At 49.1% G+C, this 68432-nt stretch overlaps 6 protein-coding genes across 6 annotated transcripts in view; 1 reads left to right on the top strand and 5 right to left on the bottom strand.

The window, feature by feature from the left end:
• Positions 1–1159, bottom strand: part of Mink1 (misshapen like kinase 1) — a 55998-nt gene extending 54839 nt beyond the window's left edge. Inside the window, 1 exon segment of the mRNA XM_028862171.2 lies at positions 1000–1159. Coding sequence (XP_028718004.1) covers positions 1000–1056 — 57 coding nt within the window. The 5' untranslated portion in view covers positions 1057–1159.
• A 4178-nt stretch (positions 1160–5337) lies between these two features.
• Pld2 (phospholipase D2) lies at positions 5338–21666 on the bottom strand. The gene is made up of 25 exons (XM_028862155.2): positions 21346–21666; positions 21007–21116; positions 20760–20890; positions 20515–20657; positions 20018–20123; positions 19867–19932; positions 19479–19537; positions 19263–19355; positions 19019–19171; positions 17900–18049; positions 11388–11471; positions 11167–11245; positions 10113–10223; positions 9794–9964; positions 9398–9524; positions 8669–8787; positions 8458–8571; positions 8234–8338; positions 7960–8048; positions 7755–7868; positions 7529–7578; positions 7191–7325; positions 6850–7003; positions 6313–6427; positions 5338–6111 (listed from the first exon to the last, which is right to left on the bottom strand). The coding sequence occupies exons 2-25, from the start codon at positions 21113–21115 to the stop codon at positions 5887–5889; spliced, it is 2802 nt and encodes a 933-aa protein (XP_028717988.1). The 5' UTR covers position 21116; positions 21346–21666; the 3' UTR covers positions 5338–5886.
• Positions 21667–34199: 12533 nt separating this feature from the next.
• Psmb6 (proteasome 20S subunit beta 6) lies at positions 34200–36406 on the bottom strand. Its single transcript, XM_028862160.2, has 6 exons — positions 36267–36406; positions 35811–35878; positions 35372–35503; positions 35124–35253; positions 34536–34680; positions 34200–34415 (listed from the first exon to the last, which is right to left on the bottom strand). Exons 1-6 carry the CDS (start codon positions 36363–36365, stop codon positions 34273–34275), a joined length of 717 nt encoding a protein of 238 aa, XP_028717993.1. The 5' UTR covers positions 36366–36406; the 3' UTR covers positions 34200–34272.
• Positions 36407–39503: 3097 nt separating this feature from the next.
• Positions 39504–41015, bottom strand: Gltpd2 (glycolipid transfer protein domain containing 2). Its single transcript, XM_028862164.2, has 3 exons — positions 40713–41015; positions 40331–40497; positions 39504–40245 (listed from the first exon to the last, which is right to left on the bottom strand). The coding sequence occupies exons 1-3, from the start codon at positions 40992–40994 to the stop codon at positions 39729–39731; spliced, it is 966 nt and encodes a 321-aa protein (XP_028717997.1). The 5' UTR covers positions 40995–41015; the 3' UTR covers positions 39504–39728.
• A 3667-nt stretch (positions 41016–44682) lies between these two features.
• Positions 44683–47023, top strand: Vmo1 (vitelline membrane outer layer 1 homolog). The gene is made up of 3 exons (XM_028862163.2): positions 44683–45599; positions 45883–45998; positions 46472–47023. Exons 1-3 carry the CDS (start codon positions 45414–45416, stop codon positions 46767–46769), a joined length of 600 nt encoding a protein of 199 aa, XP_028717996.1. The 5' UTR covers positions 44683–45413; the 3' UTR covers positions 46770–47023.
• Positions 47024–49440: 2417 nt separating this feature from the next.
• Tm4sf5 (transmembrane 4 L six family member 5) lies at positions 49441–56608 on the bottom strand. Its single transcript, XM_037201160.1, has 5 exons — positions 56345–56608; positions 50470–50550; positions 50024–50163; positions 49640–49820; positions 49441–49548 (listed from the first exon to the last, which is right to left on the bottom strand). Exons 1-5 carry the CDS (start codon positions 56516–56518, stop codon positions 49534–49536), a joined length of 591 nt encoding a protein of 196 aa, XP_037057055.1. The 5' UTR covers positions 56519–56608; the 3' UTR covers positions 49441–49533.
• Positions 56609–68432: the final 11824 nt, after the last annotated feature.

The raw sequence follows: 68432 nt of genomic DNA, 5'->3' as shown, positions 1-68432 counted from the left end.
AACACCTCCTGGGACACAGTCTGGAGTGGTTCACCTTGAAATCACAATATTGCCCTTATGACAAGGCTGCCCGCTAAAGAAAACCATACAAATGCTGCTGAATTAAAAAAATTCCGGAAGGAGAGAGAGAAAGCGCCCCACGTGGAACAATAATTGGGTTATTTCAAAGCACATTCCTGACACAGTTGCTTCCTCTTAACCGCTTTCCTGATGAGCCCCCTCCCTCAAGGTCTCCTTGGCCTCCACCCCCACGACTTTCGCCAACCCCTCACTACCGACCACCGGCAGCCTGTGTTTTCTGTGTGTGCATGTATGTAAACATCGTCTTCCGGCCCCGAGTTTCCGAGGGAAATCAAGGCTTCCCTTCCTCCCCGCCGGGCGCTTGTCCGTCCTCCCAGCCCTACACGGCTGCAGAGTTAGTAATGTAATAGTCAGGGACCCCGAGACCGGAAATGCCTGGAGCTGGAAAGCTTGCACTTGAAACGCGAGAGAAGGGCTAGGGAAAGTGAACGTGGGATGGAGACGTAGGTGGTGTGTGGGGTGGAGTGAGGAGGTGAAATGCCGCCCAAGTTGCAATTCAGGGGTGGGCGAGGAAGAAAACGGGGGGGGGGGAGGCTGAGGCAGTTGCAAAGTCAAAATTCCAGGAGCCGGAGGAGGAGGTGGTGGTGGAAGGAGACATGAGGACCGAGGAAGGGTGAGGGGGGCCACAAAAAAAAAAAAAAAAAAAAAAAAAAAAAAAAAAAAAAAAAAAGACTCTGCAGGTGATGCCGAACTGGATTTAGGGACACTAGAGGTGACCCTCACACGCCTAGAAGGGTGGGGACTCGGAATCCCAGCAGCAAGGTAGGGGTGGCAGGCAAGTGTGGGGGAGGGCAGCACAGGGTGGGGACCGAACTGGCTCCGGGAATCTGCAGAGGGCGGGGGCCCGGGGCGGCGCGAGCCGGGGGAGAGAGGGGCCGGGGTCGCGGGCTGGGGAGCGAGGCTGGGGGCGGCGCTCACCCGCAGGGCGGACAGGTCGATGTCGTCCAGGCTGCGGGCGGGGGCCGGGTCGCCCATGGCCGCCGCAGGGCCGCTCACGCTCCGGCTCGCTCACTTCGCTGCTGCTGCTGCCGCCGTCGCCGCTTCTCCCCATCGGGGGACCCGGGGAGGGGGGGGCGGGCTCCACCGCGCCTGCCCAAAGGCCGGGGGAGGGGGGAGGGCCAGCGGGAGGACCGACCCAGCGGCGGCTGACGGGCGCTCGCTCTCACCCGCGCGCCTGCAACCCGAGCTGCCGGCTGCCCCTGCGCACGCGCGGAGCGGGGCCGTGACGCGAGCGCGCCGGGCGCCCCCTCCCGCCGGGCGCCGACACCTGCGCGCAGGCGCACGAGAGCGGGCGGCGGGTGCGCGCCGGCCCCGAGCCTTGCGGGGAGCCCGGCGTGGAAGGAGCGCGCCCACCTGCTGGGTGCGCGTGCGCACACACCTTCCCTTCCTTTCCCCTTTTTAATTATTATTATCTTTTTGGCCTCGTCTCCCCTAATTCCTTCCTGGATTTTTTTTTTTTACTTGACTCCTTTCCTTCTCTTCTTCCTTTCGTGTGCCTAGCTGCCGATCAAACCACCCACCTCTCTATTTGCGGGGGAAGGGAGGCGGGACCCAACCCCCTCTATTACTAGGGGGTTGTTATGGCAACTCCCCACGCGAGGGCTGGTGGCCTCTAGATAGGACGGGCTGTCCACCCACCCAATTGCCATGGCAACAGTGGAGCCGCCGAGGGAGGGGCCTCTCCGTGAGAACTTGGCTGGAGAGACCACGTGGGAGGGAAGTGTGTGTGTGTGGGGGGGTGCTGTCTGGCCTTTACTCCCTTTCCTAGCTGGAGTGGGGATGTTGGGAGCCGATCTCAGCCCTTAGGATAGGCACTCCGACCGCACGCACGCACGCACGCACGCGTTTGTCTCTGCTTCTCTGAACAGTGCTCTGCAGGAAAGTACGATCGCTGGAGTTGCTCGTGGCGAAGCCGAAGAGGAAGGAACTGTATCCAATCCCTCCAAGTTTCGTTCCAGCACCTTAGATCTACTCATGTTGACACAGCACCGGCTAGCCTCACTAGAGGATGGGTGATGCTGTGTAACTATATAATAGACAGTCATGTTCTGCCACTGACGAATGCGCTGGGTGACCTTGAGCAAGTGAATTTGCCTCTCTGGCTTTTTCTTTCTCTATGGAGTTGAGGTAAGGTGTTCTGCGTGTCTCAAGATCTCTTCCAACACTAATACTCCCTCTGAAAATTCCCATTCCCAGCCTTAGTATAAACATCGCTTCAGTGAGTTTGAATTCTCTGGAGCCGTCTTGGCACTTCTGGATGGACTTGGTCTGGATGCCCCCTGACTCATTTGCCCAGCCTCCCCCCCCCAGTCACTCTGTCCTCCTACACGGCCTCTCTGCCCGACACCCTCAGTTCTTCATATCCAGAAGTGATTTTCCTAAAACCTAAACCTGACATCCTTCTGTTTAAAACGGTTTTCAAGAAGCTGAGGCAGGAGGATTACATTTTCTGTTAGTCTGGGTTATGTAGTGACTATCTGAAAAGAAGAAAATGAGTAAGAACACCCTTTGCTGACTCCCGCTGCCTTGTGGGTAGAGATATCAAAGACTTTCAACATTCTGCCCGTTTCTTTGGCCTCACGGATGTTTTTCTTTTTTGGTCTTGTGTTTTAATAAGCCACACTTAAACTTGTTCCAGCTGTCCTGAGCTGCTGCTATTTTGCTGGAAGCGCCCAGACCTCGGCATCTCTTCCCGGTCTTTGCACTTACTTTTCTTTTCCCCTGGAGTGTTCTCCGACTTCCAGTTGTGCTGGCTGGTTTTATGTCACCTTGACACAAGCTAGAGCCATTTGGGAAGAGGGAACCTCAGTTGAGAAACACCCCCACCAGACTGGCCTGTGGGTAAGCCTGTGAAGCATTTTCTCGATTGATGATGATTGCTGTAAGAGGTCCCTGCCCACTAGGGGTGGTGCCCCCCAGTCCTGGGTTGTGTAAGAAGTCAGGTGGAGCAAGCCAGTAAGCGGCACTGTTCTGTGGCCTTTGCATCCTGCCCTGATTTCTTTCAGTGGTGGAGCGTGACCTGAGCACTGTAAGCTGAAATAAACCCTTTCCTCCCCAAGTTGCTTTTGATCATGGCGTTTTATTTATTACACAGTAGAAACCCAACTGAGACACTAGCTGTCAACATTCTCACTGGCCTTTGCTTTGAGATACGTGTTGGAATCACCTCTCTACAAACATTGTTTTACAATTTTTTTTTTTTTTTTTTTTTTTTTTTTTTTTTTTGGTTTTTCAAGACAGGGTTTCTCTGTGTAGCTTTGCGCCTTTCCTGGAACTCACTCTGTAGCCCAGGCTGGCCTCAAACTCACAGAGATCCGCCTGGCTCTGCCTCCCGAGTGCTGGGATTAAAGGTGTGCGCAACCACCGCCTGGCAAGACCCTGTCTTAAGAAACAAAAATCCAGGTGTGGTACACACCTGTAATCCCAGCGTGTGGGAGGCACAGGCAGGAAGATCACAGCAAGTTCAGGGCCAGCCTGGTCTACATGATGGATTTCAAGTCAGCCAGTGAGGGTCTGTCTAAAATGAATCAAATAATTAATAGAGAGGCGCTCAGTATATACTCAATAAATTTGCTGATGCTGGATTCCTGGAATGTTTGACATTAATAAAAGAATGAGCAAACCAACATCTCTCGGATGGGATAAACGGCCACCTTCACCTCAGGAGGCCATGTAATCCCTGGAGTGGGAAGGGGAGAGGGCAAGACTGGTGGAGCTGGTTCTTGGTTGAGATAGGGTGGCTACCTGCCTCCCCAACACTATGGTAGCCTTCTATCAAGAACCCGGACTATGGCTGGACTATGGACCCCTGCGATCCCTGCCCTCAGGAAGTTGAGGCTCGAGGCTCAAGGATCATGAATTAGAAGCCAGCCTGAGTTGTACAGCAAGACCCTGTCATAGCTGGGCAGGAAGCAGAGACAGGATTGTCTTCGTAGCCAGACCCTGTCTTCAAACACTCCAAGACTAAGAACTAAGAACCAGAAGTCAGTCTGTCCCCTGGCCCAGCTTTGGACAACTGCTGCCTCCACCTCACAGTTAAGTAATGGTCCCCCAGGGAAAGAGATATTTAAGTGCTAACAATGAGACTAATTAATGCACTGGTTGCCAATTAGTACCAGGAACTGCTGTGTGTAGGAGGGGGATTTCTTGGATATTAAGTGTTTTGGTGTGTGTGTGTGTGTGTGTGTGTGTGTGTGTGTGCATCTGTTCAGAGGTACATAGGTTTGTGTGTGTGTGTGTATACATGTACAAGTGAAGGCTAGAGGTCAAGGCTAAGGGTCTTGGGTGGGGGGGTACGTTTTGAGACAGAGATCTATGTATTCCTTGCTGTTCTGGAATTCACTGTGCAGGCCAGGCTAGCCTCAAACTCAGAGATCTGCCTACTTCTGCCTCCCAAAGTTGTGAGCCACCACCACCTGGCTTGGAACTCTCTACTTAAAAAAAAAAAAAAGTTAGGGCTGGAGAGATGGCTCAGAGGTTAAGACCACTGACTGTTCTTCCTAGAGGTCCTGAGTTCAATTCCCAGCAACACCATGGTGGCTCACAACCATCTGTAATGAGATCTGGTGCCCTCTTCTGGCCTGCAGTCATACATGCTTATACAAAATAAATAAAATCTTTTAAAAAAAAGTTAATCAACTTATTGTGTATGTACACACAGGAATGCCTGTGTGTGGAGGTCCAAGGACAACTCTCAGGAATCTGGTTCCTCCTGACATGTGGAACTTGGGGGTTGAACTCAAGTCATCAGGCTTGGCAGGAAGCACCTACTTCTGCTGAACCACTTGGCTGGCCCTCGAGGTCACTTCTTGAGAGAACTAGAGGGCTAGACTCAGTTTGGGACAGCAGCCCAATAAATGCCCTCCCATCCAAACATTACCACCCCCCACAGACCTCCCCAAAAGCCTTCTTAAATCCTCCACTCCTCTGAGTTTCTTCCTGCTTCTGTGGCTATCTGTGCTCAACATCTCCTAATTGCAAAATACCTCAGACATACACAAAGTTATGAATATATGTATGCACGCACACACGCGCACACACACACACACATACACACACACACACAACACACACATGCGTTTGGCCCTGATCTTCCTTCAGGAATTAGGTGAATGAACTTGGAAGCTGCTGCTAAGAAGCACAGAGGTGCACACAGAAGGAAGAAACAAGAATTGAGGCAGAGAGAAGGTGAGGACGGGTGTCCTGTGCAGGCAGGGAGAGCCTATGACACACTCATCTCCGCCAAAAAGAGGCGAGAGCCTTTTCTACACTTTTATTTATGAAATGTTTGGTGAACTGGTACAAAGTTAGTGTTTGTCGGCAGGCTGGCGGAGGCAGTTATGGTGTTGTCCCCAGCACCGTTGTCGGGGACTGCAGTCAAAAGTGGCTCCATACTCCCTCCGTCTTGGCAGCATTGGGCTAGGAGAAGCCCTGGGGCACATCGGGGGCTCAAGGGCAGGAGGAGGAGTGAGATGAGGACGACCCAGGACAGGAGCCCCTTCTCCTGGAGTGAAAAGTTTGACCTCAGGCCTCCTAGTAAGAGTTAGGCTTTTATGCAGTGGTCTGAACCAGGTGGTGGGAGGACAAACCTCTCTAGAACTCTCTCCTGCCTCCCCCAGGCCTGGCTTGAAAGTGCTTCCTGGGGTTACTTCTCAAGTAAAGGTCGTCTGTGATTCTCTAGTACTCCTCAGAGATGTCCTCTCTAGGGATCAAGGGCCACTGCCCTGGGAACTCGGGGTTTGAGGCAAGGATCAGGCACAGTGGGGCCCGGCGGCGGCTATGGCTGCTGCCAGGCTGAAGCCTCGGCTATGTCCACACCTCTAAAGGTATCATGCCCTCCTTGCTCCCCAGTGGGGGCAACAAGGACTCTTCCTCCAGAAACTTGAGGGGGAAGTGAACTAGGTGGCCCTGGATGTGACTGAGTTCAGACTGGGCCAAAGAAGGGCTGACCGTGGCCAAGGGCTCCACGGCCACGTACTCCCGGAGAGTCCGCAGGGAACGCGTGGCATTGGACGGCAGGCAGCGGAAGATCTAGGGGTGGAGGGGAGGACACGGGAGCCGATTAAGATTAGGGAGATCAGGAGTCTGGGCTGCCGGGGCTGGACCCCCCCCCTTCCCGGGCTGGACCCCGGGGCTACGGAAAGCCTAATCAAACATGCTCCCCAGACCCTCCCCTCCCTCTGAACAGGATAACCCATCAATTCTTCAGGCCAGACCTGCCCCAGCTTCTACCTGCTCATAGATGCTGGCATTGTTCTCAGCTGTTTCCTGCCACAGCTGGAAGAAGTCATCACAGACAGGGTCTCGGAGATCCAGGTCTGGCCGGGTATTTGCTCCAAGAATCACACTATGGAAGAATGGTACCAATGGGCCAAATTCAGTCCCTTAGAAAATCTGAACTCCTGCTACTTCAAAACAGATGCGATAAACAGTGAAAAGAAGGCTTAGTGAACCTAGAGGGCGCTTTGATTTATCTTTCTTTACTTTGATTTAAAAAAACAAAAACAAAAACAATTACTTTAGCTGGGCATGGTAATAGGAACATGTGCCTAGAATCCCAGCACTTGGAAGGCAGAGGCAGGAGATCAAGAGTTCAAGATCAGCCCGTGCTACATAGCAACTCCCTGTGTGTATGTGTTCCTAATTGGCTGACACCTTAACTGGATTAGTCTGGTAGGTCTAGTACCAGCTCTGGGACACCCTCACATCTGGCTCAAAAGGCAGCCCTTCCCGTCGCCCCCACATCCGTCCGCACTCCCCGACTCCTACCTGAAACAGTGCTTCCGCAAACTCAAGGCAAACCTGCCTGCCTGGTACTCCACCCCGTCCATGAGCGATGGCTCCGTCTCTGTATCCTCAATCAGTATGGCCAGCTCACTGTCCCGTTTGCCCAGCAAGCTCCTATCATTGATGTTCGCAGAACCTGGGATGAGATCAAGGGCACACTGTGTCGACCTGGGCCCAGGAGGGCCTCCCCAACACCTCGTCACCTTTACCAGAGCACTAGCCTGAAGGCCCCCCCCCCGCCGTGAGCTTCAGCTGTGGCCTCTGTATCACCTTCTGACCCTCCCCAGCCCACCTCCCGACGGAGGACCAGGTGCCGCACTGACCGATGATGACCGTCCTGTCGTCTGCAATGAGCATCTTGCTGTGGATATAGATGAGCTCAGAAATCGGGTGCCCGCCCAGCTCTCCATGTGTGCGAAGCCCACAGATGGACATGTAGTCCCGCCACGCCGTCCCCACTGTACACCAGAGAGGTGGGGGAGGGGCGATGAAGCGAGAGCTGTCTGCTGTGAGTGGCGGGGACTCCATCCATCCCACACTCTCTCTCCCAGCAGTGAAAAGGGCATGCCAGAAGGACAGTTTCCTTCCCCAGTTCCCAGGACTCCGGCTACCCAAACTGCCTCCCTGCCAGGGATCCAGGACTTGAACCCTCAGCACTCACTGGCTGCTTTGAGACGATGTAAGATTGAATATTCCCCACGACACAGGGTCCTGAGAGAAAAGAAAGGGCGGGGGAGGCAGAGGCTGAAGGAGGAGGTAGGGAAGAGATGGGAGAGGCAGACCTCACAAGCTCCCGCAGCGGAGTGGGGGGGATGACCGGGAGAGGGTGGGAAGGATATTAGTGAGATGGGGCCCGAAGCGGGAACCTGGTTGTGGGGAAGGGTCACCTGTAAGTGAAGTGCAGAATGGCCTGGATGGAGTGCCCACCCCCTGTGGAGATGTCGCCCTCAAAGCCAGGGAGCAAAGGCAAAAGCAGGTAGACCCGGAAGCACTGCCCCTGTCTGGGGAGACAACAGTCAGAGGTGCGAGGGTCCCCAAAACGAACCCAGCCCCTCCATCCGGGCCTACGCAGCGCCCCCACCTCCACCTTACTTGTGAGCCTTCAGGATCCTGTCCACAATCTCATCGCCCACCTTGTTGAGAACTGTGCGCCCATCTGAGCAGCTAATGAAGAACTGGTTCTGGGGGCGGGGATCGAAGAGAGACATCAGCATCCTGGCCCTGACCTCCGGCCCCAGTCCCAAGGTCCTGCATTTGCTGCGCACCCAGCCAGGCCACCCCTCAGAGACGGATCCTGCTGGCAGCCCCAGTCCCTCTCCTGGGACATCCCTCCCATCTTCTCCCTCCATTTCTGCCTCAGGCCGACCTCAATGTACAGAAAGTGCTGGCTCTCTCTGATGGTGTGGAGGTAGGCATTGAGGATGGAGTTCTCTGAAGTCCCCGCTGACCATCGGTCCACAGACCTCAAGACCTGCGGGGCGGTGAATATAATGTGGTTTTTAAGCCCAGGAAGGGGGGCTGTCAGGGAGAGGAGGAGAGCCACAGGCTAATGAGAGGGAGGGAAGGGGCTGGCTGGCCAGGGATTGTCACCTGCACGGTGGCGCACTGCCCGCCCGGGATTGTGAAAGGGAGATGGTTTGCAGTGCCGGTGGACTTGGGCAGCAGGTAGGGGTACGTGGGTATCTTGTACTTGGCCTTGGTGGTCTGCCGTAAAGGGAGAGCAGAGTCAGCAGAAGGTGGTTAGCCCAACCAGGCTTTCCCCTCCCACCCTCCCTCCAGTCCCTCTGGAGAGAGTCAGCACCTTCGTGAAGTTCCAGCGCTGGATGAAGTGCCGGGCAAGGTCCCGGGCGGCTGCGCCGTGAACAACCACTCCAACATCCCTCCATGGCATCCTGGGTGTGGTCTCCCTGTCAATAAAATCTGCAAGTCCCAGGAGAGTTAAGGGAGACGTTAGGGCTGGTGTGTTGGGGATACGTGGGACAGGAGTGTGCTGGTTTGACAACTTGACTCAAGCTAGAGTCATCAGAAAGGAGGGAACCTCAACTGAGAAAATGCCTCCATAAGATTGGGCAAGGCTGTAGGGTATTTTCCTAATTAGTGATGGATGGGGGAAGGCCCAGCCCATTGTGTGTAGGACCACAGGGGTGGCGGTCCTGGGTTGTATAAGAGAGCAGGCTGAGCAAGCCACAGGGAGCAAGCCAGTAGGCAGCACTCCTCCATGGCCTCTGCATCAGTTCCTGCCTCCAGGTTCCTGCCCTGTGTGAGTCCTGTCCTGACTGCCTTTGATGATGAACTGTGATGTGGAAGTGTAAGGCAAATAAACCCTTTCCTCCCCAACTTGCTTTTTGTCATGGTGTTTTATCACAGCAACAGTAACCCTGACTAAGACAAGGAGGAAAAGGAAACCGATAGGAACCTTCCAGAGGGAAGGCCACACGGTTCGTGACTCATTTCACCCCACACTCAGTCCCAGTCCCAGCTTCTGCCCCAGCTGCCAGCTCCTGGAGGCCCTGAGGAAGGGAAGCCTCACCCTCAAAAGGCCGGTCCAGCTGCACCCAGTCCTTGGTGATGAGATTGCTGTAGTCCTTTCCCAGCCAGAAGAATCGGTTGTGGGACAGGTCTGGGGTAGCTGCAGGGTCTGCACCTGGTGTGGGAATCTGCAGGAAGAATACATCACATCCAGGGAAGGTGAGGTCATGGGGTCAGGCACATACCTATACTCTCAGCAATCTGGAAGCTGAGATAGGGGGATGACACGTTTTAGATAGCTTGAGCTCTACAGTTAGACCCTGTCTCAGAAACAGTAACAAACATAGCTTCCTGGGGTCTCTGAACTGCTGACCTCTGCAGGTCAGCAGTACTGGGAAGGGTGTCGACACAGAGTGCCTGGGTTTGGGGGAGCTCAGGATGGCCTTGGGGCAATTACCTGTGAGGCTGCGGGTTCCGAGGGGTCCCCAAGGTCAGTCAGTCGGTACTGCACATCATCCCAGCGGCCATAGGCAAGGTCCAGCCCCCCCAAGAAAGCCACTCCTTGGTCTACCACCAGGAGCTTCTCGTGATGGGCCCACAGTGTCACAAGGTTTGGGTGGCGCATCACCTGGAGTAGGGTGGAGGAGTACATGGGGGAGGTGTCGGTGAGAGGACAGGGTGGGAAAAGATGGAGGATGAGAGTTTTTAGGGAGACGAAGGGTTGAGAGGATGGGAAGGGGCTGTCGTGTAGGAAGGGACTCGGGCCCAAACATCACCTTTATGTTGGGGTGCAGCAGCATCAGGATCCTCTTGCTGTAGCCACTGTTGATGCCCAAGGCCAGCTCCACTTCCTTAAACAGCAGGATGGACACACGGACACCTTCTTCCTGGTAGTAAGTGGGGAGAGCAAACCCTAGTGCCTCTCCCTGCGGGGCCCCTATCCAACCCCCATGCTCAGGATTCCTGTATGTCCCTCCACCCTTCCTGGGTGCTCTCCCACATGCACCCACCCATCATGATGCTGACTGCAAACAGCTCAGCCACTCATCTACCCACCTACCTTTCATAATCCAGCCAGCCACCTTCCCAACGATGTGCTCATCATCACCTTAACTACTGTCCCCAGTCACCTCCACCCTCCCAAGTCCTATCTTTCCATCCAGCTCCCTGTTCTTTTTTCCTCTTTCCAGACACAGACTTTAGTCCAAGCTGGTATATACTCAGTATACAGCCAAGGCTAACCTCCAACTCCTAATCCTCCTGTGCCCATCTCCCAAGTGCTGGAATGACAGGTGGGCACCACCACGCCCATTTCCTTTTCTACCATCTATCCAGTCACCCTCCATCATCCATGAATCCTTGTCAACATTCACGTCAGCGTTCACAGATGCCAGGTGTGGAGGCACGCGCCTTTGATCCCGGCACTGAGGAGGCAGAGGCAGGTGGGATCCCTGCGTTTGTCCGCCTGGTCTACAAAGTGAGTTCCAGGCCAGTCAAGGCTGTATAGTGAGACCCTGTCTTAAAAACAAAGCACTCACAAATGCTTGATGCACAACAGGTGCCATGCTTTTCTAGTGAAACTTGTGACGTTCCTCAGCAAAGAGACACAGACGTCTACACCCCTAGATGGCCCCAAAAGGGTCTGAGTAATGGGAACCTAGTCTACACGAGTACCCTGAGGAGGGAACCCGGAGGTGATAGTTGACAAACACTTGGGAGGGGGGGCGTACAATTCCTGGTCCTGAAGCCTCAGATTCCCAACTTTCTCCTTGGAAGACCCCGGCTGAGGTCCTTCCAATCAACTCCCACCCACAACCAACCGCTCCTCACCGCCTTCCTCTTGAGCATGATGTCCAGTCTCCAGTCCTCGGAATGGGCTGGACGCTTCAGGTAAACCTCAGGACTCAACCTAGAAGTCAGGGTGGCGGGTAAGGAGCAAGCTGAGCAGAAGACAGCGCCCCCCCACTCTGACCCGTGGGCTCCTCTGCCCTCCCCCCCCCCACTCCCTCCCCCGCAACGTCCTCTTCTCCAGGGCACCTGACCTCACTCACCACCAGTCTGTGATGAAAATCTCCTCTCGAGCACGCAGGATGGCATCTGCCACAGCCGCAAAGTAACCTGCCCCATTCACAAACCTGGGGGGGAGGCCAAGCCAAGGAAGTCAGAGGGGTCAGAAGCCAGAAAGTTCTGGAGAGTGAAGACCGGAGGATAGTCATGGGTCAGAGGTGACGGCAGGGTCAGAGATCAGGAATGATCAGAGAGGTTAGAGTGCATCGAACACATCAGGTGGGATTAATCAGTGTGATGTGCCAGTGTGAGCTAAATAAAAATGGCAACGCACAATCAATTAGAGAAACTGGCCGGAGACCGCAAAGATGCATATACCACATGTAAAGCAGCTCTGGAAAAACAATACGCAGCAAAAGAAGAGAGAACCATGGACGCCAGCTGAAGAGTGAGCAAAGATTAAGTTCACAGCAGATGTTAGGATGGTCAGTCAGAGGGGAAATGCTCCGTTCACTCATCAACAAGAAATGAGGGCAGGGTGTGGCGCACGGGCCTGTAATCCCGGGCTCAGGCCAGAGGATTACAGAAAGTTTGAAACAAGCTTGGGCTACATACTAAGACTCAGCCTCCAAAATGCAAAAAAAGTTGGGCGTGGTAGCACATGACTTTAATTCTAGCACTTGGGAGGCAGAGGCAGGCGGATCTGAGTTCAAGGCCAGCCTGGTCTACTCAGTGATTTCCTGGTCAGCCCGGGCTACATAGTGAGACCTTGTCTCCAAAAAAAAAAAAAAAAAAAAAAAAAAAAAAGAGAAGGTGGTGGAGGAGATAGATACACAATGTATAATCCCAAGAAATTAAAATTAAATAAGTAGCCCTGGCTGTCCTTGAACTCACTATGTAGATCAGACCGGCTTCCAACTCACTGCCTCTGCCTTGCAAGTGCTGGGACTAAAGGTGTGCACTGCCACGCCTGACTTAAAATTAAATAACTTTGAAAAGGAACCAGTGCCTTCTGCCAGGCTTGGTGCTTTGTGTCTATCATCTCGGCATGCAGCGGGGTGAGGCAGGAAGATTGCTGTGAAGTCCAGGCCAGCCTGGACTACAAGAGACCTGTCTCAACAAAACCAAACCAAACCAGGAAAGAAAACCATCTGTAACACAGCATCGGGGGATGGAGAAGCGGGGATTCTCACAGACCACGGGAACTGGTTATTGACCTTTTTCCGGGTATTTTGGGAGAGGGTCTCACTGTAGTCCAGGCTGGCCTTGAAGTTTTGACCCTAGGGTCCATGCCTCTGAGTGATGGTATTACAGGCTTATACCACCATGCCCAGTTGACTATACTGGCTTTTTAGATGAGTCCACAGTACCAATCGCAATGTTAAAAGCACATACTGGGTTTTTTGTTGTTGTTTGTTTTTTCTGAACTGCTTGAGGATTGAATTCAGTACTTCATATATGACAGTACTCTACTGTTGAGCTATATCCAGCCAACATAAACCTCAAATTTTTTTCCAAAATATACTCTTTAATGCCATCAAATACATATAGCAATTTTTTTTTTTGTTTTTATTTTTTGACAGGATCTCACTCTACAGCCTGCTAGTCTGAAACCATCTATGTCGACCAGGCTGGACTTGAACTCACAGAGATACACCTGCCTCTGCCTCCCTAGGCTGGGATTAAAGGTGTAGGACGTCATACCTAGCTTGTATCTTTAAAAAATATTTTTATTATATTGATTTATTTGGGGAAGGTACGTGTTTCCCAGCACAACTGTGAGGGCCAGGGACAATTTCAGGGGTCAGTAGTCTTACACTGTGTGGATCTCAGGGACCAAACTCAGGTCATCAAGCTTGGCAAAGTGCCTTTACCTGCTGAGCCATCTCTACAGCCAGTAATTGTATTTCTAGGAATACATATTCTAAATATTTAGGCAAAGATCATGCTTATGGGGGATGTTATCTTAAAGACAGACAGAAAAAACCCTAAATGTCCAATTTTTGGGGGGGTGGGGCGCGTTTCAAGACAGGGTTTTTCTGTATAGTTTTGGAGCCTGTCCTGGAACTCGATCTGTAGGCCAGGCTGGCGTTGAACTCACAGAGATCCACCTGCCTCTGCCTCCTCAGTGCTGAGATTAAAGGCGTGCGCCACCACCGCCTGGCTAAGTGTCCATTTTTTTTTTAAATATTTTATTTAATGTACATTGGTGTTTTGTCTGCAAGCACGTCTGTGTGAGGGTGTTGGGTCCCCTGGAACTGGAGTTCTGAACAGTTGTGAGCCGCCATGTGGGTGCTGAGAACTGAACCCGGGTCCTCTGGAAGAGCAGCCAGTGCTCTTAACCACTAAGCCATCTCTCCAGCCCCTAAATGTCCAATCTTTAAAGGGAAGAAAAATAAGCACAAAAGAGAGCTGACAACCCCATGTCCGTTAAAGTAAAAAGTAACATGTGTACATGAGTACACGGATATTCAGGCGGTGATGGAGGACACGGAACGGTTGCCAAGGGTTACCTCTGGAAAGAGAGATGCGACTGACTGGAGGGGAGACACAACAGCGGGGGCGGGGCAAGGAGTGGTGACCACAACCGCTGTGTGTGTCTGTTTGTAGTTTAGCTCCTGCCCTGGCTGGCCTCGTACTCTGTGTCATCCAGGCTGTGCTCAGACTTATATCAATCCTCCTGTCTCTCAAGTGCTGGGATTACAGGCGGCCACCATCACATCTAGTTAGAATTTTTTTTACTTACACGTTACTGTACTGCTCGGCTCTTTCTCCCTAAGTGCTGGGGACCAAGTTCAGGGTCTCCCTGATGATAAGCAAATAGTCTACCACCGAGCTACACCCTTTCATTTGACTTCTCAGTCCCGGAGGGTGGTAAAGAGCAGTCTTGACTCCCAGCTGCTTACATGCAAATCCCAGTTCCACTGTTCCCAAGCTGTAGGACCCTGGGTAAGTCACCCAGCATGTCCTTGCCTCCATTTTCTCATGGATAAAACCAAGATAACAACTGAATTTGCCTGGTAAGAGTCGAGAGGATCCAGTAGGTTACCATGTGAAACATGCTTCATTCCTGGCACACAGTAAGCGCTACATAAATAGTGCCTATTACTAATGTATTAAAAATAAAGCAGGGTCAGAGAAACGGCTCAGTGGCTAAGAGCACTGGCTCTTCTTCCAGAGGACCCGGGTTCAGTTCCCAGGACTCACATGGCAGCTGGCAACAGTTTTTGTTTGGTTTGGTTTTTTTGTTTGTTTGTTTGTTTGTTTTTTTCAAGACAGGGTTTCTCTGTGTAGCCTTGACCATTCTGGAACTTGCTCTGTAGACCAGGCTGGCCTTCAACTCATAGAGATCTTCCTGCCTCTGCTTGGGATTACAGGCATGCACTGCCACCCCGTTTGCAACAGTGTTTAACTCCAGTTCCAGAAGAATACAATGCCCTATTCTGGCCTCCATGGATACCAGGCATGTATGTGGTACACAGATATACATGCAAAACACATAAAATAAAAAGTCTCAGCCATATGTGGTAGCATGTACCTGTAATCCCAGGACGTGGGAGGTTGAAGCAGGATTTGCAAATTCCAGGCCATTTTATACCACACAGTCAGGCCTGTCTTAAATGGACCAGGTCTAATGGTGCACACCTAAAGCCCATACTCACAAGGCAGAAGCAGGAGACTCACCACAAGAACAAGCCCAGCTTGATTTACATTTTGACTTCCAGTTCTGCTAGGGCTACATCAAAGTGAGACCCTACCCATGCTACATACATAAAATAAATACACAGCCACATATGGTGGCACATGCCTTCAATCCCAGCACTTGGGAGGTGGAGGCAGGGGGGTCAGGTGGTCAAGGTCATCATTGACTACACAGTAATCCTGTACTACATGGGATCCTGTCTCAGAAAACCAAGAATGAATGAATAAATAACAAATAGGCAGGGCTCCTGGTATAGGCCTATCACTGTTGCTACTCAGGGAAACTGAGGCAAGAAGGAGCAAATGTTGAAGGCCAGGTTGAACTATATGAAACACTATCTTTAAAGGAAGTAAACAAACAAAACAGTTTTTTAAAAAAAGATGGGAGGGCAAGGGGTGGAGAAATGACTCATTCAGTAAAACGATTCCTTCATAAGTTTGAGGACCTGAGTTCAGATCCCCAGGACCCACACTGGTAGCACATACCTTTAATCCTATCTCTCTCTCTCTCTCTCTCTCTCTCTTTTTTTTTTTTTTTGTTTGTTAAGATCATTTGTTTATTATGTACACAATGTTCTGCCTGCAGGTGAGAAGAGAGCACCAGATCTCATTACCGATCGTTGTGAGCCACCACGTGGTTGCTGGGAATTGAAGTCAGGACCACTGGAAGAGCAGCCAGTGCTTTTAACTGCTGAGCCATCTCTCCAGCCCCAATCCTACCACTCTTGAACCAGAACCGAGAGAATCTCTGTGAGTTCCAGGCCAGCCTGGTCTACATAGTGAGTTCCAAGCTAGCAAGAGATACAAAACCAAACAAACAAAAATGAGGTTAGCACCTGTCTGTTATCCCATCACTGGGGAGGCAGTCACAGGCAGATCCCTAGAGCCTGCTTGCTAGCTTACTAATTAACTACAGTTAAATTAGTAAGTTCTAATTTACTAGTAAGTTCAGTGAGACCCTATCTAAAAAAAAAAAAAAAAAAAAAAAGTGGATTGGAGCTGGAGAGATGTCTCAGCAGTTAAAAGTGCCTACTGCTCTTGCAGAGGACCCAGGTTTGGTTCCCAGCACCCACCTACATGGTGGCTCACAACCATCTGTAACTCCAGTTCCAAGGGATCTGATACCTCTTCCTGGCACCACTGGGCACCAAGCACACACATGGTGTGTGTGCACACATACACACAGGTAAAGCACTCACATGCTTAAAAATAAGCAAATAGATAAACAAGTCAGTGAAAACTAAGGTGAGGGGTAACTGAGGAAAATCTCAGTTGTCCTCGGGTTTTCACATGCACACATACACTTTTTAGCACACACTAACATGTATACACACACACACACACACACACACACACACACACACACACACCACACACACACATACACCAACAAACAAGAAAAGAAAAAAGGCAACAGTGTGCTGGGCTCAATGGCTTAAGGGGCTTCCTGTGCAAGCATGAGGACCTGAGTTCAGATCCTCAGCACCAAAATAAGAAAGCCGGGCCAAGCAGCGCATGTCTATAAATCCAGCGCTGGGGCAGGGCTAGAGACCGGCAGATCTTAGGGGCTTGCTGCCTGGCCAATCTAGCCAAATCAGCTCCAGGTTCAATGAGAGACACTGTCTCAAAATTAAAATGGAGATGCTGCAGACAGGGTACAATGGTTAAGAGCACTTGTGTTTGCAGAAGACCCAAGTTCGATTCCCAGCACCCATATGGTGGCTCACAGCCATCATCACTCCAGTTCCAGGGGGTCCCACGCCTTTGTCTAGCCTCTAGGGCACACTGCAGGTATGTGGTGCCCAGCTATACATGCACACGAAACACCCACACACAAAATAATAAAATCAAATTTTAAAAAATGGAGAAGACACCGAAGGTCAATCTCTAATTCACACACACACACGCACGCACGCACGCACGCACGCACGCACGCACGCACGCACGCACGCACGCGCGCGCACCTGGACAAGTACACACCCAAGTGCATAAACACATAGCTTTAGCTTAGTGGTAGAATGCTTGCCTAACATATGTGGCACCCCAGGTTTAACCCCCAATACTGCAAAAGTAAGGCAATTAAATTAAAAAAAAAAAAAAAACCTCAACACCACCTCTAAGAAAAATTTCCTCTCACGCCCACTTTTGCCTATGAAGAAGTTCAACCTCCTGGCCGAGCATGCTGGACTCAGATCTGGAGCTACGGACTCACAGGCTCTAACTGCACCTCCCCCTCTTCAGCTGTGATCAGTCCCGTCGTCCCCCCCGCCCCCCCCCCCCCCCCCGCCCTTCACCAACACATCCAGCTTCCCAGCCTTCTGCCTGGACCGTTCTGCTGCACTGTATCTTACTAAAGGAACCTGAGGGCTATGCCTTCTGGAAGCCTGTCCTGACAGCCTTCCAGGGGCAGGTGCTCCCCTCTGTACACCCTTCCCTACATCTACCACCCGTGGGGCGAGTTCACATTGTTTTATCATTAGATCACCTCCTTCCCTAAACCAGAGAAGCCTGTGTCTTCTTGCCAGTACCGGACGGAGCACATAGCAAGTGCTTAAGATTTAAATGCTTATTAAGTATTTAAGGGATAGAAGAAATCAAAACGATTTGGGAGGGGAGCTCCCTGGGGTTCGCATGCTCCTAAGAATCAGGGAGGTAAGGGGACAGAGGCGACGGCCAAGTTAGAAGATCAAGGGGAAGCAGGCAAATCACTGTGGTTAAGGAGGTTCAGGGGTCAGAGAGATGAGAGATACAAAAGTAGGGTCATGAGGTCAGAGGAGATAAAAGGGAGGATCATGAACTCAGAGAATACCAAAGAAAGCCACACAGAAGCCCAGAGAGGACATCAGGGTCTCACCACCGGGCCATGGTGCCGGGCCGGGGTGGGGCATAGCTGTCATGCCGATGGAGCTGAAGAAAATCTCTGCCTGGACCCTGCGCCAGCTCCGTGATCTCCTGGCCCCACCACCGAGCCTGCCGGTAGCTGCCGCATTTGAGAATCAGGGACCTGGACAGAAACAGAATCTGTACCACTAATCCTTCTCCTTCAGCCGACAGTCCTGCCCGGAGACTCCCCCTCTGGCCTATTGCCTTCTCTTAATTCCCCCATTAGCCCCAAGCTGCAGTCCACAGACATAGTGCGGACATCTGTGTTATTCATAGTTGGGTTCCCAGTTAGGCACTCACTCAACAACAACACTGCTGAATGAACAAATGGAGCTTAGTTTCCTTCTCTCTCTCCCTCCCTTCCTCCTTCCCTCCCTCCCTCTCGCCCTTCTTTTTTTTTTTTTTTTTTTTTTTTTTAAGTTTTTCAATTTCAAGACAGGGTTTCTCTGTGAAACAGTCCTGGCTATCCTGGAATCACAGAGATCCGCCTGCCTCTGCCTCCCGAGTGCTGGGATTAAGGGCATGTGCCACCACTGCGTGGCAAATTCTCTCCCTTTTTAAGGCAGAGTTTCACTATAGAGCTCAGGCTCTGCAGGGCCAGTTCTCCTGGCTCAGCCTCCCAAGGGCTGGAATTACAGGTGTGCACTACCATGCCCAGCTCCTTTTTTTTTTTTTTTAAATAAATTCTTAGTGTGTGTGTGTGTGTGTGTGTGTGTGTGCGTGTGTGTGTGTGTGTGTGTGTGCAGGTGTGAGTGAAGATGCCCACAGAATCCAAAAGAGAGCATCAGCCTCCCTGGAGCTGGAGTTGGCATATGCCATCCTACACGGGTTCAAGGAACGGAGCTTGGGGCCTCTGCAAGAACACTACTCTCTCTTCTCTCTCCAGCCTCTACCCCATTCCCATTTATTCCAAGCCTCTGCACTACGGGCCCTTACTCTGGGACTATCCTAAATATATGGATAGACCAGTTCCCTGATTCAAAGCTCTGGCTGGACCAGGGCATGGAGGACTGAAGAGCCTTCCTCTCCCCCATGGTGCCTCCAGCTCCCCTCAGGGCCACAGAAGGCTCTCACACAGGGGAGGCCTTACCTGTGGGAGGTGTCGATCCTCACCCCATACCGCGCCTCTGTTCTCCTCTTCCCCACCTGCACCTCAAAGCCAGGGTCGAAGAGCTGAACAAAGGAGATGGTGCCGGTCTCCAGGCGCATGTACAGTAGGAAGGAGTCCTTCACCACCAGCCACCTGGGGGGGGGAAGGGCTGTGTAGACCCTCCAGGTCCTCCAGACCCCCCTCTTCACCTGCCCGCTGATCCCAGCTCAGCTCCAGCCCTCACCTCTTGGACCACTGATAACAAACTTGGTCTCGGCCACAGCAGGTAAAGCCAGGAACTCGATGCCCGCCTGAGCGCTTCCGGATCACCCCTTCCCTATGGGGACAATAGTCAGGAGAGCTGGGGACTCTGGACACCTGTACTATGTGTTTAGTTTTTCAAGCAGGCAGATGGGGAGTGGTGCCTGCAGGAGGCTGGGAGAGGGGTTCCCACACTCACAGTCCTTTGGAGCCGAGGTCTGGGATAAAGGAAAGTTGACTGACTTCTAGAAATTCCGTCTGTAGAGGAAGAAATAAGCTCAGGGGGAGACTTGGCTTTCAGCCCCTCAGCCCTACTAACTCTGCCCCTTTGTCCCCTGGGGATCTGAAGATCCTCATCTACTTTTAAAAAAAACCCAGGCGCCCTAGGACATGATGGCACATGCTTTTCATCCCAGCACTTGTGAGGCAGAGGCAGCTAGATCTCTGTCAGTTCAAAGCCAGCCTGGTCTACAGAGTTAGTTCCAGGCCAGCCAGTGTTACACAGTAAGACCTTGTGTGGTGGGGGGGGGGGGAGAGACACACACACCCAACACCCAGGCATCTAGACCCTAGACCCTGGACCTTACCATGGCATGGTAATTTCGATAGAAAGACATGGTCAGGAGGCGATTTAGGTAATTTTCCAGGTATTTCTGAATGGGGTGGGAAAGAAACAGATGAAGCCAGAGCTTTGTGCGTGCTACACATTTTGCTCCAGGACCTGGTGTTGGGTCATACCTGCTTGCTGGCTGTGTGTCTGGTGGAGCCTTCAGAACCTCCTCGGGGTAGGGAGGGAATGTCCTCATTGGCTGCCTCTCTGGCTGGAGAGGAGGCCACAGCAAAGCTACAGAGGAGGTGAGAGAAGACTCAGGGAAGGGCTGGCAGGCCAGTGCCCGAAACCCTGGAGACAGGGCCCTGGAGTGGGAGGAAGGCTGGCGGAAGAAAGGGTCTCTATCCTGGGAACGGAGACAAGTGGGGGGGGGGGTTGGCAAGGACACTTTGGGCATCCAGCCTGGCTGAAATGTTGGCACAGTACGATGGACAAAGAGAACCAGGCAGGGAAAGTTTCCTGGGAACGAGGGTCCAGGGAGGGGGCCCAGCACAGAGCAGGGGGAGGGAAAATGCCTTGGGGGAGAAAAAGTTTTGGTAAGCTGAGGTTGAGCCTGGAAGGAGTGAAGGATGCCAAGGGGTGAGGAAAATCTGCCTGACGCAGGAAGCAGTCTAGTCCCACTCACCGGGCCAGAGGGAGCAGACTCATTAAGACTTTGTGTCTCTGGAGGTCCCGATGCAGCTCCTGAAAGTGTCGGAATTTCTTCTTGGTGGTCCAACTAAAGTCGCCATGAGTCAGGCGGACAGAATATAGAGTACAGGTTCCCACCTGGGGTATAAAAATCTCAAAGTCATGTCTTCCGGCCCAACCCAGCCCTCCACTTTGACCAGACCTCCCCTCTCCCACCCTCCCTGGTACCAGCCCAGCCACCTTGGATCCACTGGTGTATCTTTCGGTGCCCACCACCTGGGCTGTAACCGGAACTCCAGGAGCAAACACCAACGGGTGCACTTTCAGAGGCTGAAGGTCGTAGATGGCCAGAAAGGAGTGCATTCGATCAGCTGGGAGGGGAAAAAAAAGCCCAAGGGTGTAGATCTTAAGAGGCCCCAAAGGGTGTAGATCTTAGGAGGCCCCAGATCCCTATCCTCCCCTCCCTGGGGGCCAATCTCCAATGTACCTGGATCCTCTCCTTCCCTCAGAGTGTCAAGCTCATCTGGCTCCATGTGTAACTGGCTGGAACCCAGGTAGTCCCCATAGGGAAAGAGGTTCTCCGGGGTTGCAGTCATCCTAGGAATATGAGGAAGCCTCAGAAAGGGACTCGCCCATACAGAAACACCCCTTTGCCCATCCTAACGCCCCCGTCCTCACCCATCTCATTCAGCTGACTCCCAACTCCTATAGTTGCAGACGGACGCCCCTCTAACCTCCACTCCCTGCAACCCCAGTCCCTCCCGCGGTCCTCAACCAGAGCCCAACAGCCCCGCCTCTCGTTCCGTATCCAAAATCCAAGAAGCACCTAGCCAAGCTGGGATGGCCTCGAACTGAGGCGAGGTAAGTCCAAGGGAGGAATCCGGGTGACAGCGAAGCTCAAAGTCAGGCCAGATGGGCTGGAAGCTAGGGTCCCGGCGGGAATGAGGAAGTTACGGCGCGCTCCCCGCCCAGGAGAGAAATCCCGAAATCTGGGTGTCCCGAAGTCAGAAGGCCGGAGCAGCTCCAGCCGGACCCCGTCCCGGATCTCAGCCGCGCCACGTCCCCGGCCCCTCACCCTGGCTGCGGGTGCCCGCACCCGCGCGGGTTCGCAAGCTCGGGGAGCGGAGCTCAGCGAGGAGCCCACACCCCAGAAGGCCGAGGCGGGGCCGGGGCTCAGGGCCTGCCCTCGGGGGCGGGACGGGCCCCCGGCCTCTCCTCCGCGGGTGTCGCGTCAGCCGCGTTCCGCCCCCACCGCCCTCCGGCAGCCCTGCGCTACAGACGCCCCGGCTCGGCCCGCCCACTCCCGGGGCCGCCCACTCCCCAGGGCGGGCCTCTCCCTCTGGATGCCCTCGGGGCACAAGGCTTTCAAGATCCAGCACCCTTGGTGTGCGATCCTCGGGGCGCACATTCCTCTACTGCGCGCGCGCGCGGGCCTTGGTGTCCTGCGCTGCCTGGAATCAGGGCGGAACCGGCCACAGTGGCAAGGACCTGCCGGTGTGCCCTTGCTGAGCCCGGTACAGATGGCATTTGTTGATGGGAGGTAATAAGAGAATAAAACCCCAGGATGGTGACTCCAAGATCGTTGCTGTATGAGAAATCACATTCTTCATTCACAGAACATTTGTCGCTCAGTAGGGATTAGCCAGACGCTGAAGTACAGTAACAAACCAGCCTCAGAACCTGCTTGCCTGTCAGCGCCAGTCTAGAAAAAAACTTTTTTTTTTTTTCAGATCCCAAAGGTCGTTTTCCTTCCTTCTTTTCTTCTAAATTTCCATTAATAAACATTTGAGTTGTTTTCGTTTTTTGTCCACTGGAAATGCAGCTGCCACGAACAGTTATGTACCAGTCATTTTTGTGGACTTTACGTTTTAATTTCTCTTCTGTAAATAACTAAAGTGGAAGTACTGGGTCATATAAGTGGATGTTTAACTTACAGGAGACTGTCACGACCTGGGCTTGGCAGCTTGTCGCCCAGCAGCAAAGAGAATGTTGCAAGAGGATTGTAAAGCTTAGGGGTGGAGGCCAGCCGAGGCTACGCAGCAAAGCACTGCCAAAAGACAAAACCAGGGGTTGCAGAGACCGCTCAGGGCGCTGGCTGAGGACAAAGGTTCGATTCCCAGCGCCCACAAGGCTGCTCACAAATAGAGGTAACTCCAGTTCTAGAGGGTCTAATTTCCTCTTCTTGCCACCATGGACTCTGCACATATGCAAAACATGCACATACACAAAAGAAAAAATAAATTAAAAACCCTTACCAAAATGGCTCTTCTATTTTCCTTTTTTTTTTTTTAATTTTTTTTTTATTTTATTTTTCAAGACAAGGTTTCTCTGTACATGTATCCCTGGCTGTCCTGGACCAGGCTGGCCTTCAACTCAGAGTTGCCTGCCTCTGCCTCCCAGGTGCCAGAATTAAAGTTGTGTGCCACCACAGCCAGGTCTATTTTACATTTCTAAAAACCAGTGCATGGTACTTCTATTATAGTTACTCCATAGTACGGTGCACACTCAACACTGTAGGCCCATCAAGTGATGTGAAAGGTGTGGCACTGCAATCTTTTTTTTTTTTTTTCCTCAAGACAGGGTTTCTCTGTGTAGTTTTGGTGCCTATCCTGGATCTTGCTCTGTAGACCAGGCTAGCCTCAAACTCACAGAGATCTGCCTGGCTGTGCCTCCCAAGTACTGGGATCAAAGGTGTGGGCCACGCCACCCAGCTGGCATTGCAATCTTAATAGTACATCTCTGGTCTGGCGAGGTGGCACATGCCTTTAATCTCAGCACTCAGGAGGCAGAAGCAGGCAGATCTTTGTGAGTTCAAGGCCAGGCTGGTTCCAGGACAGCCAAGGGTCATTAACACAGAGAAATCCTCTCTCCAAAAAAAATTGTACAACTCTGAATATTAGTGATCTTAACTGTATTTCATATGCTTAAGTATCTGTTCATTTTTTCTAATATAAAAAACCATCACCAGGCGGTGGTGGCGCATGCCTTTAATCCCAGCACTCGGGAGGCAGAGCCAGGCGGATCTCTGTGAGTTTGAGGCCAGCCTGGGCTACCAAGTGAGCTCCAGGAAAGGCGCAAAGCTACGAAGAGAAACCCTGTCTCGAAAAACCAAAAAAAAAAAAAAAAAAAAATACATATTCGACAGGATCTCTATATCAGTGGTTCTCAACCTTTGGGTCGAAACCCCTTTGGGGGTCTTTGCAAGAGTTGCCTAAGACCATGAGAAAACACAGATGCTTACATTACAATTCATAACAGTAGCAAATTAGTTATGAAGTGGCAATGAAAATAATGTTATGGTTGGGGGTCACCACAACATGAGAAACTGTATAAATGGTTGCAGCATTTGGAAGGCTGAGAAACACTGCTCTACATAGTACCAGATAGCCTGGAAATCACTATATAGACAAGGCTGGCCTCAAACTCACAAGAGATCTTCTGCCTTTGCCTCCAGAATGCTGGTATTAAAGGTATGCATTCTCTCTCTCTCTCTCTCTCTCTCTCTCTCTCTCTCTCTCTCTCTCTCCTCCCCTCCCTCTCCCTCCTCCTCTTTCTCTCCACCATGTATATTTTTTAATTTATTTTTATTTGATCTTCATTGGTGTTTTGCCTGTGTGTATGTCTGTGTAAGGATGTCAAATCCCCTGGAACTAGAGTTACAGACACTTGTGAGCTGCCTTGTGGTTGCTGGGACTTGAACCTGGGTCCTCTGGAAGAACAGTCTGTGCTTTTAACCACTGACCCATCTCTCCAGCCCTATGTATGTATATTTTTTAAAGTTAAAAAATATATATCCACAGAAGAAATATATACTCAAATGCTCATAGCAGCATTATTCCTAAGAGGCAGGAAGTGAAAAGGAGACAAATGTACGTCAGCCGATGAAGATATAACCATATACCGTACCATTCAGCCATAGAGAGAAGGTATGTACTGATGCATGTGCTCTCAACATGGAGGAACTCTGAAAACAGTGAGCCAAGTAAAATAAGAAGGACAAAAAACAGGCCGGAGAGATGGCTCAGTGGTTAAGAGCACTCACTGCTCTTCCAAAGGTCCTGAGTTCAATTCCCAGCACCCACATGGCAGCTCACAACTGTCTTATGCCCTCTTTTGCTGTGCAGATGTATATGCAGACAAAGTACCCATAAAGATAAAATACATAATTAATCATGTTTAAAAAAAATAAGATGGACAGAAAGCCACATATTGTAAGACTCCACAGTACATTAGTTACTTTCTCCTTGATGGGATCAAATCTCAGGCAGAGAGCAATTTACTGGAGGGCTTTGTTTATTTGTTTGTTTTGTCTCATGGTTTAAGGGGAAACGTCCACCACAGAAGAAAGGCTGTAGTGGCGGCCTGCTTGCTCATGGGAGACCCGGAAGTGGAGAAAGGTGAATATTGGTGCTAAGGTGGCTTCTTCTTGTTTCTCTTTCTATTCATTCCAGGACCCTAGTGCATGGGGACAGTACCATCCACACTCAGGACGCGTCTTTCTTCTTCAGCTCAGTGTGTTTAGATAGCAGGAATTGTGATTCATCCTTGTATTCTCAGCTGAGGCAGCTAAGGATCATTATGAGTTTGAGGCCAGCCTGTGCTACAGAGGGAAGTCCTATCTCAAGAAACCAAACAACCTTCCTCTCTGGAAACATCTTCACAGACTTGCCCAAAAGTATGCTCATTCATGACTTACATGTTTTGTTGTTGTTGTTGTTGCTGCTGCTGCTGCTGCTTATAGAAGATGGTCTACAGCTTGATATGTAGACCAGGCTGGCCTAGAACTCACAGAGATCCACCAGCCTCTGCCTCCCGAGTGCTGGGAATAGGCGTGTACTACCGCCACCCAGCTTTTCCTGTATTTTGTATTATATGTTTCATCAACATATAGCCAATAAGTATCTTGTCAATATAGTTAGTCGATAGGTTGACCTAAAAAAATTAGCTAACTATCACAATATGGAATGTTCAGAATAAAAAAAAAAAAGGTCCACAGAAACAGGAAGTAGATTAGTGGCTGTCAGGGTAGGGAGAAGGAGGAATGGGGAATGATTTCTAATGAGTACAAGGGTTTCTTGAGGGTAATGGAAAAATCTAAAATTAGTTGTGATGGTTATGTAACTCTGTGAATATAGCAAAAACCACCATGGAATTGTGTCTTAAAAGGGTGAATTTTATGTATGTTCTGAAGTACATTGCAATAGACTATAAACCACATAAATTGTTACTATAGACAAACCATGATGCTGAAAGAAACCAGACACGAAAGAGTAATGCAGTATGATTACGTTTATACAAAGTTCTGAAACAGACAAAAACAACTGAGAGTAATGGAAATCAGAGAAGTAGTTGCCTGAGGCAGGGGCATGAGAAGAGATTGCCTAAAAGGGGCTTTCTATAGGGGAAATTTTTAGAGTGATAGAACATGTGTTCCAGGGCTGGGAGATGAGTCGATAGATAAAGTGCTCAGTGTACAAGTGTGAGGACCCGGGTTCGGAGCCCCAGGATCCACACAAAAGCCAGGCTGGGGACTGGAGAGATGTCTCGTGAGTGAACACACTTACCAAGCCCTCACATACCAAACCGGGCGTGGTGGCTGGCCACCCCAGCACTTCAGGGGATAGAGACAGGTGGGTCTCCAGAGCTCCAAGTTCAGTGAAAGACCCTTCTCTCAAAGACTGAGGTAGAGGGGCGTGGTGAGACAGCTCAAAGGGTGAAGACGACCAAGTCTGACCACCTGAGCTGAACTCCTGAAGCCCATGTGATGTTAGAAGAGAACTGACTAGAGCAAGTTGATTTCTGACATCCACACATACTATGCTGTGGCACACTTACACACACACACACCAGTGAGCACACAAAATAAATTTAAAGTGTAATTTAAAAATAGGATGGAGAGCCAGTCAGTGGTGGTGCACACCTTTGATTCCAGCACTCTGGAGGCAGAACTAGGCAGATCTCTGTGAGTTCGAGGCCAGCCTGGGCTACAGAGTGAGATCCAGGACAGGCACCAAAACTACACAGAGAAACCCTGTCTCGAAAAGAAAAATAAATAAATAAATAAATAAATAAATAAATAAATAAATAAATAAAATAATGAGATGGAGAATGATAGAGGAAGTTACCTGATGTTAAATTCTAGCTTCTGCATACACACCCACACCCATACCCCCATACACACACACACACACACACACACACACACACACACACACACACGAGAAACGTCTGATTGCAAAACTCAATGGAGCTATATGGTGTGATATAGGTGTTCAAGATATACACACTTAGTGCCTTAGGTTTCTGTTGATATGATAAAGACCAAAAACTTGGGCTGCCATGGTGACACACATCTTTTATTCCAGGACATGGAAGGCAGCGGCAGGAGGAACTCCATGTGTTTGAGGCCAGCCTGGTCTACATCAGGACAGCCAGGGCTACATAGATAGACCTCGTCTCAAATAAAACAAAAAGGAACTTTTATTTGGCTCGGGTATCCCAGGTCAAGGTCCACTGATGGAAACTCAAGGTAGGAACTGAAGCAAAAGTCAAGAAGGAACTCTGCTAACTGGCTTGCTCCTCGGCTCTGCTCGCTTTACTTCCTTCTGTATCCCAGGACCACTTGCCCAGGACCTCCCACATCAATCACCAATCAAGAAACCCCCCTCCACAGGCTTGCCTGCAGGCCAATTGGATGGGGAGCATTTTCTCAATTGAGGTCCCTTCTTCCCAAATGACTCCAGCTCGTGTCGACAAACAACTAATGAACACACTTGTTTCAATAAGGTACTTTTTCAGGGGGTCGGAGGAAGGTCTCACTGGACAGTTCAGGCTGAACTTGAAATAGCTGTCCTCCTGCTTCAGTCTCCTGAGTATTGCTGAAATTTCAGGGATGCGCCACCACTGCCTGCTCAAAACAAAACCAAAAGACAAAACCCGAGTGGGGTAGCCCTCGCCTGTAATAGCAGCACCTGGGAGACAGAGGCAGAACAGCAGGAGTTTAAGGCCAGCCTTGACTGCATAGAGGGTTTGAGGCCAGCTACATGTAACCCTATTGTAGAATATTTTATCTATGTTGCATTTGCTTGACTCTGTGAAGCTGTGATGCTTTGCCTGTCTAAAACACCTGATGGGCTAATAAAGAACTGAATGGCCAATAGCAAGGCAGGAGAAAGGACAGGCGGGGCTAGTAGGCAGAGAGAATATATTGAAGGAGCAATCTGGGAGAAGGAGATCAAGGAGCCAGAGAAGGAGGAGGACATCAGTGGCCAGCCACTCAGCTACACAGCACATGGAGTAAGAGAAAGATTTACAGAAGTAAGAGAACGGGAAAAGCCCAGAGGCAAAAGGTAGATGGGATAAGTTAAGGAAAGCTGGCAAGAAAGAAGCCAAGCTAAGGCCGGGCATTCATAAGTGAGAATAAGCCTCTGTGTATGGTTTATTTGGGAGCTGGGTGGCGGGGGCCCCCCCAAAAGAGAAAAACAACAATACAACCCTCCCTCAAAAAACAACACACCACTCCCCCAAACCAAAAAATTGCTGGGATTTTGCTCAGGGCTAGAGAGCTTTCCAAGCACACAAGAGGCTCTGGGTTTCATGCCCAGCACTGCAAAACTCAAACAAACAGTAAGCAACCCAGCCCACCGACTCTCAGTACAGCGCGGCCAGCAGGGCTTCCGGCCATCTCCTGCTGGGGGCACCCTCAGGGAATGATGACGTGTACTGTGAGCAGCTCTACAAAGGGTACTTGGTCATAGTGCTGAGCACCTGAAGTTCCCAGCCTGGGTCCTGCCCCACACCCTGACCCCTAGTTAAGGACATCAGGGCCTAAGTGACACACTTGAGACACACTTGAGAAGTGCAGAGTTAACAAGTCAGATCTGGAGTAAGGCCGACTTAGGGTGGGGTTGAAGAGGCATCTATCCAGTTCTGGGTAACTGCCTGCATGACCTCAGGCAAGTTACCCATCTCTTAGTGACCCCCCTTTCCTAATCTGTAAAGTCAGGATAGTAACAGCCCTCAGAAGTTCACTAGTGACAGAGCTCTCACCTACTGTTGGGATAGCCTTGGGCAATACTATGGGATCCACACTGTAAAACAACCACAGCAAATAGCAAACAGGGACAAGCCACCAGACCAGCTGGGGCTGGGCTGTATGCCTGTGATCCCAGCACTGGGAGACTGAGGCAGGAGAATCACCAAGAGTTCCAGGCTAGTCTGAGTCACGTCGTAAGACTGTCTCAAAACAAAAAATAAAGCGTTATCAGACTTAGTGAGAACACATTTCTTTCTCTGGATAAAGTTTCTCATGCTAAAAACTTAGTATTCTTTAAATTTGTATACCTTGGCCACTTCGAATTTGCATCCTGAAATAAACGTTAAAAAGAAAAGAAAATGGTGACGGGGAGGGGATAGCTTAGTGACAGAGCCCTCACCCAACATACAGGAGGCCCCGGGCTCTGTTACCAAAACCAAACCTTCAAAACCAAACAGACTCCCGTCCCAGCAGTGTCCAGCATGACTCCAAGTTGAGGGATATTGCTCTACTGAATTTTCACTGTCATAGCACCCCTCTGCCCGCCTCTGTCATGAAAGCTCCCCCAACCTCCTCCTTTTGCATGGGGATAAAAGAACCCCCAAATCAAGAAGGCACCAAGTACAAGTATTTGAATGGGGGTAGTCCACTACCCTTTCTCCCTCCCTCTTTTCCTCCTCCTATCTCCTGGCGCCTATAATCACCAGGCGGTCTGAGGCTAAGTGGTAGTTTTGCCCACGGTGGGGGGACTTGAAAACCACACCCCTCCCCCTGGGGCCCTCCTGGCCCTTCCCAACGTCCCAGTCTCCACTACTGAGATGGGTCTGAAGGGGGCTTGGTGCTTCCCATGGTGTGGGTGCCGGAGACAGCGGGGGACTGAAGGAGGAACAGGTATGGGGGAAGAAAAGGCAGATTGACATGAATTGGGGGGGAAGATAAACCCTCAAACCAGGGAAGGAAAAGGATTCTGTTGCCTAGGTGGGAGGCAGATTTCTCGTGTCTCCTGAGGGCCATGTGAAGACTTTGCAGAGACTACTGCACATCAGAAAGATGGGAGCCAGTGATGAAAGCATAAGGATTTCAAGATGGTGGCAGCAGAGCACTTACCGCCTCAAGCACTGGGGTGCTTTTGAGCAGGAGAGGGATTTGCTCAGCCATATCCTGGGGGAGCTGGCCCCACTTTAGACGCCCCCTCTGCACAGCCTGGGTGCTGTCACCAATGCCCCTCAGTCTCACTCTCTTCTGTCACCTTTCCCCTATGGCCACGACGGGAGGCGCAGGGGAGTTAAACCCTGACTTCCCCCTCCGACCCTTCTTCCTCTTCTGATTCCCCTCTTTAGGCCTGGAGCGTGCTTCCCCACCCGATCCTAGCCTAGCTGTCAGCCCCGCCGTGGCTGGAGGACTGTCCTCTCCGGGGGCCGGGGCCTACCTAAGCCGGAAAGCTCGGCTCTCCTTCCGACACCAGCTGCATGACGTGGCATCCGCCAATGACTCTACCATTTGAAAGGGACGACCAGGGGCTGAACTTGGCTCCAGGAAGTCTTGGCAACCTTCTGCCACCACATTTCTCAGGGGTCCCAAGTCTGTCGTGACCTCATTAAATGTGTCCAGAGTTGCAAAGTGTCGTGTCTGAGTGTCGGGTAAGGCTGACTGGGGATGGCTATACTAGGTCTGCGGCACAAACAAGTCTGAGGTGGGAAGTGAATATCCAGTGGGGATGGTGTATCTGAGGCAGATCCCAGGTATAGTCAATAGGAAAGTTAAGTTTACTGAAATGAGGCGTCAGAGTTGAGTGTGGGGAAAGTGGGCTGGGGGAAGCTGGGGGCTGGGCAAGACAGGAAACAGAATTAAGTTTTGTTTTGTTTTTGAGACAGGGTTTCTCTGTGTAGCCTTGGCAATCCTGGAACTTGCTCTGTAGACCAGGTTGGCCTCGAACTCACAGAGATCTGCCTGTCTCTGCCTCCCAAATGCTGGGATTAAAGACGTGCACCACCACTACCACCACCACCACCACCACCACCACTACCACCCAGCTGAAGAGTTTATTATCTAGTGTTGGCTGGGAGAAGACCCAGTGGGTAAAGATGCTTGCTGCATAAAGCCTTAAGATCTGGGTTTGGTCATTGGAACCCTGTAAAAAGCCAGATACCCAAAGCACAGCTGCAGTCCCAGCCCAGCACTCCTAGAGAGACGGGAGGTGGAGACAGTACAAAGTGTAGGTAGAAACAAGCCAGACCTTGCCTTAACACGGTGGAAGAGAATCAACTCCAGAAAGTTGTCCTCAGACTTCCACATGTGTGCAGTGTTGTGAACACACGAGAGCACACACACACACACACCACACACACATACATACACACATACACACACACACACACACACACACACACACACACACACACACACACACTCAAAATAAAACCTTCAAAAATTTTAAGTGAGAGGAGGGAGTGAAAAGCATGTAAGAGACGAAGAATGGGAAGGAATGCTGAGAACTGCTTTTAGGTGGCCTGGTCTTTGAACTCATGAACCCAGACAAAATTTCAGCAAGGATGGAGGAGGAGCTTCGAGTCCCCATTCCTAGCTGAGGAGCCATGGGCAGTCGTTGGCTGCCAGGGAGTCAGGTTTTCTTGACGTGTGGCCCCTGGTGTGTTAGCCACGCTCCAGTGGATGGCCCCATGTGCATTCAGGCAGCACTAGCTGGACTCAGTGACGTGCGTCCGTCCATCTGTCCATCCGTCCATCCATCCATCCGTCCATCCATCCATATCTAGATGGTATTGATACATACGACATGAAAATGGAAGAGAGACATGTTGGGGGAGGGTCCAGAGAGGAGAAAGAAGGGGCATTGCGGAGTAGATACGATCAAGATATAATGTATAAATGTATGAAACTGTCTACCCCCTGCTGGCCAGTGACGATGATTTATCAATGAATCAGGTAGAATTCCTTCTTTTCCTGAGTTGACTTTCTGGTAGCGACAGTAAAAAAGCAAGCAGGCCAACAGGAGATAGCAATTAGGAGGAAATTTAAACAGGGCAATGTGAGACCGGGTCAGGGGTCAGAAATGTTTCTTCCATTTCAAGAGATCAGAAAAGGCCTTCCTGATGAGGAGACCTCTGAGCTGAGACCAGGGTCAAGTAGCTGGGGAAAGCTACAATGTGTCAATGCAGGTCACTAACAGGTCAGTGTGGCTCTGGTGTCACATGTTGATCAATGAGGGAGGCTGCGCATGTGTAAAGGCAAGTGGTGTTTAGGAAGTCTCTTTAACTTCAATTAATTCTGCAGCAAACCTCAAAATACTCTATTAAAAATAAAGTTTTGCCAAGCACAGTGGCTCCTGTCTAATATCTGGGAGGCTGAGGTACGAGGGTTGCCACAAGATCCAGGATAGCCTGGGCTACATAGTGAGTTCCAGGCCAGTCTGAGAGTAAGATCTGTCTTAAGAAACTTGGGGCTGGGAGGTGGTGGTGCAAATCTTTGAGCCCAGCACTCGGGAGGCAGAGGCAGGCGGATCTCTGAGTTTGAGGCTAACCTGGTCTACAGAGTTTCAGGAAACATGGCAATCTGGACATGGTAGCATACACCTATAACCTCAGCACTCTGGAAGGTAAGAAAGGACCATAAACTCAGGGGCAGCCTGGGCTACACAGAGAAACCTTGTCTAAATTCATGGAGTGGAAGATGTAGTCCAGTTGTAAATTACTTGTCTAGCACTGCAGAGCCCTTTCTCTGATGCTTGGCACTGCAGAACAAACACAAACAACAAGGGGCTGAAGAGATGGCTCAGAGGTTAAGAGCACCAACTGCCCTTCCAGAGGTCCTGAGTTCAATTCCCAGCAACCACATGGTGGCTCACAACCATCTATAATGGATCTAGCGCCCTCTTCTGGCCTGCAGTCATACATGCTGTATACATAATAAATAAATATTTAAAAACAAACAAACAACAAAATCCACCCAGCAATATTTAAGTACAAAATCCCTAAATTTAGAAAACGAAAAAAGCACCAGTGATTAGCGTCAAAGCCAGGGTATTTGTCTGGTCTTCTAGGTTTAAGCAGCCAGTATTCTAGGTGGAATGGCAACTTCCTAAGGAGTGTTATTGTTTTGAAAGAGGGTCTCACGAGGTAGCCCTGGATGACTCTGAACTCCCTATGTAGACCAGGCTGGCCCCAAACTCAGAGAACCATCTGCCTCCGCCTAGTATAAAAGGTGAGTGGTACACCTGGCCTGTTCCTGAGAACTGTGCCACAGAGAAGCAACATGGGTTTGTATTTACAAAGATCTACAGTTAAAGGATTGCATAAGGGCAGGCATGGATGAGGGGAGGGGCTTGGAGTCGGTTACACACTTTCAGGAGGTTTTTAGAGCTGAACTGTTAGGTTAAGTACGAGAGAGAGAATTTAGGAAGAAACAGGTTTGGGCATGAAATTCTAAAGTATTTTAGTTAAATGTTTAGAGTCAGAGATCCCTTTCTGCTCTTTCCACTTAATTAGGACCTTACCCCTTGTGATGGTAATGTCAACTTGATGAGTTTAGAATCACCATGGAAAACAGACCTCTGGGCATTTCTGTGAAGGAGTTTCCAGATTAGTTAGCTGAGGTGGAGAGATCCATCCTAAATATAGGGTGCCCCATTCCATGGGCTGGAGTCCAAGAATAAATAGAGAGGGAGCCCAGTGGCTTCACACCGCCACGGTGTCCCCTCTGCCAGGATTGCTTGTTAGAGTATTTTAGCTTCCTCTCCCTTCCTTTCTGAGAGATTCCATAGGAACCATCGGTCCTGCCCTCTGAACTACTGCAGAACAAGGTCTGTGAATGTGGCTTCTATGATCAATGGACTAGAGAAAACAAGACTGGGAAGATGAGTCCTCAGCCTCCTGAGGACGGTGGCTTAGAGTGGCCAAAAGCACTCCCTATGGCTGCCCTCTGCCACCTAGCATTAATTTCCACTTGTAGACAAGGCCCACTCTTTCCCCAAAGACAAAGAAGTCACATTGCTGTGTGATTAAGTGACAGAAAGAGCGGACCAAGAGGCTAGGCTGGGGGAGTTTTAGCTTGGACTTAGGAGGTTGCTGCAGGCCCCGTATTAACCATTCGGTAGCAGGAATGTAAAGTAAAGACGATCTACAGAAAGTTCAGAAACCACTCCTGACCAGATATATTGGTACACAGCTGTGACCTGGGCACTCATGAAGCAAAGGCAGGAGGATTGCCACGAGTTCAAGGTCAGCTTGAGCTATAAGAGATCTAGTCTCAAAAAAGAAAAACAAAGGGGATGGAGAGATGGCTCAGTGGTTGAGAGTGCTGGGCTGCTCTTCCAGAGGACCCAAGTTCAATTCCCAGCACCCACATAGCAGCTCACAGATGTCTGTAACGCCAGTTGCTCTGGATCCGACACTCACACACAAACATATATGCAGACAAAACACCAATGCACATAAAGTCAATAAAAAATTAATTCAAAAACTAACCAACCCAAAATAACTCAATAATAGTAGTAATAATAGAAGAACAGAGCATTTATAAACCTTCCTTATTACCTCTCTAATTCCCACCAAGCTCAGTGCCAGTGCAGTGGTTTGCACAAGAGAGTGGACCCGACAAGTTCAAGCTTGAAGAACCCCAAAACAGACACATCTCTTTGACAAACTGTTTATTAACTTTTGCATCAGTATGAATATCTTTTATCACACCCTAGAACACTAGGATTCAGGGGGGTGGTAAAGTGGCAGTGGCGAATTTGGGTATCTGGTCTCCCAAAAGTACCTGCCGCTCTACCCCCGATTCTTGAATGGCTGCCAAGCGGATCACCCCTCCACTGGAGCCATCTCGTTCCATAGCCAAAGCGAGAGCTGTAGATAAAAGGAGGAAACTGGGTTTAGAGTTAGGTGCTGAGAATGCGGCAAGGAATAAGATATCTTGGCATGGCTTGGGTAACAGGGGCCGAGGTTCACAGAAGCCCAGGTTCTCACCATTGGCGGTGAATTGCAGACATTCGTCCTTGGTCATGCCTTCCCGATAGGTAGCATCAACATAGCCGTAGATATATGAGCTCCCAGAACCTCCAATGGCAAAGGACTGCCTTACCATCATACCCCCCATGGGAACCGAGTACACCTGCCGGACGGAGGGAGGGAGGGAGGAGAAAACCCATCAGATGCACCCCACACATGTACATTCTTCACCTGTCCCTTTTGATTTTGGTCTGGGGAAAGCTTATGGTAAACCAAAAACTGGCTGGGGTGGGACTGGGGCTGGCTCGGGTGGCAAAGTGCCTGCTGGGCTGGCATGAAGACCTGATTTCAAACGCCTGGCACCGTCCAAAGGCCAGGCATGCCTGCAACCCCAGCAGGGGGAGAAGCGGGCGGAGGGGGTGAGCCTGATGTTCAGCGTGACCGTCTCAAGGGATGGAGAGACCAGAAGACAACACTCCTAGCGGACCTCTGGCCTCCACACACGTGTCTGCATCTACACGCAGACACCCACAAGAATATGTGCACCAGGACAGACAGACGGATGGACAGAAACAGACACACAAAACGGGTGCGGGAGGGCCTGACCTGCCCTCCTTCTTGAGGGTCCCAGCCTGCAATGATGATCCCCGCCATCAGGTCTTCTCGGTATCGGTAGCACATCTCCTTAAAGAGACTGGCGGCCGTGTGTACTAGTGGAGGCTCATTCAGTTCGATACTAGAAGGTGGGGTTGGAAGGTCACAGAGAAGGCTGTATCAGGACCTGGAGTCGGGCCTCTTAGTGCTTTATATCCCAGATCCCTTAGGATATTTCTTCCTCCCCTGCCCGCAAGCACCTGTGGAAACCAAGCTGGTAAGTGACAGCATCAGCTACTGCTTGGGTATCGGCCGCTGAGCCAGATCGGCAGCAGAAGATATGGTCATGGATAGGGGTCAGCTTGTCGGTCACTCGATTGGCGATGTAGGACCTGCAGGAAGGCAGAACGGTGAGAAGGACCCCACTTGCCTCCCACCAGCTTCAGGGAGAAACACTGGCACTACCTACTAGTTCTGAAAAATGAAGCAGGTGAGTGGAGACCAGACCTTCGTCAGTGTTTCACCAAAAGGTGAGGGGAACTGGAAGCCACAGAATTGGGAACAAATCCTTATCTCCAGGTGGAGGAGAAACGTCTCTTCCCACAGGGGTCTGAGGGCGCTAAGGATGGACTGGTGGGCAGAACGGGCTGTGTGTATGGGGTGGGGGCACAGCCAGACCTTCTTCTGTAATGAGCTCACCCAGTGGTTGTTCTCGAGTCTGCTCCTAGAACCACGCCCCCATCAAACTGCACAGCCATGATCGTGGTCTGGGAAAAAGCAAGAGCGTGAAAAAGGTGAAGCTGAGCCTTTACCACACTCTCGAGCACACACCAACCTCAGTGATTCCTCACCCGGGGTCTCGAACACAAAATTCGTGCTCCGCGGGCCCAATATCAAACATGGGGGCTCCACACCTCCAAGAACATAAAACCCCCCATCCTCAAATCCCAGGACTCAGGATCTTACGCTCAGCCCACCGTTCACCTTGCTCCGCGGAAGGTATCACCCACTCCAGCCTCCAAAGGACCTTCTCCCTCTCGGAAAAGAACACTGCACCTCTCCCCCACCCACGAAGCCCAAACCCCCTCGGGCTCCGTGCTTTCCTCCGCGTCAAGCCTACTACTACTGTCTTCTGAATTCCAACTCTTTGCTCACCCCTGTGGAGACTTCCCGGTTTTCCCAGTCGGGGGTGAGAGCCTCCGGCCCGAAAGCCGGTGCAGAGCCCACTCCGGGAACAGCTAAGGCGGCCGCCATCTTCCTCTTCTGCCGCTGCCACAAAGCAACTGTCGTAAAGCGCTCCGTCACTCCCTTTACCGAGGCCTTCTGGGAGGGAAGCGGGGCTGAGGTTGACGGCAGAAGGGAAAACGGACCGTCCGGTTGCGACAGTGGATGCTTGACGGCAGTGAATCAAGTTACAAAAAAAAAAAAAAAAAAAAAAAAAAAAAGAGGTGGGGGCGAAGGCGGGGCCGAGCCTCTTCTCTTACTGAGGCCTGCTGGAGGCTAAAGATAGTTGTAAATGCGGCCCAACTTGATGAGATGTGTGTGTGTGAGTGTGTGATTTTTTTTTTTTTGTAATTCGATTGTGTGGTCTGGAGTATGAAGGTTTTGTAGATGATAACGTTGTGTCGCAAGGTCAAAAGGGTGGGCACGCCATAACCTGATTGGTGTCCTGGTTCCAAGAGCCCTCGAGATCGAGTATACATTGGAATAGTCGGGGCTTGTTTTCATTCCTCTGGGTCACAAACTTAGCAGTGTGTGTTAGGAGGTGATTTTCTGCGTCTTTGGAAGAAGGTATAATTGTTTTCTGGAGCGTCTGTACTATTTGACGGCCACACCTGCCGTTTCTGAGGGTTTCCACTTTCATGCATTATCACCAGTATATATATTATCTATCTGTCTGTCTGTCTATCTATCTATCCATCCATCCATCCATCTATCTATTATCTTTTTTTAACCCCCCCCCCATTATATTTTTCAATCATGGCCATTCTAGTGAATGTGGATGCAATCTTGTGATTTTGATTGTTTTTCCCGAATAATTAATTACTAGTTAAGCATATTTCTATGGCTGTGAGCCATTTGTGTATCTTCTTGGAGCAATGTCCATTCAAAGTTTGCCCATTTTAAAAAGGGTTACTTAGGGGTTGGAGCACTGACTGCTTTTCCAGAAGACTCTGGTTCAGCACCCACATAGCAGCTCACAACTGTCTGTAATTCTAGTTCCAGGGGACCCTGACACCCATGGCAAAACACCAATGCACATAAAATAAAAATAAATAAACTTTAAGAAAGGGTTACTTGGTGTCTTTATTGTTGTGTTATGAGTGAGTTTTGTTTTGTTTTATTTTCCGAGACAGGGTTTCTCTATATAACAGTCCTGGAACTAGCTCTATAGACCAGGCTGGGCTTGAACTCACAGATACCTGCCTCTGCCTCCTGAGTGCTGGGATTAAAGGTGTGCTCCCCCACTGGGCAAGTGGTGTGTTTTTGTTGTTGTTGTTGTTTTGGTTTTTTGAGACAGGGTTTCTCTGTGTAACCCTGGCTGTCCTGGAGTTAGCTTTGTAGACCAGACTCCTCAAACTCAGAGGTCTACCTGCCTCTGCCTCCCAAGTGCTGGGATTAAAGGCATGAGTATTATTATTTTTTTATATTTTAGGTACTAGAAACATCAGACATATGATTTGCAGGTATGTTTCTACCATTTGATTACAGGAAAAGTTTTAAATTTTGGGCAAATAGAATAGCTGAGCCAGTAAAGGTGTCCCTTCCACAAGGTGGAAGGAGAGAACCAACTCCTGAAAGTTGTCTTCTGACCTCCACACACAATCACTGTGCTCAAATGCACCCTCCCCTCCCCCAACAAATAACTAAATGCTTAAAAAAAAAGTTTTAAATTTTGGTGAAGTCAAATTTATTCTTTGTGTGTGTGTGTGTGTGTGTGTGTGTGTGTGTGTGTGTGTGTTTCTGTAGTAATACCCCAAAACCTTTGCATCAATGCGTGGTTTTCTAAGATTTTTGTTTAGCTTTTGCTTTTGTTGCTGGGTTTAAACTCAGAACCTTGTGCATGCATCCTAGGCAAGCACTCTATCACTAAGCGCCATCCCCAGGACTCTTTTCACTTTTTTTTATTTTGAGGAAGGATCTCCCTAAATTGCCAAAGCTAGCTTTGAGTTCAGATAAGTACAGATAAGTTTATCTGTAGCCCAGGCAGGCACTGTGCTTGTTAAATAGTTAAGCCTCCCAAGTAGCTGAGATTGCAAGTCCCTGCTACCAGGCTTGGCTTTTCTGATTTTTTTTTTTTAAGATAGCATCTCATGTAGCCTTAAACTTGCTGTGTAGCCAAGGTTGGCTTTGAACTCCCAATCTTCCTCCATCTACATTCATTTTGCTGGGATTATAGGTAGGTTGTCATGCCCACCATGCTTTTTGTTTGTTTGTTTGTTTTTCTCGAAACAGGGTCTCACCATGTAGCTCTGGCTGTCCTGAAACTCACTCTGTAGACCAAACTGGCTTTGAACTCGCAGAGATCTGCCTGCCTCAGCCTCCATAGTGCTGGGACTAAAGTCCTGTGCCACCACTGTCCAGAACCCACCCTGCTAATGTGGGTGATGAGGATCCAAACTCTGGTTCTCACTTCAAGACAGGGTGACAATTAGGCTAGTTCAATAATCCAAGCCATACAAAAGGTTGATTTAGACAAAGAAACGAGGGGGAAACGTGGGGAATGATCAGATTTTCAGAATTTCAACAGATTCAATGTTGGTGTGGTGAAGGTCAGTTTAATAAGATTTTGGGTCTGAAGACCTGTAAAAATAGAATTCCTTACTGAGCTAACAAGACGACAAAGGGAATATTTTAAGAGAAGAAGGCATTAGAAACTCAGTCTGAACCTGTTAGGTGTGCTATGCCTAGTTGACATCCAAATGGAAATGCTGAATAGCCAGCTGGATATATAGAACTCTAGAATTCAGAAGAAAGCAGATTTGAGGTACAATTTTGGAGTTAGTATATGAAACAGTTAACTCTTTCATGTTCACGAGTATGGGAGCGAGCAGGGAGACCTTTGATAGACACTTCGTGGAGCCGAGTGCCTGTTTGGTGCGAGGCATGATGCAGAGCTTCAGGTTGGAGACAGAGAACCCAAAAGGAGATGTCCTTCTGGTGGAACTTAGGTGGGATGTGTTGCGTTTGCTGTGTGGATGGAGCTCGGAGGACAGGTCTGGACTGGAGACTCGGTGTGGGGCTGGCAACTGAAGGATGGGAGTGACTGAAATAGACTCTGGGGAATAGGATCGGATCAGACGCAGAACAGGGATGACACACCTTCTTCCCACATCCCCTTCCCCCTTAAGCTAGCTCTACGGTCATCACACATAACGCCCTATGCCGACAGTTACTAAAGAATTCTTTATTTTTCATTGCTTCTTCCAGCTTCGTGAGGCTGAAGATGAGAGGATCATACACCACACACTCTGCCCTGCTGGGGGCGGGCCTTAACTGTGGTGACGTCACGGAGAAGGACGGCAAAACAGGGCGCCCGGTTCCTCGGTGACCCCGGGTGCTTTGATCCTTCCCTACAGCCATGCCTTCCTGGTCAGTCCCCTGACACCGCGGTCATCAAGCCAGCTGGAGCAGGCCATGGCCGGCTAGCAGGCCCTGGGTACGGTTGTAGACGTCCTCCAGGACTCGGGCGGCCCGGGCCAAGGCCACCCGCGCGTCTGCCTCTCTGGCTCCGGGACACGCCAGCTGGAGCAAGCGGCCGCGACTCGGGAGGGCGAGGAGGGCCAGGCGGGCGGCCTGACGGATGAGCCAGGGGTGGTGCGGGGCCAGGGCGGTGCTGTAGGCGTCCCCGCACTGCACGCCCGCGTCCGGACCTCCGAGCGTCCCTGTCGCCACCCGGTGGAGGCAGAGCTGGGACCAGCGCAGCGCGCGGTGCAGCAAAAGCAGCGTTCGAGAGCCCGGCTGGGTCCCCGGCCGCTCCAGGAGTCCTGCTTGACGCTCCCACGTCGCCATAGTCGCCAGCGACGTGTAGTGCGAAGCATCGGGGCCATGCACGCGAGCCTCGAGGGCGGTCACTTTGCTGACGGCCTCACTGGTGGCGAAGGCGAAGACGGAGCCAAGGGGGGTTAGGAACCTGTTTGGTGGTAGAAAGGGGAGATGACCGGAGAAAGAGCAGGGAATCATTTGGAAGACGGGCTTTGGGGAGGGAGATCACCCACCTGAGTAGTTCCCTCCATCCTGCCAGGTACTGAGACAATTCCACATCCCCTTCCGGGCTCATACAGGCCAGGAAGGGGCTCATCATGCGACCCAGCATCCCTTGAGGCCCCAGGCAGGGAGGCTCCTCCTTCTCCGGGACCACCAGAGGTCTCAACTCTGGACCGATCTGGGAGGTAGACACAAGAGATGGGTAAGACGTTCCTAACCTGCTAGGCCTACTTAACTATTGGGCTCTGAAAACAATTGTGCCTCGAGTTTAGCCGGGGTTCCTCCTGTTTATTCTTGGCATGTGAACAGAGAGGGAGGCGCCTCCCTTCATTAGCTTCTCATTCTGGGTCCCCTGTTTCCTTGTTCAGAGCTCTGGCCTTAACTCAAACGTACCTGGGAAGGTAGCGGTCCCTCTGGGTTGCAGGACTGCATCCCGGGCCTGCAGCCTGTCAGGACACCTGAGGTGAACCGAAGCAAGGCGGTGAGCACTGGAGAAGGGGAAGGGGCCTTGAGTTCCCACAGGCTGGCCTGCTGGGTCTCCGGAGCCGGTAGCACAAGAGGCCGGTCGTGGAAGAGCCGCACACTGGTGTAAAGAAGTAACAACGTGAAGACAGCTAAAGGAATCACGTGGCAGAACCAGCGTCCCAGGGCTGGGGGTGTCGGTGAGACCCCCATGACCGTCGCTGGCACACCTCACCTAGCTGGGTGGTGGTGGCTTTTCGCTTCCCGTGGCGTCCAGAGGTGTAGGTGGTTAATAATTAACCTATTAAGGCCCCCTCCCCTGTGTCCTTTGCCCCAGAGGTCAGACCCTGGGGTGAGGGACCTAATGAAGATTTGGGGGACTTGGCATGTGACAATGTCTCTACATTGCCTTTACATGTGGGGCTAGCCTGAAACAAGAGGCAGCCTCTTATGGGTCCGACTTTAACCCTGGGCATGAATCCACTGTAAACTGAGGGTAATGGGTCTTTGTAACTCTCATGTGAGGATCAAGTGGAAGCATGGGAAGTGGAAAAGCTGATCACAGTTGCCCAACAGATCTTAGTTGCTGGGGTGAGGTGGTGGGGCTGTAGGCGCTCCTTTTACAGTCTCAAGACTTAATTTTTTAAGCTCCCCATTAGCTTTTCCTTTATTAAATCAATCTTTACTCTCTACTTCACCGTGGCAAGCCCTATACTAGATTCCCCAGAAGTGTTTTCACAGCTGGGCTTGGTGGCCCAGGCCTTCATGTCACCTTAGGTATTTGGGAGGCCGAAGTAAGAGTATCAAAAGTTCAAGGCCAGCCTGTGTAACTTATCGACTGTGCCTTAAATTTTTCTTAAAGTATAAAAAAGGGGCATTCCTACTCCAATAACAATGTTTAGAGATGCTCAGGATGGCCCAGCATTTGATATACCATTATAGGTTTCCCTAAAATACAGACTGTAATGAAAATGGCTGTCTGGAACCCCTGGTAACAGAATTGTTTATTTTTATTCCAAGGAGCTTGAGAAAGCAGCAAAATGCACATGTGATGTGTGTCCAGACAGATTTTGAGGAGTTTGTGTCGTGAGACCTAACGTCTTTATGACGTTGCCTAAAACAACATCAATAAAAACGTTAGCAGGGATGGGTAATGCCTGGGGGGCACTCACCAACCTAAAACAGAGCACCTGTGTGGCCTGGGCAGGTGTCTCCATGACAGGTAAGGTGACCTGCTGACGTCCCATGCAACCCAAGTCAGAAACTCATTTTTTAATAAAAGGGGGACCTGTAGGTCCCAGGCCCCCGTTTTGGGTAACTGTTGCCTTGCTTTTGGACCTTGACCTTGATATCCTCCCTAGGCTAATTCCCTGCCAGGTTCCACCCTCCTGAATGCTTAAGGGAAGTTCCTTGTCTGTGTATCCTGAATAATGGGCATTAACAGCTTAGATGCAAGATTGTAAAACATCAGTAGCGAACTTCTGCCCTCTGGCGTTCTCCCATTGTGCTGTAGGCCTGTATTTAAGACCTCCTCCCTCCTTCAATAAATGACATTCAACATTTAAAATTAAAAAAAATATATATATTACATATATACATACTGCGATGTAATCTATGAATACCACAAGTGTGATTAATAACATGAGTGTAATTAATGAATATCATGAGTGTAATTAAAAAAAATGTTAGCAGGGTATTCAATGATTCCACTGTGATAAATCTGTTCATGGAGGTTCTAGTGTATTTCCTAATTGAGGAGCAGAAAACCATTGTGAAAGTGTTGAAAGCACAAATACAGAGTCAGAAAGCTAAATAAATATTAAGCCCTTTTTCCCCACTTCAAGACAGGGTTTCTCTGTGTAGCTTTGGCTATCCTGGAACTCACTCCATAGACTAGGCTGACTTTGAACTCACAGAGATCCTCCTGCCTCGGCTTCCTAAGTGCTGGGATTAAAGGCATGCACTACCACTGCCCAGCTAATATTAAGATTTTTAGCCGGGCGGCGCACACCTTTAATCCCAGCACTCGGGAGGCAGAGCCAGGTGGATCTTTGTGAGTTCGAGGCCAGCCTGGGCTACAGAGTGAGTCCCAGGAAAGGCGCAAAGCTACACAGAGAAACCCTGTCTCGAAAAACCAAAATAAATAAATAAATAATAATAATAATAATAATAATAATAGTTATTTTTTAAAATAAAAATAGTTATTTTTTAAGAACAAAAAGGGTTAGGGATATAGCTCAGTGGTAGTGTTTCTATGCAAGACTCTAGGTTCAATCCCCAGTACTCTGTGTGTGTGTAAACACAGCTCAAGCCTCCCTGGGGAGAATCTTCTGTCTTCCCCCACTGGAATATGAGCTTTGATGAAGGTAAGTACCTTTTCTCCTTCTGCGTACTTTGGAGACAGAGCTCATGACTTTGAGTATGCCAGGGAAGCTCTCCAGCATTGAGCTGTAGCATCCCCAAATCCCACTTTTCCCTCTTCTCCTTTATATTTTTGAGACAAGGTGTAAACTGTTCAGATTTATTCATTTTACTATTTACTTGTTTGAGACAGGGTCTCTCTACATAACCCTGATTTATTTTACTTATTTATTTATTCATTTGAGACACAGTCTCTCTACATAGCCCTGACTACCCTGGAACTCACGATATAGATCAGGCTGTCCTTGAACTCACAGAGATCTGCCTGCCTCTGCTTCCTGAGTGCTGGGATTAAAGGCATGCATCACCATGCCCCACGTCTCAGATTGGGTTTGAACTTTCTATCCTCTGACCTTAGCTTTCACACACTTTAATCATACACAGGCTTGAGCCACTAGGCCTGGCCAGGCACCTTACTTTTCTCGGTCATCTTAGGCATTTAGAATATTGCTTGCACCCAATGCATTATAAATAAACAAATATTCATTAAAGAAACAAGAATGTGTATGAGGCCAGTAAATCAGCCCTGGGGGGGGCCCCTGACAAATTTAGCCAGGTTTTGTTTTCTTGTTTTGTGAATTAGGGGTCCATCTGCTGGTCATAGAAGGGAAGGCATTTCAGGAAAGGATGTAAAAATATCGAGCCAGGGTAAAGGGGCTAGATAATATAATCCCAGAACCTAGGAGGCTGAGGCAGAAGGATCAAGGGTTCCAGGCCAGCCTGGGTTATACAGTGAGCTCCAGGCCAGTCTTGACTACATAGTAAACCCTGTCTTAAAGAATACAAGAAGCAGAGGAAGAACAGCCTCATCTGTTCTTAGTTATCTCAGTCCCTGTCCATAAAGTCTTAGAATTATTCCTGTCTCACTGAGTGTGGTGCCCCCTGCTGGTAATCCCAGTACTCGTGAAGTGAGGCAGAAGGCTCCGTGGAGAATTCAAGGTCAGTCTGAGCTACTGTGCTGGATGTTTTATGTCAACTTGACACAAGCTAAAGTCATCTGAGAAGGGGAAGCCTCAATTAAGAAAATGTCTTCATAAGACCAGACTGCAGGCCAGCCTGTAGGACATATTCTTAATTAGTGATTGATAGGGGAGCGTTCAGCCCATTGTGGGTGGTGCCATCCTTGAGCTGATGATCCTGGGGTCTATAAAAAAGCAGACTGAGCCGGCGGTGGTGGCACACACCTTTGATCCCAGCACTCGAGAGGCAGAGGCAGGAGGATCTCTGTGAGTTCGAAGCCAGACTGGTCTACAGAGTGAGATCCAGGACAGGTTCCAAAGCTACACAGAGAAACCCTGTCTTGAAAAAAAAAAACCAAAACCAAACAAACAAACAAACAAAACCGAGACTGAGCATGTCATGAGGAACAAGCCAGTCAGTAGCATCCCTTCATGGCCTCTCATCCGCTCCTGCCTCCAGGTTCCTGACACACTTGACTTCCTGTCCTGACTTCCTTCAGTGGAAGTGTAAGCCAACTAAATAAACCTTTCCTCCCAAACTTGCTTTGTGGTCATGGTGTCTCTTCACAGCAATAGAAGCCCTAACTAAGACAGCTACCCACTCTGAGTGTGTCTGGTGAACAAGACTCTCAAGGACTGAGCCACGGACTTAAGAAGAGCCTTTCCAGCCCCTACACTTTACAGGCTCTTCATCTACTAACTCTATGCTTTCCCACATCCTGTAAAGTTGCCCCTCGTCCTCGAACTGCCCCTGCCTAATCCTGTCCCTGGCAGATTTCCACTGGATCGCTCCAGTCTCCAGCCTTGGCTCCCATTTCCAGTGCTGGGATTTTCCTCAGTTTACTGGGGGCAAGTCACCTGTCATTTCTGAGACCCAGCTCTCTCATTTACAAACTAGGAAGTATAATTTCTGTCTTCTACAATCATTGTGAGGATTACATGAACTATGACTGCAAAGTGCCAATCACAGCTAGTGGTCTATAGTAAGTACTTCAGTAGGTGCTAATTTCAACTCAGTGGCCTTCACTGCACCTCCTCCCCAAGCTCACGGGGGCCTCTGTCTCCCGGAGCTGGGAATCAAATCTTCAGGGTTCCTGGAGCAGATTAGTTTTGAATGTCACTTAATCCTGGTCGTTCTTCCGCAACCTGAGCCGTGAAAGGACAGGGCTGGTATAGACCGGCAACCTGAATTCTGATAGGGACAGGGTTGATATAAACCCATGTAAGTGACCAGATTCATGGGTAATGCAGGATGGAGTTGCAGGCTGGAGCCAAGCTGCTGCTGCTGCTGTGGGTGATATACTTCGGAGATGCCCAGAGAGTGAAAGAAGCACGTTTTGCATCGATTGTTGACGTGACCAACGGTGGGACCTGGGGTGACTGGGCCTGGCCTGAGATGTGTCCTGATGGATACTTCGCCAGTGGGTTCTCCATCAAGGTGAAGGCTCAGATTTGGGTCTTTTTTTGTTTTGTTTTGTTTTGTTTTTCCAGACAGGGTTTCTCTGTGCAGTTTTGGTACCTGTCCTAGATCTCACTCTGTAGACCAGGCTGGCCTCAAACTCAAAGAGATCCGCCTGGCTGTGCCTCCCGAGTGCTGGGATCAAAGGTGTGCGCCACCACCGCCCAGCAGATCTGGGTCTTAAAGGACACAGATCTGCCAGATTGCAGAGCTGAGAACATCAACCCCCTCACTGGACCTCACTTCTCTCCTCCTCACCTAGGTGGAGCCCCCTCAGGGCATTCCTGGAGATGACACAGCTCTGAACGGGATCCGGCTGCACTGTACTCGAGGGAATGCCAAGCTAAACACCCATGTTGTGGAATCCCAATCTGGAAGGTGGGAATTCGGGAGCAAAAAAAAAAAAAAAAAAAAAAAAGTGAGATAGCCGGGCAGTGGTGGCACATGTTTTTAATCCCAGCACTCAGGAGGCAGAGGCAGGTGGATTTCTGCAAGTTCAAGGCCAGCCTGGTCTATATAGTGAGTTCCAGGACAGCCAAGACTACACAGAGAAACCCTGTCTCGAAAAACCAAGAAAAAAAAATTGAGTGGGATAGAGCATTTATCCAGGGTGCGTAAAGCTCTTGGTTCTATCCCCACTGGCCCAATGGAAGGGCATTTTCCTAGTGCAAAGGGACGCTCCTTTCCCTCTGTTACATTCCCGAGGTAAACTCTGTTACCATTACGGAGGAGTGGGATGGAAGAAGTCCACCCCTCTGTACTCAGGGAAACACAGGGGATTCGACCCAATCCGTCCCTGATGGGTAGTGCCTGGTTCGGAAGTCCCAGTTACAACTCTCCTTCTCTTGCAGCTGGGGCTCATGGAGCGAGCCTCTGTGGTGTCCTGGCACCCACTTCCTAGTGGCTTTCTCCCTTCGGGTGGAACCGTTTTCATTTCCTGGGGACAACACTGCGGTGAACAACGTGCGCTTCCGGTGCTCGGACGGTGTGGAGCTGGAGGGGCCTGGGCTGAGCTGGGGAGATTATGGAGACTGGAGCAACTCATGTGCCAAGGGTGTCTGTGGCTTGCAGACCAAAATCCAGAAGCCTCGAGGCCCCCGTGATGACACTGCGCTTAATGACGTCAGGGTGTTCTGCTGTAACTCCTGATGCTGTTGCCGGGGCCCACTCTCCCACTGGACCCTGCCGGCGCTGCGCCTCTTACTTACGACGTCAGGGTATTCTGCCGTAACGCCTGATGTTATTGCCGCTGCCCACTCTCCCACTGGACCCTGCCAGCGCTGCGCCTCTTACTAATGACGTCAGGGTATTCTGCCGTAACCCCTGATGTTATTGCCGCTGCCCACTCTCCCACTGGACCCAGCCAGTACTCCCTCGTACTATTAAAGCTTCTTGGGCTTGGTTTTTGCTGTTGTTTGATTTAGAAATGAGAGAGGTTTCCTCCTTGCTTTGTTCTTGACCCTGCATAGGTCAAGGCCAGTGTTCAGGTTTGGCTTCAGGAGCTGTAGGTCACATAGTTCAGAACAAAGAACTTAAATATATTGCCGGGCAGTGGTGACCCACGCCTTTAATTCCAGCACACAGAGAAACCCTGTCTCGAAAAACAAAACAAGCAAAAAGAACTTAAGTATATAATTTTGGGGGCTTTGGTTTTCTGAAGACTGTAGACGCTATGCTCCTTTAAGAGCCCAGCTGTCTCCCTTCTGAACTGATGTATCAGTGACTTCAGATTAAGGCATGCGATGGAAGTCCCCACCTCTGTACTCAGGGAAACTTGGTGATTAGATCCAATTTATCCACCTGGTTTGGAAGTCCCCAAGTTTGGGTTGACCAGGTGGGGTCTGCACCTGGTGTGGAAGTCCCCAGGTGTCTGACGTGTGGAAGTCCCCAGGTGGGGTCTGCACCTGGTGTGGAAGTCCCCAGGTGGGGTCTGCATCTGGTGTGGAAGTCCCCAGGTGGGTAGGAGGTGCCCACAGAGCCAGTGCAACTAATTCGATGACAATACAATGACTTTACATTTTAATTCTCTAGAGTTTCGAGACTAAAGAATCTTTTCCCATAGTTTCTTCTGCTCCCTCTCCCTCTCCCCTCCCCTTGCAAATTCCAAATAGTGGCTTTTCTTTTCTTCCTTCTTCTTTCTTTCTTTCTTTTATTTTTATTTTTATTTTTTGAGATAGGGGTTCTCTGTTTCTCTGTGTAGTGTTGGTACCTGTCCTGGACCTCGCTCTGTAGACCAGGTTGGACTTGAACTCACAGAGATCCACCTGGCTTTGCCTCCTGAGTGCTGAGATTAAAGGCATGTGCCACTGCTGCCTGGCCCAAATATGGCTTTTCTAAACAGAGATTGTCATTGAAGACTTAGTCTTTCCACATAGTTTTCTCTGTCTGGAATCTCCCAGGTATCCATATTCAGAATGAGACTTCCCTTATGATGACAAGTATTTCCACCCACCAGCCAATGCTTATCTCATTATCAACATGTTTTAAAAAAAATGTTTATTGAATAAAAAAATTAATAAAAAAAAAAAAGGAAGGACATGGCTGCTCCTGGGTATGGAGGTTTATTGTAGATAAAAGGGAGAGCATAGGCAGAGGCAGGGATATCTGGGAGAGTCCAGAGGGCACATGACCCAGAGTTGGGCCACGGGAAGAGAATGGGGAGGGGAGGAGAGAGGGGAGAGCCAGAACAAGAGGCCAGGAGGGTAAAGGGAAGACTGGAAAAAAAGAAAGGGTGGGGGGTAACCAAAATGGCTGGATTATACAGGGAAGGGCAGCTGGGAAAAGGGCAGCCCAGCCCCTGGGCTGGAGAGGTTTAGGGTAGGGGGTGGGGTGTGCCAGCCATACCCTGTGTGTAGAAACTGAGGGATGCCAGGAGAACCTGGCAGCCAGGTCCATTTGATATGTTAAATAGGCAACCTCAGTCATTTGTACAGGGCTTGAGACCTAACATTTACCAGCAACTGAAATAATCCTTCACTTTAAAAAGAAATTGCCAGCCTGGTGGTGGTGGTGGTTCATGCCTTTAATCCCAGCACTAGGGAGGCAGAGGCAGCGGCATCTCTGTGAGTTTGAGGCCAGTCTGGTCTACAGAGGGAGATCCAGGGCAGCCAAGGATACACAGAGAAACCCCATCTTGAAAAACCAAAAAAAAAAAAAAAGAAAGAAAAGAAAAGAAAGAAAGAAATTGCCAATGGCTGGTGTAAGAAAAGTGAGACAGAGAAGCAAACAGAAGTTATAGGTGTGTGTGTGTGTGTGTGTGTGTGTGTGTGTGGTCTGACTGGGAGCAGCGTGTGTTGTTTTCAGTACCTGGGAATATTTTGTTTCTGCAGGTGAAGTGGAAGGGTCAGGCCGGGGCTAAGCTGTTCTTTCTGGCTTGGGGCTGGGGCTATTTGCCCAGGACAGCCTGACTCAGTTCCTCCTGACCTCCTGACCTGAGGCTGTTTCCCAACAGTGGGAAGGAGGGAACCGAGGACCCAATAGGTAAAGGTGCTTGGTGCCAAGCTGCAGGACCTGAGTTTGAGCCCCAGAAGACACATGGTATGAGAACTAACTCCTACATTATTCCCTGACGCACACATAAATGTAAAGTCAATTTAATTAAAAATTGCTCATCTTTCATCATTGGCCCATTAAATTCCTTGAGAGCACAGAATTCTATTTTCAGAACAATAACTACTTGTTAAGAAATAATAACAAGCAGGGGGTGGGGGTACAAATAGAAACACAAGCTGAGAAATGTCTGAAGGCCCATGCACACTCCTTCCAAAAGAGTAATCAGAACTTGGGAAGGGTGCTGGGGCGGTTTATACCACAAGGAATATCGAACAACAAAAGCAGTTTATTCCAGCTAATCAGGGAGTGGGAGGACCACTCAGCCTTCCATAAATGAGGTATTATGGGTGGTCCATGGAACTCATTGAACTTCACCCTGCAAAAAAAAAAAAAAAAAAAAGTGAAGAGGCGGCCAAGAACAAACCGGATCCGCCCCCGCCCCCCAACTCCACCCCGTGCGTTCCCACCTTTTTCCGGCAATCGCCACACAGTACGCCAAAGGTGGCATTCACCAGCTGTATTCCACACAGCACTATTTCCAGACTCGAGGCGACCACCAGCAGAGAGAAGAGTGTCACGTTCCAGGGTACCACGTGAGGCGGCGCCTCGCATAAATCCCATAGAGTATCATTGCGCAAGTAAGAGCCTCTGTGGATGGACAGGGTCGCTGGAGAGAAGCTGATCACACAGCAGGCCCCACCATCACCCAGCGCAAGGGTCTACTAAGATCTGCAAAGGGCCCAATGGGCCCCGTGGAAGGGACTCTCTAGAAGCTCGGTCTGGTCCGTCATTTCTGGAAGACGTAGGAAGGGCAGGTGGGGAGAGGCACAGGACACAATACGGAGAAGGACTTACTGGGTTTCTGGAAGTGGTAGTCCCACTTGTTGTTAATTAAGCACTTGGGTCCGATTCGGAGTCCAGTTCCCGACACGGAGAGGCAGTAGATGGCACCAAGCATCCCAAAGGCAGAGGAGAAGACGGAGCGAAGCATCTAGACCCGGTGTGGAAAGGTAAGGTGAGTAGGCCCGCCGCCTCCCTTGGAGGGCCACCCGTGCCCAATTCCTCCGGGGATTGCAGCACTTCTGTCCAGCCTGCCTAAAAATACATTTCTCTTTAAACTCCCGGTTTGAAGTTAAGCGAATCCTAAAAGTCATCTACCATGGAGGTTCATGGGGCTTCTAGGTCCCTCTGGTCAGGTCCGTTTGGGACCCAAGACTGGAAGTGAGGTAGCACCCTGCTTGTAGACGGGTGCTTTGGGGAAGGAGTCAAAAGCCAAACGTCTCAATTTGGTTCTTACCCTGCAGCGATTCCCGCAGCAACCCGCGCCGCAGCAGCCCTTCCCCCCTGCCCGGACTGCGGCGATTCCTGGACACAGCACCTGTGGGATGAGAGTTGGTGATGAGAGCATTCTCCTAGATCCTCCAGGCTGTACTTGCATGGCCCATCTCCTCAGGGAAGCTGCCCATGATGCCCTCAGCCCTTTGGACTACAAAACCTTATCTATACTTCTCTGGATCATTGTTGGACTCAACCTTAATTTATCATTATTTATATGCCTGACTTATCTCTCTCCAGATTGTAGCTTCCTGGAGGGTTGGGTCCAATATACTATACCTATCTGAGACAAAAGACCATCAAACGTTTGGGCGAGGGGTGGCAATATTATATATTCCACACACATATTGTCTCACGATAGGTACCTACTGAAGGGGAGTCAGGACCTTCTTCCCACTCTATGAATTGATTGCTTTCTCAGGATATCAATTTTGTGTCTTGGAAAGTAGATCTGCAGGACCTATCTCCAAAGACTGTTCTCAGAATTTAATGAGACAGCAGGATGAATTTACGTCATGATAGGCTCAGAGAGAATGCCCATGCTGATACATATCTTCGACAGTACGATAGGACATGGAGCAGGAACTATGGTCGAATGGGTTAGGATTTGCACAGAGATTCTGGTGTGGATCGCAGGATTTCCTAAGAGTCAACTTCTAATCTTTTTTTTTTTTTCTTCTTGTATCCTTTATTATGAAATACATACCCTCCCAGGGGACGAATCAGCTGTTCCCCTGCACTAATAGTCACTTTCGGGTATGCAGAGAGCCATACCAAACCCCTTGAAAGACATGCTCATTTGAATGTCTTAGTTCACTCATCTTCAGCGAGCCTCATACCAACCCCACAACACCCCCCAAATTCATCTGCCTTTTGTCTTTCTTGTCTTCATCAGTGGAAAAACACCCACCAAAGTCACTTGGGCTGGAAGATTTCAATCCTCCTATACCAAGGCTGACTTCAAGTCTTCTGTGCTTTGCCTTGGTGGCTTCTAAATTTTCAGTCCTTTTTTTCTTCTTTCACACACTCAGCCCCTACTTCCCTTCCACGAGGAAGATGTTCTCTACCTCTCTAATAGGTGCTCATCACTCCTCTAGCCTCAGCCTCTGCCTCCTGAGCGCTGGGCTTAAAGGCACATGCCCCAGGCCTGGAGAGCATTGCCCTTTTGATTTACTGATTTTTGGTCATCTGTTTGTTGAGAGAGTGTCTCACTCTGTAGCCTGGGCTGTCCTGGAATTCACTATGGAGCCCAGGCTGGTCTTGAACTTGCAACAGTCCTCTTTGCCTCAGCCTCCCAAGTGCTAGAATTACAGGTCTTAACCACCACATCTGGCTCTATTTAAAAAAAAAAAAAAAGATTCAACAGGGGCTGGAGAGATGGCTCAGTGGTTAAGAGTACAGACTGTTCTTCCAGAGGTCCTGAGTTCAATTCCCAGCACCCACATGATAACTCACAACCATCTGTAATTCCAACTTCAGAGGATCTGATGTGCTTCTGACCCCTGTGGGCACCAGGCATGCATAAGATGCACACATGCAGGCAAATATCTGTACACATAAATTTTAAAAGTTTTATTTTTTATTTTTGTTTTATGTATCTGTGTGAGTGCCTGCGTGTGTTTATGTGTGTGCATCACATGGGTGCCTGGTGTCTCTGGAGACCGGAAAGGGTGTCCCTGCCTGGAACTGGAGTTATAGGCAGTATTGAGCATCCGTATGGGTGCTCTGCAAGAGAAAGTGCTTTTTTTTTTTTTTTTTTTGAGACAGGGTCTTTCTATGTAGTCCTGAAGCTCAATATGCAGGCAAGGCTGGCCTCGAACTCACAGAGATCCACCTGCCTCTGCATTCCAAGTGCTGGGATTACAGTCGTGCGCCACTATGCCCAGTGGCAGCTGAGTGCTCTTAACCACTGAGCCATCTCTCCAGCACCACCATTCCCCTTTTAAGGGAAGGGTCTCGCTCTGTTGCCTCTTACCCAGGCTGTAAGCTCTCAGTTCTCCTGCGTTCGTCTGCAGACAGCTGAGAGCCAATGCAGTCTTGCATGCTCATAATTCCAGGGTTTGGGAGGAGGGAGATCCAGGACCCATTCTTGGTTACATAGTGAGTTCAAGACCCACTGGGTTTCATGTGACCTTGTCTTAAAAACCAAAAAAAAAGGTGGGCCTAGTGCATGTCTACAGTCTCAGCATTTAGGAGGTAAAGGGGTCCAGGGGTTCAAGTCCATCCTTGGCTGCACTGTAAGCTTAAGGTGAGCCTGCTATGAAATCTTGCCTCAAAACAAAAACAATAACAATAACAATAAAAAAAACCATGTTGGATTTGGGACACACATCTTTAAATCTAGCTCAGGAGAAAGAGGCAGAGGCAGAAGGATCTCTGTGAACTTAAATCCAGCCTGGTCTATATAGTGACTTCTAGGCCAGTCAGGGTCACACATCCATCAGCTCAGAGAAACTTAAATGTTTCTGTTTTGTTTTGTTAGAGATAGAATCTTACTCTATAAAGTAGACTGTCCTTGAACTCACTATGTAGCCCAAGTTGGCCTGGAACCCTAAACCTATAGTGACCTACCTACCTCAGTCTTCCAAGTACTGAGATTATGGATGTAAGCCACAATGCTTAATATACACATTAATACACACACACACACACACACACACACACACACACACACACACACAAATACACGGTCTCTCTCAGAGGCCAGCCAAGGGCCAGCCTGGTCTACAGCTACAGAGTGAGTTCCGGGCTACCCAGAGAAATCCTATCTCATAAACAGAAAAAAAAGAAAAGATTTTTCGCTAAACATGATGGCACATGCCTTTAGTCCCACTTGGGAGGCAGAGGCAGGAGGAGCTCTGTGAGTTCCAGGTCAGCTAGGGCTACATGGGGAGACCCTCTCAAAAAATAAAACGATTGTTTTTAAACACAGGTTACACACAGGCGTTGAGCGTGAGGGAAAAGACAAATAGACAATAGTACATGCATTTGAGCAGCACAGGGTTCCCAAGGGATTTTTACTTTTTAAAATCCAGGTATTTGGTTCCCTTTCTTGAGCTCCTACCTCAAGCAATCTCCCTGCTGTAGAGACCGAGTACCGGGGACTGCAGGCAAGTGAGTGGTAGGGTTCTTGGTCTGGGTGCTGCATGCATTATCATGCTCACTTTGTGAAAAATCCAGTGAGCCAGGAGTGTAGTTCAGTGGTGGAGTCTGTGCTTAGCTTGAAAAGCCCTTGGGTTCCGACCTGGTGGTCCTCATCCTAGAGTTTTGTTTGCTTGGTTTTCAAGACAGGGTTTCTCTGTGTAGCCCTGGCTGTCCTGGAACTCGCTCTGTAGACCTCAAACTCACAGAGATCCACCTGCCTCTGCCTCCTGAGTGCTGGGATTTAAGGAGTACGCCGCCACCACCACCCTGCTCCCAGAGGTTTTAAAATGGAAAGAAGAAAAGTGGAGAATTGGGTGCGGGGTGCGGGGGGGGGGCAGGGGCGGGCTACATTTATCTCATCAAACTTCAGCTCTGCGGGCTGCCTGACTGTTCCTTAAGTGTGGGTTCCCTGTTTATAATGCTCTTTTTTTTTTTTTTTTTTAAATTTTAAATGTTATCTGGCTGTCAGTTCTGACATCATCTCATAAAAACTTCCTTGGAAACGTCCCCACTTGGACGTGTGGCTCAGTTACAGAGCAAGTGTTCAGCAGGGGCCAAGCCCCAGGGTCAGTCTATAGCATCAAATAAAAAGAAGAGAAGAGAAAAGGAGACCAAACAAGAGCTTCACTTGCCCTAAGAGCTCTTTGTGATGGTCTCTGATTAGAGTGTGTGTGTGTGTGTGTGTGTGTGTGTGTTGTGTGTATGTATGTGTGTGTATATGTGTGTGTATGTGTGGGTTGTGTGTATGTGTTGTGTGTGTGTATATGTGTGTATGTGTTATGTGTATGTGTGTTGTGTGTATGTGTGTGTTGTGTGTGTGTTGTGTGTGTTGTGTGTATGTGTGTTGTGTGTGTGTGTGTGTGTGCGCGTGCGCGCGCTGGCCTTACAGGAACAGCCACCATGCCCAGCACCAGCATGCCATTGATTGGCTCCATTATCCAAAGAGTATGAACTGAACTCCTCATAAAGGAGGCAGACCTTGCTCTCACGGGGCTTCCAATCTTGCTTCCTTGGTACCTTGTGCCCTATCAACACGGCCCAGCCATTAGGAAGGCATACCACGGTACTTCCTGAGAGGCTGCTGCCAATGAGGATGCTGGGAGCACCAACTTAACAGATCCACGGAGGCAGACAAGTTCGATCGGCAGGCCAGTCGGGTGGTTTAGGCTGGAGACATTCTGGGTGTGACACTGGGTGAATGTGGGCCTGGGAGGAGTCAGAGAGCTCAGAGAGCCTCAGAGTGGAGGCGACCACCAGGATCCCTGCAGGAGGCAGAGTGACGCCAGAGGGCCAGGGGAGCCGCTATCGGGCGCTATCTCCTTTTAGCTAATTAAGATGTCGCCAGCAGAGGAGACCAAAGTGCACCTTCTCCCAGAGAATTTTAACAGTCTGCTGTGCCAAAGATGGGAAACTGTGCTGGGTAGAGCTCTTGTCTTTATCCCATGAAGATGATACACCACGAGGTTAACCATCCAAAAGTGCCCCCAAATGGCCAGGCATGGTAGCACACACCTGTACTTGAGAGGTTGAGGCAGGAAGATTTCAAGTTCTAGACTGGCCTGGGTTATATATAGTGAGTTCCAGGCTAGCCTGAGGTACAATCGGGACATTGCCTCTAAATAAATAAATAAACAAACAAAAAGTTAGAGGGGGGGGAGAGAGAGAGAGAGAGAGAGAGAGAGAGAGAGAGAGAGAGAGAGAGATTCCCTAAATAAGAGGGAGTTGGAAGATTGGGGTGGGGGCAGAAATCTAAGATATTTGTGTCTTTTCCCCTTTGCTTTTTTTTTTTTTTTTTTTTTTTTTTTGAGACAGGGTTTCTCTATGTAATTTTGATGCCTGTCCTGGATCTCGCTCTGTAGATCAGGTGCCTCAAACTCAAACTCACAGAGATCTGCTTGGCTCTGCCTCCCGAGTGCTGGGATTAAAGGAGTACGCCACCACCACCCACCTGGCCTCAATGCTTTTTTTTTTTTTTTTTTCAAAACGGTTTTTCTGTGTAACCCTGGTTGCCCTGAAACTTGCTCAGTAGAGCAGGCTAGCTTCAAACCCAGAGATCACTTGCCTCTGCCTCTGGAGTGCTGGGACTAAAGGTGTGCACCACCATGCCTGGCTCTTTTCTCACTTTTAATAGCTCTTGGTTTGCCAGAAGACTGGGACATCTACTCTAAAATACTGACCTAGGTCCAGGATTCTTATCCTTGGCACTGACAGGGATCCTGGAAGGTGGGCTGAGAAGGGATGCCCCGGAAGAGAGGGAAAGCAACATGGAGCTGGCTGGTGGAGTGACCGAGCTGAGCTATCAGCCTGGGTTAAGGTTGTTCAAAGTACCCACCCTCGCTGGTTATAACACTGTCCTGATAAACTCCCACACAACCAGCTGCTCCTTCTGCTTCTACCCTCCTCCGTAAGGAGGTTTTCTCAGCATGTGCTCACAGGTAGAACTTGCTCCCACCTAGTAGAGAAGCTCTTCTTCCTCCCATTCCCCTCAGACACTCAGCTCAGGACCTTAGAGCTACTCCTGGACCTTCTACAGAACGCTTAGGGTGTGTGAGCAGATGGACAGGTCCCTGGTCCCCCACCAAGCCCTTGCCACACCCTCCAGAGCAAACTGGTCCTTCCCCCTCCTTTCCTCTCGGTCCTGTCGCCCCTTAGCATGGTACCCAGGTCCCTGGCCGATGCTCCAGCATTCTCACCATCAGGCCCCCTCCGATGAAGCCACCCATGAGCCAGACTTGCAAGCTGAGGTTGCTGTCGGTCCAGGTGGTCTTCCCATCAGGGACCAGCAGGAGGGCATTGGCCACGATGCAGATCAGGGAGAGAGGGATGAGGGAGAGCCCCAGACAGCGAGCACACTTTCCTGTACACATGTCAGCGGCTTCAGGAAGGGCAGGCTGCGGCGGCGAGTGAAAGTGAGCGGGAAGTGTCAGGGTGCAGAGCAAACTGGCCTGGAGCTTGGAGCAAAGGTCTGAGAAGAGGAGGGGCAGAAATGGGTAGAATCACAGTGATAAGAGAGGCCCGGGGGCGGTGCAGGGGCTGGAGCTGGGTGAGCTGAAGAGGAGGATGTGGTGGGAGGTAGGAGATATGGGAGCTTGTCACACAGAGGAAGTGGACGGGGGTCAGCGTCCTCTTCTTTGGTCGGTACACACCTTTCCACAGTCCTTCCTCATCTACTTGAAGACTCAGTTGAATCCTTCACCTCTGGAAGTCTCAACTGTTTCATTTGTAAAAAAAAAAAAAAAAAAAAAAAAAAAGTTGAGCGAAGCCACTTGCCTTGAGAGCTAGTTGTAAGGATTCAATGGGACAAGGTACAAAAATCTGTCACCAAGGAAGCATAGGACACATGTATGGTGGCCTCATTATTTCTGTCCCACAGGTAGCCAGGCAGACATAGCTATTCAGGAAGATGGTGAGTTTGAGGCCTACCTGGGCTACATTGCAAGGTTTTATAAAAACAAAACAACAAAAAAAGGGATGATAATGACTTCTTGTCTATTTCTTCTTCTCAAAAAATTTGCTTTGTTTTGTTTTCTCAAGACAGGGTTTCACTGTGTAGCCCAGGCTGTCCTGGAACTCACTCGGTAGACCAGGCTGGCCTCAAACACATAGAGATCCACCTACCTCTGCCTCTCCAGTGCTGGGATTAAAGGCATGCGCCATCATCACCCAGCTCTCAAATTTTGTTTATTCAACTTTTTCTGTTTCTCAGAGTGGACTCAAGCAATCATCTCTGGCCTCAGAGGACTGTATGAGCCTAAACAATCTCATTTTCTTTTTATTTAATTTCAGTTTTATGTGTATGAGTATTTTGCCTGCCTGTACATTTGTGAACCACTTGTGTGCCTGATGTCTGAAAAAGCCAGAAGAGGGCATTAGATCCTCCAAGACTGAAGTTACAGGTGGTTGTGAGCTGCCATGTGGGTGCTGGGAATCAAACCTGAGTCTTCTGGAAGCAGCCAGTGCTCTTAACCACTGAGCCATCTCTCCTGTTTGCGGTTTTGTTTTGTTTCTTTTTTGTGTATGTGTTTGAGACAGGGTCTCACAATGTAGACCAGGCTGGCCTCAAACTCACAGAGATCCACCTGCCTCTGCCTCCCAAGTGCTGGGATTAAAGGCACCCGCCACGACGCTCAGCTCCTGATTTCATTTGGTTTTGTTCATGCTCTGAGAACAAAGAAGTTCTGGTTTTGTTGAGGTGCTGAAGGTGCTGATGACCCGTCATCATGAGAGAAGACCAGCCTGCTGGAAAGTGAACTCTAGAGGAGAGAACAATGGAGACAGAGAGAAGCCGTGATGAGACTGTTTAGACCTAGACATACAGCCGTGTCAGAAGCCTGGCCATCCTTTAGAATGTTTCAACTATGTGTTTCTGTCAACTCTAATGGAAGAGATCTATTTTATTTTATTTTGTGTTTTTGAGACAAGATTGCACAATGGGGATCAAACTGACCTCAAACTCACTATCCTCCTGCCTCAGTATCATGAGGGTTGGAATTATAGGCATGCACCACTATCCCCAGAGAATGAATCGTTTATTTTTAAGATTTATTTTTATTTTATGTATATGAGTGTTTTACCTGCAAGTATGTCTGCACACCATGCTCATGCTGTGCTGGAAGAAGCCCGAAGAAAGTATCAGATCCCCTGGAACTGGAGTTACATAAGGCTGTTAGCATCCATGTGGGTGCTGTGAACTGAACTGGGGTTCTCTAGAAGAGCAATCAGTGCTCTTAACTGTTGAGTCCTCTCTCCAGCCCCTGCAATCATTTTGGATGCTTGAATTCCTTCAGCCCTTGCTTCCTTAGGCCCTTGTGGCAGAGAGTGTATGGATTCACAGTTTCAGGACTAAGCCCCGGATTGTGCCCCTGAAGAATTCACCCTTGCTTGGTAGCATGTGGTCATGTCACAGAGAGATGAGGGTTACAAGAAATACCTCGGCACCTCACAAGGGCACCTGACGTCTGTGCCACAGAGAGAGAGGTGTCTAATCCGGGGCCTCTGTTGAATCTCCTGTCCAAACCACTGTAGACACGTGGGAAATAGAGAAAAATTAGGTGCCACTCAAAAATAAATGGCAGAATCTTGGAGGAACCCTTGTCATCGGTGAGACAGGGGAGCTGGATAGAGATCAGCCATGAGGAATTTATCTCTTAAACGAGAGGGTGCCTGAAAAAAGTACTTTGAGCTTTCACCATCTGTTCCAGCTGTTTGCCTCTGACTCATAAACAATTACATGGTCATTGATATTTCCCATTGCTTCTGTTGGCTTGTTTAATGATTTAACGATATTCCCAGTGCGGAAGGCCAGAGGTAACAATGCTTGCTAATTTCAGCACCAAGGAGACAGAGACAGGATTCCTACAAGTTTGAGGTTAATCTGAGCTACAAGTTAGTTCCTGGCCAGTCTGAGCTACATAGTGAGTTCCTGGCCAGCATAGTGAGCTCCTGGCCAGCCTGAGCTACTAGTGAGTTCCCACCCAGTTAGGGTTATGTAGTGTGATCTTGTCTCAAAGTAAACACAAAACAAAATTTCCATAGTGAAGGAAATTTTCCACAGAAGGGCGGGCAGTGGGGAAGCGGGTCAATTTGAACAAGGTATCAAGACACAAATATATGAAAATATCACGATTAAAACCATTACTTACTGGGTGGTGCTAGAGCACGCCTTTAGTCCCAGCACTCAGGAGACAGAGGCAGGCGGATCTCTGTGAGTTCGAGGCCAGCCTGGTCTATAATTCTGAGTTCCAGGATGGCCAGAGCTGTTGTATACAGAACCCTGTCTCAAAAAACAAACAAAAAGAAAACAAACCCATAACTTGTTATATCAACTTAAATTTTTTAAAAATGTGTTTCCATGGTGCTTCTGATATTTTTCTGTCCTTTTTCTAATTTTTCATTCTTTTGTGCTTCTGGGGGCCCATTTTAAAGCCGAAACGGTGTTTTTTTTTTTTTTTAAGATTTATTTATTTATTATGTATACAGAAGAGGGCGCCCGATCTCATTACAGGTGGTTGTGAGCCACCATGTGGGTGCTGGGAATTGAACTCAGGACCTCTGGAAGAGCAGTTGGTGCTCTTAACCTCTGAGCCATCTCTCCAGCCCACCGAAATGGTGGTTATTTGTAAATGCTGTACATTAATTATCCTTTAGCAGGTCACTCTGTTGTTCTCTGAGAAGCCTCCGACTGCCTGTCCTGTCTGCAGCCTCCTCTGAGGGGTTCTGTACAGATGCCTGGAACGACTGGACCTTGTGAGCTGCCGTAAGGAGAGAGCGACCGGATCTCAGTACCAATACACATAAAACAAAAATAAATCTTAAATTTTTTTCAAAAACGAAGCCTTGTGTCTCTATCATTGTCACCAGAGGAACGTGCTGGGCCACCCACTGGTTTAAAAAAAAAAAAGGCGGCTGGCGGTGGTGGCGCACACCTTTAATCCAACACTCGGAGCAGAGGCAGCGGATCTCTGTGAGTTCGAGGCCAGCCTGGGCTACCAAGTGAGTTCCAGGAAAAGGCGCAAAGCTACACAAAGAAACTCTGTCTCGAAACCACCCCCCCCCCAAAAAAAAGGTGTTAGACACAAGGAAAAATCCCTGGTGGTATGCCAATCTACATCAGCTGCCCTCTAGGCAGTGTGTGTGTGTTGTGTGTGTGTGTGTATTTGTGTGTGTGTGTGTAACAGTGCAAGTGTTCCACTGCACACTTGTGGAGGTCACACGACAACCTCTGATGTCAGTCCTTGCTGCTGGCCTTGTTTGAGGCAGGGCCTTTTTCTTGTCACCACACATTCGGGGCTAGCCCGGACCTGGCTTCACTTCCCACTTGCTGTAGGAGCGCCGGGGTCACAGGGGCACACTGCCACATCTGGCTGGGTCTCAGGGCACACTGCCACATCTGGCTGGGGTCTCAGGGCACTGACTTGGCTGGGGTCAGGGGCACACTGCCACATCTGGCTGGGGTCTTGGGGCACACTGCCACATCTGGCTGGGGTCTTGGGGCACACGCAATCTGGCTGGGTCTCAGGGGCACACTGCCACATCTGGCTGGGGTCTCAGGGCACACTGCCACATCTGGCTGGAGTCTCAGAGGCACACTGCCACATCTGGCTGGGGTCTCAGGGGCACACTGCCACCTCTGGCTTTTATGTGGGTTCTGGGATTTGAACTCAGGTCCTCACACTTGCCCAGCCGTTACCCACTGAGCCATCTCTCCAGCCCAGGCTTTTTTGTTGTTTGGTTGGTTGGTTTTGTTTATTTTTTGTTGACATGGTCTCATATGGGGAAAGAGTGACCACTGATTTACTATATTACTGACTATGACCTTGAATTCTTTTAAAAAATAAATAAATAAAATGCTTTACTTACATCACATTTCTCTTGTGAAGATTTTCTTTAAAGAGCATTTAAAAAGTAAGTCTTGGGTTAGGAATTTAGCTCAGTGGTAGAGTGCTTGCCTAGCAAGCACAAGGTCCTTGGTTCGGTCCTCAGCTCTGAAAAAAAAAAAAAAAAAGGTCATGGTGAAACCAAATGCTCTGTAGGCTAATTAAATATATATATAAAAGTAAGTCTTGAAGAAAGTATTCTTTTCACTTCCTGTAAAATCTTTCCATCTTGCCGGTAACAAACCACACAGCTGTAAAGCTGGGTTTAATCATTAACAAGCCTAATTTTGCTTCTGTCAGCAACGAAACTACTAACCCGGATCAGAAGGACTGGAACTTAATAGGGAATTTCACTCATAGTTTAGCCATTGCACACAATCACTGACGAAATGAAGTCTGGTATATGACAGCTGGCATCTACGTAACTGCAGATAGCCATGGCCGTCTTCGGACCTCGTAATGAATGTTTGAAATATTAATTATTTAGGAGCCAACTCCAACAATGGTGCTGTCAAAGCTAGCATTCAGACAGCGTGGCTACTAGTTTTTTTTTTTATTTTTTTTTTTTTTTTTTTGTTTTTGAGACAGGATCTCCACTATGTGGAACAAGCCAGCAAGGAGGAACTCACAGAGATCTACTTATCTCTCCCTCCCAAGTGCTGATTTTAAAGGCATGCACCAACAGGCTCAGCTCATGTTATTAATTTGTGTGTGTGTGTGTGTGTGTGTGTGTGTGTGTGTGTGTGTGTGTGTGTGTGTGTGTGTGAAGATCAGAGGACAACCTTGTATGTCATCTTCAGGAACACTGTTCACCTCCTTTGAGACAAAATTTCTTACTGGCTTGGGGCTCATTACTTAGACTAGGCTAGATCAGATGGCCAGTGACCCTCGGGGATCAGCTTCCTCAAGGCTGGGATTATAAGCACAAACCACCATGCCCAGCATTTTAACATGGGTTCTGGGGACCGAATGCATGTCTTAAGGCTTGCAAGGCAAGTACTTTATGCACTGAGCAGCCCCTCCATAAATTATTTCTCTCTCTCTCTCTTTCCTTCCTCACTCTCCCCTTCCTACCCCTGTGTGTCCATGTGTGTGTGTGTGTGTGTGTGTGAGAGAGAGAGAGAGAGAGAGAGAGAGAGAGAGAGAGAGAGAGAGAGAGGTAGACCCAGGCCTCATGCATGTTAGGCATGCTTAGCCACTGAGTCACACTGCTAGCCTTATTATCTGAAGTCACTCTCTATGGATGACATAACATTAATAAAGCATTAGAGAAACATTATAGAGATTTGGAAATATTTCCTCAAACACAGGAGAGATCACAACATCCAAAAGTGAACTCTGGAAAAAATAATTCCTGTAGGATTCGGGAAGCAGTTTCAGGAAGGATTTAGGTGAACGTCCTAGAATTCTGAAGGCAGAGCGGAGAAGAACAGGCCGAGGTGAAAGGCTCTGGCCTGTGGTTGGAGAAGGATGGACTTCATGAAAAACTAATACACAAAAAGAGACTAAAGTGTGGGCTGGAGAGATGGCTCAGCTGTTGAGAGCACTGGCTGCTCTTCCAGAGGATCTAGGTTCAATTCCCAGCACCCACATGGCAGCTCACAACTGTTTGTAACTCAAGTTCCAGGGGATCCTACATTCTTACACAGGCACACATGCAGGCAAAATAGCAACATACATAAAAACAAACAAACAAATAACAGAGGGAGAGACAAATTCATGAAACTTTCAAATTTAGAGGTAAAGGACCAAAAGTTGACACCAAAGAAGCAACAAAGCAAAGCAGCGTTCCCACCCCCGAAATAACAACGGCTGAAGAGACACCAGTTGCTAATGGCTACTACAGCGCCAGCCTAGCACAGGTGAAGCCTGGGACTTATCCTAGAGCAGTGGTTCTCAACCTTCCTAATGCTGTGACCCTTTAATACAGGTCCTCATGTTGTGGTGACCCCCCCAACCATAACATTATTTTTGTTGCTACTTCATAACTGTAATTTTGCTACTGTTATGAATCATAATATAAATATCTGATATGTGGGATATCTGATCCGCGACTCCTGTGAAAGAGCCATTTGACCCCCAAGAGTCTGGACCTCTGGTTGAGAACCACTGTCCTATAGTACTACTAAAGAAAAGGCTGAGAGCAAACGAGCAAAACCAGTATGCCATCTTCCCGAGGAGAGAACATGGTGGAGCTTAGGTCTCCTTGGGTTGGTAGAAGGTTGAAAGGTTTAATGTATCACAGGAAAGACTCATCTGGAGAAAATATTTGAATTAAAAGCTGCACGTAGCCAAGTGTAGGGGCACAGGTAATCCCAGCACTTGAAGAGCAGAAGCAGGGGGTTAGCTGTAAGTTCATGGCCAGCATGGTCTACACAGCAAGCTCATGGTCAGCTTGGGCTACACAGAGACACTGTCTCAAAAACAAACAGATCGCAGCACTTGGGAGGCAGAGGCAAGCAAATCTTTGTGAGTTCGAGGCCAGCCTGGTCTATAGAGTGAGATCCAGGAAAGGTGCAAAGGTACAGAGAGAAACCCTGTCTTGAAAAAACCAAAACAAAACAAACAAAAAACCCCAAAAAACCAAAAAAAAAAAAAAAAAAAAAAAAACAAACAAAACAAACAAACAAAACAACCAAAAAAAACAGAGAAAGCCAAAGAAGTTGGAACTATGCAAGGTTAGAAAGCTACTTAGGGAGCTGGGAATACAGCTCCCTGAAGACAGCTCACAGAGCTTGCGTAAGACCCTGGGAAATAAACGACACAAGACAAAGGGTAGTGTCTAAAGCTACGTCAACAGCAAAATATCTGTGACTCAATTATGATGTGCGTGTCTGAGTCTACCGAGTCTGGAGTCACGGAATGGTGAGAGAGACGACAAGAACTCATTTCTGAGAAGGCTTGGGTTTGGGAACATCTCTGTGTTTCCTCCATTTGTGGGAAATGATATTAACTCACCAAGAGATGAAAGGAAGTCAAACCCTCCAAATGGGGAAGTCTTGTCATAAGTTTAAATAATTTTTGTAAACATGGTTACAACACTAGATCTTAATTTCCTACTTAAAGATATTTTCAAAGGAGGCTGGAGAGATGGCTTAGTGTTTAAGAGATTGTGCTGCTCTGCTCTTGTGGATGACCTGGGTTCTGTTTCCAGCACCCACATGGTGGATTGCAACTATCCACAATGCCAGTCCCAAAGGATCTGACCCTCTCTTCTGACCTCCAAGGCACCAGGCATCCACATATATACATGTAGGCAAAACATGCATGCATATGAGATAGATAAACCTAATATATAATATATATATATATAAATATATATAAATATATATTATATAAAAAAAATATTTTTTAATTTAAAGGACTGAAGATATAACTTATTTGTAAAATGTTTGCCTTGCAAGCATAATTTGAGTTTTAGCTCCAGAATCCATATAAAAAGAGCTGGACATGGGGCTGGAGAGATGTCTCAGTGTTTTAAGAACATTGATTGCTCTTCCAGAAGATCTGGGTTTGATTCTCAGCACCCACATGGCGACTCATAACTGTATATAACTCCAGTTTCCAGGGATCCAGTACTATTTTCTTCTTCTCCTTCTCGTCATCCTCCTCCTCTTCCTCCTTCTTCTTTGAGACAGGGTTTCTCTGTATAGACCTGGCTGTCCTGGAACTTGCTCTGTAGACTAAGACTGGTTTTGAACTCAGAGATAACTGTCTCTGCACTCCTGGGGCATGGCCTGTGCATATATTCTTCTGAGAATTATACAGCTTGGGGTGGCCTGGATAATATCTGTTCCATTTGTAATCTGAAAACTCATGAGGAGAATGTGCAACTGAGTTGTGAGCTGGCAGGTCATCCTGCTTCCAGTCTCTGGGTGACAATCTGATCCTTACTAGGTCTGCAGACACCTCGTGCTCTGTGGGACATCAAGGTCAGCCATCAGACAAGCACATTTACTGGACATAATGAAGAGATCATGAGTCTTTCACTCCCCAAACCAAACTGTTTCTGGTTCTTGTGATGCTTCAGGTAAACACTGGCAATGTCCAAGAGGAGGTGTGCCCATAGACCTTTACAGGCCATGAGTCTTACATCAGGGACATCTCTCTCTTTCCCAATGGCAATGCCTTTGCCACCAGCTCAGATGACACTTACAGGCTGTCCAACTTCCATGGAGACCAGAACCTCATGACCCTACTCTGATGACATCATCATATATGGGATCACATCTGACTCCTCCTTAAGAGCAGACCTGCCAGCTGGGCAGTGGTGGTACATGTCTTTGATCATAGCACTTGGGAGGCAGAGGCAGGAGGATCTCTGTGAGTTCAAGGCCAGCCTAGTCTACAGAGTGAGTTCCAGGATAGGCTCTAAAGCTGCACAGAGAAACCCTTGGTCTTGAAAAACCAATAAACAAACAAACAAACAAACAAATAAAACCCTAGATGTGCCAAGTATGGTGGTGCATGCCATATATGTGTATATATGATTTATTTTTATTATTTTATGTGTCTGCATCTGTGCACCATATATGTGCTTGGTGCTGAGGAGGTGGTGAATATCCATGTGGATTCTGGGAATCGAACCTGGGTCTTTTTCTGAGGACAATAAGAGCCCTTAACCACTGAGTCAACTCTCCAGTCCAGTAGTGCACGCCTTTAATCCCAACATTCAAGAGGCAGAGGCAGGAGGATCTCTGTGAGTTGAGGCCAGCTTAGTCTGCATAGCAAGCTCCACGTCAGCTAGGACTACACAGAGAGACTCTGTCTCAAACAAAACAAAAACAAAAACCTAAAACAAACAACAACAACAATAGCCCAAACATCACCAAACCAAAAATAAATAAATGAAATAACAGTGAGCCGATGTGATGTGTGCCTTTCACTAGTTACAAAACCTTCAGCCTAAACTGCATGTCTGAGATACACTCAGAACCGACAGGACGCTTGTCTAGTGGAACACAACAATGATGTCAGCTGCCTGGAGGTGACTGATTGCAGCCTGGCTGTGGTGACTGGGTCTGGGACAGGTTCCTCACTATCTGGAACCAAGGCCAGTAGCAGGTGGATGCTAAGGTGACCATGCTAATCTTGAAGCGTTACAGTGATAGCATATCCCTATCCCACCCAACTCTACTAACCCCTCAGCTTCAAAATGACGAGGTCTCTTTTCTTTCACTTATTGCTATAGCCAAGAGTTCAGTTCCCATTAAAGGAAGGCTATGAAGTCCATGCCTTTAATCCCAATACTCAAGAGGTAGGTAGAACACCATAAGTTTCGAGGCCAGCCTGGTCTACCAAGTGAGACCATGTCTAAAAGAAACTGTTAACCAGAGGGGGTAAAAAACGAACCCCCTCTGCTATTTGAGACACTGCTCACTTCTGTGTCTATTACCAGTTGCCAAAGTGATGCCCTCAGTCAATCACCGGAGTTAGCCATTCTCAAACTGTATCACAACCTGGATAGCTGGGCCAGGGAGATTCGGTTTCTCGTAGCAGGTAAATTGAGAAGAAGAGAAATAGCACTGTGGACCTCAAGTTGATTATAAGGGTCCTGAGATATTGGGTCAGAGACATTCAAAGTCTTTAAACGTTAAAAAGAAAAATCAATTCTGGGCTGGGCGGTGGTGGCGCACGCCTTTAATCCCAGCACTCGGGAGGCAGAGGCAGGCGAATCTCTGTGAGTTCGAGGCCAGCCTGGGCTACAGAGAGAGTTCCAGGAAAGGCGCAAAACTACACAGAGAAACCCTGTCTCGAAAAACCAAAAAAAAAAAAAAAAAAAAAAAAAAAAATCAATTCTGAAAAAAAAATCAACTCTGAGCCAGGTGTTGGTGGCAAACACCTTTAATCTCAGCACTTGGGAGGCAGAGGCAAGTGAATCTCTGTGAGTTTGAGGCCAGCCTGGTCTACAAAGCAAGTTCCAGGACAACCAGAGATGTTACACAGAGAAACCTTGTCTCAAAAAACAAAACAAACAAACAAGTAAACAAAAAAAATAAATTCTGAGGCATGTATCTTCCTATACATTTTAACATATTTCATTATCATTTTATTCAGCATAATTTATTGAGTATACAGTAGGGTATTGAGGTAGGCAGCAGCTAGAGTACAGCCTTCATTTTAACACCTCTGAGATTAGGATCTATCACACCAACTGGCAACATTATGTAATCTTGGTATGTTTTGGCTACAATAGTGAGAACTTCACCAGAATTGATTATATTGTTTACTTCTGTTTGGTTATATTTGGTTGAGATATACCTCTTGAGGTGAGATTTTTGTCTAAAATACCCTCTAAAAGCCATTAACATTAACACCCTACTAACGCAATACAGTCTCTTCAAGATGGAGTATATTCACAAAGCTGCTCTTTCTCTCTAATAGAAACAGGGTCTCATGCAGCCCATGCTGGCCTGGAACTCACTATGGCCAAGGATAACCTTGAACTTGTGATCCTATGTCTCTACCTCCCAAGGGTGCATGCCACTCTTCTAGTCTGCTTTCTACTGCTGTGATAAACACCATGACCAAAAACAACTTGAGGAGGAAAGAGTTGATTTCATCTTACACTTTACAGTCCATTACCAAGAGAAGCCAAAGCAAGAACTCTAGGCAGAAGCTGAAACCGTGGAGGAATTCTGCTCACTTCCAGGCTCAACTTCAGCTGCCTTCCTTATACGGTCTAGGTCCACCTTCCCAGGGCTGGCACCACCCACATCAACCAGCCATCCAGAAAATGCCCCACAGACATGCTCATAAGCCAATCTGATGGAAGCAGTTTCTCAGTGAGCTTCCCCCTTTCCAGGGGACAGCTGAAGCAAACTCTGAAAGTTACCACGTCTGGCTGATGTTGACTAAGGCATACACAAAGCCAGAAACCACTGAGGTGACTTGAGGTGAGAGCTCTGCCCAACAGTGGTACCCTGATTGGGTGACGACTGGCCAACCAATTGGATCTTCATTCGTGTATAATATGTCTGTCCATGAGTCTGTGAGAAGATAGAGTGGTCCCAAACTGAATGACGTATGACAGTAGGAGTAAGCAAAAGCCACAAGGCCGTTGAAACCAGAAGTAACAGATGTTGCAGCAAGAGAATTGTGCAAGGACCAGCAATTCAAAAACATTACAGGAGGAAGATGGGAGAATCTGGGTTCTGGGACGAGACAAAGATGTCGAGAGGTACTGCTGGGTCACAAACAGATGTTGAAAGACACTAGCAACCACTGTGTCCTGAAGAGAGAGTGCATGTGCTTGTGCGTGTGCATGCTTGAGTGCTCGCGTGTGCGTGCGTGCGTGCGTGCGTGCGTGCGTGTGTGTGTGTGTGTGTGTGTGTGTGTGTGTGTGTTGATGCTGAGACCAGAAACAATTTAACAGTAGAAAGATACTCACAGCTTCAGAGTATCC

The sequence above is a fragment of the Peromyscus leucopus genome, chromosome 8b (assembly GCF_004664715.2).
Source record: "Peromyscus leucopus breed LL Stock chromosome 8b, UCI_PerLeu_2.1, whole genome shotgun sequence".
In the NCBI taxonomy this organism is placed as follows: domain Eukaryota; kingdom Metazoa; phylum Chordata; class Mammalia; order Rodentia; family Cricetidae; genus Peromyscus; species Peromyscus leucopus.
The sequence above is the reverse complement of the archived record's forward strand: the minus strand, read 5'-3'. Positions and strand labels throughout refer to the sequence as shown.

Bases quoted from the DNA above. Each gene is read 5' to 3' on its own strand.
- Pld2 (XM_028862155.2), bottom strand. From the start codon at position 21,115: ATGACTGCAACCCCGGAGAACCTCTTTCCCTATGGGGACTACCTGGGT. The intron at 10,224-11,166 runs GTGAGGAGCGGT...ACTTACTACCAG, and splicing joins TCATGCTCAAGAGGAAGGCG to GAAGAAGGTGTCCGTGTGTC. The intron at 7,869-7,959 runs GTAAGGTGGAGG...TTGTCTCCCCAG, and splicing joins AGGATCCTGAAGGCTCACAA to ACAGGGGCAGTGCTTCCGGG.
- Psmb6 (XM_028862160.2), bottom strand. From the start codon at position 36,365: ATGGCGGCCGCCTTAGCTGTTCCCGGAGTGGGCTCTGCACCGGCTTTC. The intron at 35,879-36,266 runs GTGAGCAAAGAG...GCTTTTTCCCAG, and splicing joins ACCGGGAAGTCTCCACAGGG to ACCACGATCATGGCTGTGCA. The intron at 34,681-35,123 runs GTCAGGCCCTCC...TCCGTCCGGCAG, and splicing joins ACCCTCAAGAAGGAGGGCAG to GTGTACTCGGTTCCCATGGG.
- Gltpd2 (XM_028862164.2), bottom strand. From the start codon at position 40,994: ATGGGGGTCTCACCGACACCCCCAGCCCTGGGACGCTGGTTCTGCCAC. The intron at 40,498-40,712 runs GTACGTTTGAGT...TCTACCTCCCAG, and splicing joins AGGGACCGCTACCTTCCCAG to ATCGGTCCAGAGTTGAGACC. The intron at 40,246-40,330 runs GTGGGTGATCTC...ACCACCAAACAG, and splicing joins GGATGGAGGGAACTACTCAG to GTTCCTAACCCCCCTTGGCT.
- Vmo1 (XM_028862163.2), top strand. From the start codon at position 45,414: ATGGAGTTGCAGGCTGGAGCCAAGCTGCTGCTGCTGCTGTGGGTGATA. The intron at 45,600-45,882 runs GTGAAGGCTCAG...CTCCTCACCTAG, and splicing joins CCAGTGGGTTCTCCATCAAG to GTGGAGCCCCCTCAGGGCAT. The intron at 45,999-46,471 runs GTGGGAATTCGG...CTTCTCTTGCAG, and splicing joins GTGGAATCCCAATCTGGAAG to CTGGGGCTCATGGAGCGAGC.
- Tm4sf5 (XM_037201160.1), bottom strand. From the start codon at position 56,518: ATGTGTACAGGAAAGTGTGCTCGCTGTCTGGGGCTCTCCCTCATCCCT. The intron at 50,164-50,469 runs GTAAGAACCAAA...CACCGGGTCTAG, and splicing joins GCTGCGGGAATCGCTGCAGG to ATGCTTCGCTCCGTCTTCTC. The intron at 49,821-50,023 runs GTCCTTCTCCGT...GTCCATCCACAG, and splicing joins CACTTCCAGAAACCCAGTAA to AGGCTCTTACTTGCGCAATG.